This window comes from Nannobrachium achirus (assembly GCF_963921795.1).
Source record: "Nannobrachium achirus genome assembly, chromosome: 15".
Lineage (NCBI taxonomy): Eukaryota > Metazoa > Chordata > Actinopteri > Myctophiformes > Myctophidae > Nannobrachium > Nannobrachium achirus.
This window is the reverse complement of record NC_137822.1, coordinates 57,130,129-57,202,217: the sequence shown is the minus strand read 5'-3', so window position 1 is coordinate 57,202,217 and position 72,089 is coordinate 57,130,129. Positions and strand designations below refer to the sequence as shown.

Sequence of the window (72,089 nt, the reverse complement as noted above, 5' to 3'; positions counted from 1 at the left end):
AACATGTAATTAATTTAAGGCTTTGTAATCAATTACCGGTAATTGAAATGAATGCATAGTTCGTTTAAAATTAAAAAGCTGATGTGAATGAATGAACAAGCAAGTTTTTAATTATTATTTCCCATCCACTGGGCCAAGCAAAGCGGCCTGACCAGCTTGTTCTCCCATTGCATGCACTGGGTTCCTATCTCAGAGCATATTTTAGATACCGGTATAGCTAAAATCATTTAGGCCCGATTCCAGGCCAGGGTATCAATGTCATTGTGTGTCCCTGAGCAAGACTCTTAACCCTTAATTGCTCACGCGCTCCTTGTGGGCAGCGAATCAGCTGGGTTGGGCTGAAAATACTGGATTTCCCTCTCGGGAGGAAGTAGGTTTCTCTTTTTACTATCCCAACTTTGTCCATTTTACACTTCCTATTTCATTTCACACTTTCTTTACTTTACTGGTTTTAATATCATCTGACACTTCCCTGTTCTCTTCATTGTATACTTGTATCCAAACAGTTTCATGTGTAATAGCTGTGTACTCAACATGTACTTACGTTTTAAAAAGTCATCTCTGTCTAAGCTACCTGGAGGCACTGGATCGGCTTGAGGACACACGATCCCTTTAAGGACTTTTAAGACATTTTTAGAACCTAAAAAAGAAGAAAAGAAAAAAAGACCAATAGTCCAATACTGCATCAAAGGTAATCAACAAACTATACCATAAAAAGTGGTAAAACATTGGCCAAATTGTAAAATATATAGAAAGAAGCAATGTTTTTGAAAATAACAGATCTACAAGTAAGCTTGGTGATTGGCCACAATATTTATCTGTGGAACCGATCCTAAATGTAATGCCTCAAACCTCTTATCAGGGTGGAGGGTCTCCAGTTCAAATATGACTATTTTGGAGGGGTCACGACCTGAAAAGGCCACTGCGCTATGCAGCCCTCACACCTATGACACACTACTCTACTACTATATGGAGAGCTATCAGAAACTTTCATGCCCATATGTGGAGATCCCTGATGTCATCAGTTTATGCCTATATATGAGCAATGTTTGAGCATGCCCCCTTTTGTGACCATATGGAGCTGAATGATGCCATGACTACACATTGAGGTTATACAACACACTCCTTATTTGGGCAAATTTTTTCAAGGATTGTCACTGTACCTTCCAGATCCTTCTCTTTGGTCTTGACGTCCTCAGTCTGAAGAGAAGGAGAGCAAAGGACAACAATAAAACAATCATTAATACGCACTCTGCTAATTTTAAACCATATAGCCATACATTGAGTAGGCTACATGATACTGTACGTCTTATTTTTATTTTTTATTTTTTACTTTACTGTTGTATTTCCAATTTTAAGTACTTTTACTTCACTACAATTATTAACTTTAGTTACTATTACTTTTGATAATTATTACAAAACAAATTAACCACTTCAGCTGTTGAAAATAGCCGATCTATGAGTTTGTGTATTGGCTATTATCAAAATATTTGTATTTTATACATTAGAAATCTTTAACTTTTTAAGTATATTTTGATACCAATATTTTTTGGTTACCAGACTTTTACTTGTAACAGAGTATGTCTACATTGCAGTATTAATAGTTTTTACTTAAATCTAGAACACTAAAACTAATTTTGTCACACCATCACTAGGCTGGTAGAGTGCTGCCATTCTTTGGAACAGAAGGGCGGGGATACACTAACCGGAGAATATCAGTGGGAGTCTACGGCCAATAGCTTTTGTTCACCAATAGCATAGCAATTTGAGGTACTTCTCTTTAATATTTCAACATGACATTTCACCAAATAGAAATAAATAAATGAATAAATAAAATATCAAAATTGTGTTGATGTGAAAATTACATAAACACAATACATAAAGTGTACCTACCAGCTGTGTCAAGATGTCATAGGTAGCAGTATCGAATCCCTCCTCATGTCTTGAAAAAACACGACTTGTCACTTCAACACATTCTGAAATGAAAACCTCCATTTAATGCTCAAACAAAAGTTAATTTGATAAATCACCATCATTAATTACATGAAACTAAGTTAGAATGTATGGTCTATATTTTACATCACATAAATTACATATAAATTACAATCAACATTGGGCAAATACTGTATGTCTAAAGCATTATTTGGAATCTCAGATAGCTTAGATTGCTATTTGCTATAATACATTTCTCCCATATGCTGTTTGTTCAAATGAAGCTTTCGTGAAAGTTCAACAAGGATCACATTTCCACTGTTTCATCCTTTTTACTGGGGATTAAAGCCCTGATCAGACATGAAAGCATGAAGCAATACAACTCTTTTCAACTTGAGCTCTCTTTATGGAAGTATATTTTAGCGATAGTTTGTATATTTAACGACTTGAAATAAGTAATGGCATGTAAACAATATCAAATATAAGAGTATATCTGATTACAAAGGTAGATTTACCTCCAAACGAAGGCCTCTTATTGGGCTCAGGGTCCCAGCATCTCTTCATGAGGTCGACCAGATCTTCGAATCCAGCTGCTTTCTCAACATCTATTTTGTGAAGTTCGGGTCTGTCTCCCTTTTGAATCCTGGAGGTCAACAAGGACTTGTCCAACCCTAAATAAAATACAGGAAACATGTTTGTGTGTTTGTTTGTTTGTTTGTTTGTTTGTTTGTTTGTGTGTCCATGCGTGTGTGTGTGTGTGTGTGTGTGTATGTGTGTGTGTGTGCGCGCGTGTGAGTGAGTGAATAATTTACCCTGATAGGGACTCTCTCCAGTGAGAATGGTCCAGAGAAGTATACCGTAGCTAATAATAAGAGGGAAAGCATTAGAAAAAGGTTTTCACACAGTAACATGTATTTGATGACTCTGTATCAACAGCATTCCTTAGAGTTCACCTGTAAACATCATAGGAGCGAACACGGCGGTATCCATCTCCAAAAGCCTCAGGGGGGGTGTAGGATACGGTGCCTCCTTTGTTTTCACCGTCGGTTGACCTGACACTGTTGGACACCGTAGACAAGCCAAAATCTGCTATCTACAGGAAAGAACAAGAATAAAGGGGATTTTTTTTTATCGAAGCAGGGCAATACCACCAGATTTATGAACAGCTTCCCCCAGGCTACCATCAGACTGACTGTTGAATAAGACCTGATCACCAGATTCACCACTATGAAATAGAACACTTTACTTCAAACTGACCGTTGTTTCTCCCAAACCCATTTAGACCTGGTGCCACCTATAAGTTGTTTTACCTTTTATACCAGATGCTACCTCTGTGTCTCATTAGTATTTGCTATACATATTAGCAACATTGTTTTGGTTAATTTTACACTTTTTTTGAATAAGAATTTGAAGGTTTTCAAAAACCTTAGGTTAGGTTTTACAAGGCGTTTTTAGAATCGACTAAATGGGTTCATGTTCATATTTATTTTTCTGCCAAACGTGTTTTTGTGCCTACGGTATGTCTAATGGTATACCTGCTGCTATGTGAACTAATGCTGGGCGATATTAGGAATACATCAATATCGATATTACTCACGCTATTAGTAAAAACAATTACATTATATAGTTTGTAATGTTTTTCTGCTTTAGGTCCACTGCCTGCCTAACCCAGACAATGAATAGCATATCCATGCATGCACAGTGCACATAGAATAATGACATTAAATACATGGATATACAGTACCTTGGCATTTAAGTTGAAATCCAGTAGTATATTGGCTGGTTTCAGGTCCATGTGTACGAGGTCGTTCTTAGTGTGGAGGTACTCCATGGCGAGGGCCACCTGGTGGGCCAGACGGAAAGCCAGTGGCCAGGGTGGAGGCTCAGACAGGGTCTCCAGGAAGGACTGAAGGGAGCCTCCCTCCATCAGCTCCATGACTATGCCATGCCTCAGGGTATAGTCCATGTTAGGGGGAAAGCCCTGGTACATCCCATAGACTCTGGGTACATACTGGTGGTCTGCAGCTTTCATGTATTCTGCCTCTCGACACAGGGCAGCATACAAGGCACCAGAGCTGCAGTAAGGCAGAGGGCAGGGGCCAGGTGAGGAGGAAAGAGTCAAGAGGTACAATCAGTTACATAAAACTCCAGATTATGAAATAAGTGATTCATGTAAATCAATCTAATTTGATTATATCCGCCAGGCCAGATCATCTATTTGCTTCTACCTACAAATCTACATATTTTGTCCAAACATTCCCTTTGTAGTCATTTGATCAAGATGTTTCGGATTTTTCCGTTGTTGTGCAACCTTTTTGCCAAAAAGAAAAAGGCTTGCTTTAGTTTATATTTTTGTTCATTGTCATCATACCCATCATCACCATCAAGCAGCTTAATGGTCACTCCAATGCCCAGGTCCTTGAGTCTGGCCTTATAGACCGGTCCAAAGCCCCCTGCACACAGGTATTCCCAGTTCTGCAGGCTGTCATCGTCAAATGTCTCCCCGCCCCACTGTGCCATCTCTCACCATGAAAGATTCAAATCTAGATGGAAATAATTAGTACAATTAATTGCATGCATTTTATCATTACATAGCACTCTTAGTAGGCCTACTGTCTACTACTGACAGTGAATTCATGCTTCCTTTGTCTTGAAGTTATGAAAGCCATGATCATGAATATTTATGCACAACACAGCCTTGTTTCACCCTGCAAGTATCAGTTTTTAGTCCGAGCGTTTCAGGCAAACATCGTGCACTTTATGAAAGAAGCATGAAATTTGGCACACAGTTAGAACATGCCATATGGAACATTTTTGGCTATAGGGGCATTGCAGATTTGTCTTGGGAAACTTGTGGGAGCCAATCAAAGTTGCTCTCATAGACTTTACTATAGAGTCAAAAAAAAAAAAAAAATTGCTTTAAGTAGCATGTGAGGGGTCAAACTAGGTGTTATTCGGGATTCTGAATCCAATGCAAGCATTTGTTTTGCACGAAAAACATTCCTTTCCGAGAAACGGCCTCCACTAAACTTTGAAAAGTGATGACTCATCACTAAACCATAGATTTATGGGGTCCGTTTTTAGCCCAAGGAATGTTTTTCCTGCAAAACAAATATTTGCATTGGATTCAGAATCCCCAAAACACCTACTTTGACCCCTTACATGCTACTTAAAGCATATGTATTTTTTGTATTATTTTACTCTATATAGTATAGTAAAGTCTATGAGAGCCCAACTTTAATTGGCTCCCACAAGTTTCCCAAGACAAATCTGAGATGCCCCTATAGCCAAAATTGTTCCATATGGCATGTTCTAACTGTGTGCCAAATTTCATGCTTCTTTCATAAAGTGCACGATTCCATCAAAATACTGCCCGAAACGCCTGGACTATTTATCAGAGTGTGCCTGAAACAAGATTTGCAAGACAGGCTCCATTATATGTAAATGATGCTTTAATATAGTTATCCACGAATGGTGTTTCTGTTGAGTCAGAAGCTTAGCATGAATAATCGTGGTTATTACTTGCCCAGAATAGCGTGCAAGTAGCCTGCTATTTTCGGTGCTGTCTGTTTCCGACCGGCAGTATAAAGGTAGGGCAGGTTCTTGGTGAGTTTAAAGGCGAGTATAAAGGCAGGTTCTTGGTGACGTAACAAGGCATATATGGTACCTCAACAGTGTCACCTTGCCCACCCACATACGGTACAGACAGCCAGCACTGAACAGCACCAAAAGTAGTACGGTACTTCTGCACTCTGCTGGTGCATAAGTAGGCCATATATGGCCACAAGTGCATAAGTCGCAAGTTGGCACCTTGACAGAGTGCATCTATTTACATTTATATTTGTTGTTAAATCGCTTGGCCATTCACAGCCCACAAGCATTGTGTTTAGTGTTTGGCTGCCCATACTTATTATTCGTAGTCAATTAGTTTTCCATTGCTTTTCAGCATTTTAAAGCCAACATTATTCATTTATTTCATGCAAGTTGTGCAGTAAGTGCCAATGTTTCATTTCCTGCAGAACACTTTATAGTATGATGTCATACGGTATTTCTGATGCATCATAATGTTTGTCTCACACCTTTTAGAGCAGTGCCAACCGCTCCAATACATGGCTTTCGTTTTTCCAAGGCTTTTCCCATTTGATGACAATGGTTAAGCTTTCAAAGGGTTTTCCCGTGGGGTTATAACTAGGCTATACATTACATGACGTCAGAGGATACTAGTATTTGAGTGAGGAGCGAAAGTGAGCATCACTGACTTCACACAGGTGTGATTTTAATTTTGTTTTTATAAGAACTCACAAAAAATATGAACAGAATATGTCAAAGAAAGGGAAAAAATCTTTAAAAAAATGTTCTGTTTCAAATATAACTTACTATAGAGTCAATGGTTCTCTCCATGTACCACCATACAGCCTAAACAAAGTTAAAATACAGGTGCGTAGACCTACCCCATCCTATTCAGCTATGTAGTTAACACACAGCTGGCAAATGTTGTTTGTCTTTTTTTTGTTGCATTCCTAAACCAATTGATGACTGGGTCATCAGCCAGATTTATTTAGCTACAGTAGGCTACTACGTCCGTGAACTTCCTGTGCAAACTGTGCTAGCATATAGTCTCTTAGCCTACTGCAGTTGCAGCAGCCCCGCTGGTCTCAAGTACCACCAGTGGTACATGTACCACAGGTTGAGAACCACTGAGCATCTTTGTATTGTCTGTTTTCCTGCTAGAGTCCTTACCTGTCACACGTCCTGATGAGCCACACTCCTATAGTCTGTAGAAAGTCGACTTCAGACGTTGAATGTCTGCAGTCACACAGTGTCAGGTACAAAGTGATAATGAACCAGGTTATATGTAGTGAGCGGGGCGGAGAGAGACAGAGAGATCTTGTCCCACTGGATTCCTCTGCACCCACCAACCATGCATACTCCCCTCTACCTGCCTGAGGGGTCAGAGACCTGCTAAACTCTTAGACCAGGTGCATACTGTAAGTAGCCGTGAAACATGACGGTCGTATCTCAACCATCATGGAACCAGCACAGCCTGTTTTGGAGCAGTTTAGACAATTTGTGACGTACTGTATGTCTACACAAACGTTCAGATTTTAAAAATAAAGGGCTTACTGAAGGCTCACGGATATGTCACAATATGGTGCGCTCATACGGACCGATATCTTCCGTATTGTTTAATAAGAAGCATTTTAATCCGATTGTTTTGAAAATACAATTGTAAATTAATACTATTGCAATCCATCAATACAGATTAAATGGAACAGAATAATGTAAATACAATAATAATCAACAGAAACAATCTTTAGCACTGACTGTAAATAAGGACAGGAAGAGTTTTAAACGTGTTGTGAATGAAGGACTCATCACTGTGCTGTCACATTCCTCTCATAGTCGTGAAAATGTGTGCAAATATTTGAATGTATGTATTTTTAAAGCAAACTCAAATTTTGCTTCTGGGGGTCCCTGGAACTAAATATTTTGAGATGGGGGTTTGTGGCCAAATAAATATCATTTTGGGGGTCCTTCACATGAAAAGGTTTGAGAACCACTGACATAGTAGTCTCTCAAGAACAGACTAACTGAGCTCCAGTTATACATTTACATTGGTTTTTAAATCGCTGAACAGACTTCATTTTCTTTCCCTGTTTCCCCGAATCCACTTACAATAGATTTAAACTTTGAAGTCAGAGAAGGTCATACAAATAGCAAAAATAGCTGATCTACAAGCTCAATGTTCTGCCAATCACTGGAAATCTACTGTCTTACCAATGGCAGGACACAGGGGCGTCAATTGGGTATGGCAGGGGTATGCAGCTGCCATATCCTGGGTCCAGGGGGGAAAATAAAAGTTACTTTTAAATATAAATCCATGAATGTCTCTTTGTCTATATGTGCTGGTTATTATGTTGTTAAATTACAGTAAAATAACTACAAATGCAAAATTTTACAAAATGGTCACTTTAACCCTGCAAGGCCCAGCGTTTTTTAAATCATTTTTTAGAAAATCTTATAATTTGTTTTCCTATTCTTTTTTCACATTAACATCACCATTAAATCCTATTGTTTACTATTACAATGCCATTGGCCACAATATTTGCATATAAATACCCCCCACAGAGACTGACATTCACACCTCCCAGAGAAGTTGAAATTCTAGCGTCTGGACGAACAACATCTGAATTTTTAACTGAAGCTCCTCACTAAAACATAAGTAAAATTCCTTTAATATTTTTTTTCGTGATCATTAGCATGTCTAGAACATGTACATGTGTTATTATCGTGAAAAATATCCCCAAAATGCAAATTAGCATGATTTATGATTTATGGCTATAACACCTTACAAAAACATTATTAATTTTTTAACATTACATTTTCCTGTGATTAGGACTCCTACAACACCATCTGATTTTTTATTTTTTTAATTTGGCCAGTAGAAATTCGGGTCTTGCAGGGTTAACAAGGTATTATAATGATATTCTCCACACTTGTATTCTCCCCATCTTGACAAAATGGTGTATACCCAGGTTCCGCAGGTCAGCTGCACAGGTGCAATTCATTATTGTTAATTGTGGCACGTTTACTAACATGCCAAGTTTAGCTGCAATTGAACAACCGTTCCAGGCTGCCATATCCAGCCCAAGAAACCGTAGAAACGGGGGGAAACAAATAAAATGTACTTCTTAAAATAAATGTATCATGCCTGTTGCTAAGGTATGGCAACATGACTGGTGTCTTGCACGCGCGCGAAGGCGCGCATGCAAGACCAGTCATGTTGCCATACCTTAGCTTTTTCTGAACTGACGCCACTGGCAGGACAGGAAGTTGAAATGGCACATCTGTATTTAAATATTGATTTATTATTGACCTATAGTGTCCTGTATTCCTAGATCAGCAGCCAAACTTACTTACTTCTACTTTCTCTCTTATTATTGTGGTTGCTATTGTTCTAATAAAAAGGAGCTTTTGCCAGCTAAAGTGAACCTGTTTTTGAGCGGTGGTCACACCGTCTCCATAGCGTGGCCGTGTGTGTAGGTATGTATGTTTGTTTGTGTATGTATGTGGGTGGGTCTGTATGTAGCCTCAAGCCTGTGGTGTAGTACCTTTTCTGACCACACATGTTAAGGGAGGGGCGCTGTTGTTCAGGCCAGCCCAGACACACACACACACACACACACACACACACACACACACACACACACACACACACACACACACACACACACACACACACACACACACACACACACCTTTTAGCTGAAGTTATCTATTGGACAGTATAATGTCCAATCAGACAGGATTGGTCATGCTTCACTTGGCAATATCATGGTTCTAACCATGATATTGCCACGCGATCAATGAAAGATCGTTCATATATCGGGTGAACGTTTATGATAGCGTTCATGAATGGCGCTAGTTGGCTTCGTTCGCAGCCGTGCCCGGTATAGTCTTTCTTTGCATTCCCTTTGAAGCACTGTGTGTGCATTGCCTCCTCGTTACGTCTCCCAAGTAAAGCCTGACTTAGACTTCATCGTCATGTTGCACTGAGTGATTGATTGATTGATTGATTGATTGATTGAAGAGTTTATTAGCAGTTTGCAATAGAAAAAAAGACTAAGAGTACAGTTTCATGACAGCACAAATCATTGGTACAAGGACAACTAAAAGGATATACTGTATATTGTAGTGTGGGGCGACCAAGCCATGTCTTGTCTTTTTTTTTTCTATAATTTTTATCCCACGATTTTGCAACCCATTTTTCACCCAGTGCCAATTGCCTATGTAATCCTGGGCTCTGCTCTCCCTCTGCCGCGCCTGGGGAGACAACGGACTGACCTCATGCTTCCTTCAATGCATGAGGAGTCCAAGTTGTTTCTTTTCACCTGACAGGGGGATTTCCCCGGTATGGACGTAGCGCATGGAAGGAACACGTTATTCCAACCAGTTCCTTTCCCCTCCATCAAGCGCCCCGGCTGGCCAGGGGGAGGCATTATTGAGACCAGGATTACTGCATAGTAATGTCTTGTCTTGTCTTGTTCTGTCAAGTTTGTCTGTTCTGTGTTCTTATTAATAGCCTATCTATTCATTTTATATTTATATTATATCTGTCTTTCTATTTACTCGTTTGCTGTCTAAATTACTTAATCAGGGTATTATGTTCTTTAAGTGTCCCTTTAATGCTGGAATGGGACTCATGGTTTCACATTTTACATTAAGTTTTTCTCGTTTTGCCCTATGGCTGCATTGTCATGCTTTATGTTTTTTTTATTGGTTCTCATTATATGTCTTGGTTTAATGTATGCCCTGAATTTCAACTAAAAGGAGATCCTAGTAAGCTTTTCGGCTTATTTACACGCAGGAACCACTTTATATATAACATTGAAAGACAGACGGATAGAACACAATAGCCTACTATGCATAGGATACCATCAATTACCAAAGAAGACTATATATATATATATATATATATATATATATAATACATACATACAAAGTATATAGAACAGAAGAGGCATCATCGATAGGGAATCCAAGATAATAGAAACTGTAGGCTTTCTATTCCTGAAATGCTATAATGGATTGTTCTTGCAATAAGCCTAACAATCTAAATATCTTTTTTTAAATCTAAAAATTTCGGTTTTCTGAACTCCCCAGAGCCCTCCTTCCTATAAGATACAGACTGAGTAGCCTAGTATTCTTTTTTTCTTTATTATTATTATTTCTTTTTTTGCCATTTTATCGTGAACATTAGTGAGGACCAATTATATATGAAGATTAGAGAGGTTGAAAAGTGGTGAAGTCATCCTTAAAGCACTTTCCAGTTTGTGGAGATGAGTGGAGAGACCAGTTCAACAACATGAGTCAGTGATGCTGAGACGGTTGTAGCCTATTCTGATGTTGTCAAACTTGTTTACAAAATATGTGAGAAATTCATCACACACTGAGAGAGTTGGATGTCATGGGAGGGGGTCGGGTTAGTAGGCTAAAGGGGAACACCACCCATTTTCAATATATATAACTTGATGACATCACACCGTTGTACTTTACAATACAAACCCCAATCTTCCAGTTCTAGGCAACACAGAAAAGGGGAACTTTTTTTCTACTCCTCTAAGTTATATTAATGACATAGTTCAATATTGAAATGGTGGTCTTCCCAAGTGAAACTCTGACTTTGAATACTTTCCTGGGGTTATGAATGCTGTTTAAGATAATGAATGCTCTCATTCTTGACAGCTACATTGCTACTCTACAATTCAAGGTTTAACATTTCAAAGGTAATTTATATTATTAGGTAAGTTATATTAATGACATAGTTCAATATTGAAATGGTGGTCTTCCCAAGTGAAACTCTGACTTTGAATACTTTCCTGGGGTTATGAATGCTGTTTAAGATAATGAATGCTCTCATTCTTGACAGCTACATTGCTACTCTACAATTCAAGGTTTAACATTTCAAAGGTAATGGGTTCCAAAACCTTTCACTTTTTGTAAAGTTCATAAAACACACAACATGTCAAGATAACAGTTCTGTTTTAATGCAAAGCCGTACACCGGAGCGGTAGACAGGAATATGACAGAAAATAATGTGTCTGCTGTTGCTGCTGGTAGTTGACTAGTGCACATAATGCTCTAGGACAGGGGTGGGCAACTTTGATGATGGCGAGGGCCACTATATTTCCACCTTCACTCCAGAGGGCCACATTGCATATCGCTACGTTCTACTTTGTCATTCTAGTATCTTATACAAAAGAAGCAAAAATAGCAGATCTACAAGCTTGTAGATGGGCTATTTTTGCTTCTTTTGAATTGGAATCCTGAATATTGTTTTGTTATTTTTTAATTGGAATCCTGAAATCTAACATTTTGATTTAATTTCCAACGCATTTAGTTATATACTTATGTTAACTTTATGAACTTAAATACAAATACATTGGACATATACAAAAAAAATACATTTTAACTCAATAGCTGCCGGGCGCCGCTAGGTGCCGCTAGAGTGCCAGCCATTCTCCCGTAGGCATCCACTATCACATCCGGGTCGCCAGCCTGAACTGGCTTGGCTTTTCACTCGAATGAGTGCTATGCTAGCGAGCTGGAGGAAGTTAGCTATCAGTTAGCAATCGACTATATAATTTTTTAGAAGAGCGATCTAAAGTTATTCAGCCGCCAAAATAACTTGTCTGCTGGCCTCGGAACACAATCCGGAGAAAATCCGCTGTAAAGATGTGTTTTTCTATTGGAGTGGGCGGCGTGCTGCGGCCTTTTCTTCCCATTACGGGCCATGTAAACAGAATCGCGGCCTTGTGCTAGGATGCTAAATTAGACCGGGGCGATCGTTGTGCCGCCGATTATTTAATTCATTTTACTAAAGGAACCGAATAATGTCGGTTCTTGTAATCCTTAATACGTCTTGCTGAAACAGCGTTTTTTTGGGGGGGCTCTAAACTTTTTTCTAAACCATTTTCAATGGAATAAATCATCGGGACAAGTAGAATGGCTCGCTGGGAAGCGGTGGAGGAGCCAGGACCACCCACGTCGCTACTAGCAGCTCAGGGTAAGCGAAATAGATTAAAAAATTTGTATTGGAATGGAAAAAAGAACCGAGATTATTCGGTTTTCGCACAGAAAGAGTTAATACTACTATACCAGTCATTAAGCTACTAAGATAGTAGCAGGTCATGTTTGGTATTGTAACAGCTGAAATCAATAATATATTAGTATTCCGGTATTAACCTGTGGGCCGCATTAAGTGAAGGTGGGGGCCGCATGTGGCCCCCGGGCCGCCAGTTGCCCAACTTGCCCATGTATGCTCTAGGACGCTACAGCTAGCTGTCCTATAGACAATGCTGCTCTGCCATCTCCTGGCAGTGAGGTGTAATAAAATACTAATGGAAGATGATGTGAACTATATCTGTACTTTAGGTTCTAATCTAATCTGTACAATACACTTTTCTGCACTGCCTCTTTGGTCATAGAGTGTCAGCCACGTGTTGTTTTAACACAGGATTTAACTATCTAACAGGGTGCTATATGTTCGAGAATGGCTCTCGAGATATTTGTATTTATTTATTTATGTATTGACCAGCTCTACATGGTTTAGGGGGAGATTGTATTTTGGGAGTGGTGCAGAAGACCGGAACATTTCTCCTAATTTTGGTGTTAATAATGTGAGAGCAGACAGACATCAGAAATGAGGAGAGAGATCTGCAGCTCAGTGCATGGGGAGAGATATGAGAGCACAAGGCCCAGAGTGTGTCCCTTGATGTGGGTGGGTTGGCTTGAGACTCACTGGACCAGATTAAATGATTCAATAAGATGAAAAGGGCATGCAAAGTTAGGACAACAAACGTGAATGTTAGAATCTCCTGAAATGGGTGCGTGGTCATATCAATAGGATAGAAAACTCAAGTAAAAAGGAGCTACTTTCAGGTGGCCTATATCTACCGAATGTCTGTCCGTCCGGCATCCGCTGTCCGCCATCTAACCGTCTGTCTGCATGCTGACATCACTGATACTAAACAGTGTTGCCAGCATGGTAACAGCCGTATGCTGAAACAATACCCAAATTTGGAGATTATGTCCACTGTCTGTCTGCATGCTGACGTCAGTGTCGTCTGTCTGCATGCTGACGTCATGCTCTGACGTCAGAGTACTGACATCACGACTGATACGACGGGTATTACACAACTGGCCGTCATTGGTTTGGTTCTGCCTTACGGGCACCGGTCTGGGATCTCCAACATTACTTCTGAGACACCTACTTTCAATCCCTCATATACTGTGAGTGTGCATACCCCCTGGGCACAGGACTAGTCTAACACAGTGTTTCTCAACCACTGTGCCTGGGGACCTTTGGTGTGCCCCTGAGAAGGGTCAAGTGTGCCCCTTGAAACTCCTTGAATTGTATTGTATTTATCATTTTAAAAATGATTTATACTAGTGAAAACAGCCGATCTACAAGCACACAACGCCTCGCGGTGCGAGGCGTTGTGTGCTTGTAGATCTGCTGTTTTCACTACTGTTGTGCGACAGCCTTGTATGATGAAGCAGGGCTTTAATTTGCGAAGAAACGTACACATTTGAAACTTGGAGATACAAGGTTTCTTCCCGACAGTGACGATATTCACACCTCCGTATTATGTTGGTGTGCCCATGCATTCTTGGGACATGAAAAGTGTGCCCATGCAGAAAGAAGGTTGAGAAACACTGGTCTAACACATAGAAAGGGAGTTTTACCATGTACCACACTAAGCCTAAGGAGACCATACTGTAGAGGTGTCCTTATTAATAACAACAAATCCACCACCTGTCTGATGAAGATAGATAGATTTTGCCAATAACAAAACCTTTACTGTGGTTTTTGTTGTGCCACCAACTACCAAGTCAAATAACCAAGTCAAGCCTGGTTATTTGGCCAAAGGAGAGGGAGACGAGCAAAGTTCCAACAAGGGTTCCTTGAACGTGCAGGTGGACGGCTCAAATGACGTCGTCCCCGGTCAGAGCCCACAGCCTTTCTTCCAGGCCATGAGGATGATGGGGCATGGAGCCTACGTCAAACTGGTCATGAGCTTCCTCTTCCAATCGCTGGCTTACGAGCTACAGAACGGGAACATTGCCCTGTTCTGTACAGGCACGTGAGTCCCTGCCCTTTTATCCGCCTGTAATAAGTGCCCTCTCCAGACCATGAATGCAGTTTTTACTATGGTGAAAGAAATGCAAATGCCCCTCTTTCCATGCCATACCTGAAGACAGCATTCAACATAATTGCCTCATCCAAACTCTCCTGAACCTTGAATGCAGCATCTTATGTTGAAAGCATTGCCCTCGTTATGTAGAGATCCATGCCCCATCTCCAGTATTGACTTGATTATGCTTATTTCAGTGTGGTATCAAGCACCGAAAATAGCAGACCTCCAAGCTCACAACGCGTCGCAGGTATTTTCGATATTTCTACCAAAAGGCCCTTTTAGAAATTTCAGCCCCTGCCTCTGTAACATTCTCTGCACGTCCCTGTTCTTGGACATGGGGACAATAGTGGACCATAATGAGGAAACTAGTATTGTATGATACGAGACCCTGTCTTGTTGGAATATCAGCATTAATCAGCTTGGTAAAAGTTCTAGGCTACATTTTACTTGCACTATAGCACATTAATCATCGGTAAAGTACAGTAGTACCGTTCAGTAGTTTTTAATCGTACTTGGACAGGGCCGGCATAATGCAAGAGCTTTAGGTGCTGCAGCACAGGGTACCAAGCAAAGAAGCAAGCGCTTGTGTGTGTAGTTTAGGTGTAGCTGGGACACATCATTTAACATATTAATTAATATAATTAAAGATGGAGATTCACTTTTTGTAAAGTTCATAAAACACACAACATGTCAAGATAACAGTTCTGTTTTAATGCAGCCGTACACCGGAGCGGTAGACAGGAATATGACAGAAAATAATGTGTCTGCTGTTGCTGCTGGTAGCTGACTAGTGCACATAATTCACCGTTTGTCAGCCTTCTGATTGGTCCCTGAGACTCCCTGACTGGCCAACCAGAAAAAACCATTCACTTTTTGCTATCGGGGGTGGAGTTTGTGCAGTGGAGAATATTGAATGTGGCTTTCAACAACTGTCCGCAGTGCGCGACACGGAGATCGCCCGGTACGGCCGCGGGAGGTGATCGCGGCAAGCGATCTCGCTCATCATAACGAATAAGCTTCAACAAACTAGTTCACATGGACCTTATCAATGGTCTAAGAGTCACGATTGGGTACATATAATTTAAATGGGCAGAATTACGAAAAGCCAGCCTATTATGTGAGGAGAAACATTATAGTTCTGTCCTCTTCCTACCCAAGATGCAATGCGCTTCTCTTTCTATTTCTATTCTATCTCTGATCCAGAGGATTAAACTAATTAAAACATTTATTTTCGGGGGAAAACTACTGTTTTGCTATGTAATTACTGTACCTTTTTCTTCCCTTTTTATTAATATCACGTAGATGTGTTTTTTTTGGTACTTTATATAGCTGTAATGAGGCTATGAAGAAAAAAAACCCCCCATCCACTACCACTATAAAAGAATCTGCAAAGAGGATTCTGTCCCACTGGGATTAAACAAATTAAAACATATATTTTCGGGTAAACCCCCTGTTTTGCAATGTAACTACTGTACCTTTGTCTTCCCTTTTTATTAATATCACCTAGATGTTTTTCCTTTGGTACTTTATATAGCTGTAATGAGGCTATGAAAACATAAAAAAATCCCATTCACTGCCACTATAAAAACAATCTGCCCAGGGTCAAATGTCCCATCATAGTAACAGGGCAGAATGGGGCGGGATTTGCAAAAGCCTGAATTTGGACACTCCCAAACTATATGAAAGAAGGTATGCCAAAAAGTGCGGACTACTAAAATCCTCATACTGTATCACATAATCTGCTGTCAAATATGCTCGGTGAACAAAGTTTTAATGAATCTGTTGATCTGGATTGCTAGAAGACAACAAAATATTAGACCAAACTGTGTCCCATGCAGCACAAATCTGGTTCCAAATTTGGTATATAATTCCCCCATAAAGTATCCACTTATAAGTACTGTATATCCATATAATTAGATTCCAATAAAAAAAGACCTCTTGATTTATTAACATCACAGACGAGTTTAGGTATGGTGCATTGTAAGGGAGGTCTGCCATAACCCTTCATGGATGATCTCAGTTGTAAATTGTTGTAAAAATAATAATAATAAATAAATCACGCAATTACCTCTTTTGAGATTTTCAAGTAGCCCCTAGTCGTACATCCTTAACCACATGAACCCTAAGGTTCTAATTCTAGGGCAAGCTTTCAGCAAAAATAGCACAACTACAAGCTCCAGTTTGTAGGGCAGCTAGCTCCAGTGAAGAGATTTAGAGGGGGAAAAGGAGCAGACCGAGTATGGAGCCCTGGAAGTATATACTCTAGGTATAGCCTAGGTATAACTAAACTAAACATACAGCTTGCCCTTATCTTTATTTGTTTTAATCTGCTTTATTAAATGGAAAACATTACATTTTAGCATGGGATCTACAGTAGCCAGTGTGGCTGGAGCCAGGTAATATACAAAAAGAAAGAAAGCAAAAAACTGAATGTGTTTGAATCTGCACAGTCTATTTCTAGCCTCATGGGAGAATAGGCATTTTCCACACGTCTGTTGCATGGGGGCTGTGTGTGTGTGTGTGTGTGTGTGTGTGTGTGTGTGTGTGTGTGTGTGTGTGTGTGTGTGTGTGTGTGTGTGAGAGAGAGAGAGTGAGAGAGAGAGAGAGAGAGAGAGAGAGAGAGAGAGAGAGAGAGAGAGAGAGAGAGAGAGAAGAGATTCAGCAGAGATTCTATCAGGCTACCGGCTGGTCTACTGTAACTGTCTAACTGGATAATGCCGCCAGTCAGACCAGTCCTTGCCCGTCGTTGTGTTGTGTACTGAGGTGAATGTATCGGCTTGTAGGACAGCAGGATTTAAGACGTATCATTGATATCAGTCATCTGGCAAATTTGGGCATTGTTTCACCCGTTTATGCCCATATATGGTGTTCCGTGATGTCAGACATCTCCACATTTGGGCATTGTTTCAGCATGCGGCTGTTACCATGGTGGCGACAGTGTTTAGTATATGACTGTGTCTGAAATGCAGAACTCGTCCTCTACTACCTAACCCTAAATGAGGGATCCAGATGTAGTGTACTACACTAGTGAACTCAACAGCGCATTTCGGACACTACTCCGTCGCCATCTGGTTGCGTCATCATCGCTGTCGCACAGCTAAAACGTTCAGAGCACTGGCTTTTGGGGCAATAAATAATAGACGATCTTTAAGCACTCAACATGGCGCGAAGCGACGCGTTGTGAACTTGTAGATCAACTCCCCAATGCTCGTGGATTGTAAATAACATACCAACATGTCGCAGTGTTATAATGAGAGATATGCCTATATAATTATGTTTATATTTTTCAGAATTCAATAAAATAATGTTTTGTTTTTGTATTAATTCATGGATGAATGAAAAATATTAATATGTTTGTGCCACATTAATTTGTCTCACATGCAGACATACACCCATGTTTGTGATAAAACAGATTATTCTTGCAAATCTAAACAACATATTATTATCATGATTATCATTATCAGCTGTGGAAGGTTGGGAAGACAAGGGAGAGATTGAAAAACAAAGCCTCCAGCATCTATTCTCGTATATTCTCTTCATAAACAACTTTATAGCTTTTTTCATAATTTGTTCTCTGTTGACAAGGCTGTGGACCTTTGTACGAGTTGTTTTCTTTTGCCGGTGGTTCTGCTATGGGCGACTCAGAGAAATGCCTGCAGTGTGTGTGTGCGTGTGCATAGTGCATGCTCGTGCTCAAAGCACGAGGCAGTGGCCGCAGCGCAGTGCATTGTGGGGCGGTAGGGCTTGAATAGTGACCATCGAATGCACCCTACAAATCCTGATGCATTGTGGGATATTTGAGTCCACTATATTAGGGTACCAAATGACACTAGTTCAAAATGGCGGAGCTCCCTTTTAGTACGCTACATTAGGGACTAGGGCGGATTTTGGACGCAGCCTAAGTTGTCATAATGTTCAGTCCAGCGGTCCGGCCCCGTCGCTGACAAAATGTTGTCCGGTGTGAATCTTGTGGAAAAGTGGAGATATTTTACTGAACACACGTTTTCTGCCAGAAGTTTCAAATGGATATGAAATCAGAGAACAATATCTGACTCCAAGTCTTAGGAATTAATAATCAAACACAGCAGCGTTGAGAAGATTTATGCCACGTAGGCATAGGTCCGATCTATGGCTTTGTATTTGTATGAAATGTATGTACTGTAACACCTCAGCCTATTAGGGCCTATTAGGGTTTATGCAACCCAAGTATAGTTCATTACAAACAATCAGATTAAAACAGGACACATTTATTGGATCATAACACTACTAAAAACGGTTTGGCATACTGTACATCATCAGGACAGAGGAAGATGTGCCGATGCGGGAAGGCAGCGCGCTGCACCTGATTGGTCGATCACACAGGAAGTGCTGCCAGGACAGCGTACGGTTCGACAGGATCCTGGGTAGACAGACAAATGGACATATACAGTATATATTGAATAATTAACTAACCTATTATACCCCTTTGCTGCACTACAGATACAGTAGTTAGCTCAGTTGTTCTCAAATGGTTTTCATGTCAAGGGCCCCCAAAATGAATATGTATTTGGCAGAGATGGGCGAAAATGCATCAAAAAGTATTTTTATACAAATTAAAAAAAATACTGGGTCAAATAATGACCAGGATACTGACACCAGGATACTATTAGCATCTGTCTCACTTAATATATATATATTTTTTTTTTATAATTTTTGTCCCGCGATTTTGTAAACCATTTTTACCCAGTGCCAATTACCTATGTAATCCTGGGCTCTGCTTTCCCTCTGCCGCGCCTGGGGAGACAACAGACTGACCTCATGCTTCCTTCTATGTCCAAGTTGCATCTTTTCTCCTGGCAGTGGGGATTTCCCCGGTTTGGACGTAGCGGGTGGAAGGAACACGTTATTCCAACCAGTTCCTTTCCCCTCCATCAGGCGCCCCGGCTGGCCAGGGGAGGATTATAGAGACCAGGATTACTGCATGTTTTTGTGAGGGTATCTACCCTAGGAGACACAGGGAGAACATGCAAACTCCACACAGAAAGGCCCTTTCGATTTTAACCATTTACGAAGATTTTAACCACTTAGTTTAATCATTATTTTATACTTTGGCTATTCAAAAATAGCAGATCTACAAGCTCATAGCGTTGCACTGTGCCGTGCTATTAGCTTGTAGATCTGCTAATTCTTGAACATTTTTTCAACATTTGTAACTCAAATCTTTCTTTCTTGGGGTCCCTGGAACTAAATACTTTGAGATGGGGTCCGCGATGAAATACATATAGTAATTATAGGGGTCCTTGACATTAAAAATTGATATACCACTGAAATAGAAACATAAGTTTTACAGAAAACTGATTTAGAAGACATTTTTTGAATCAACCTCAAATAGTACTTTTTTGTCTAAAATGCACAATACCGGTGTTAACACACCGATGGCCAAAACGCAAAATCTCCTATCTGTAAATTTCATGATTAGCGATTTCACTTGAAATGAGGACAACAGGCTATGCTGCACATGGTCAGTCTATAAGATCGTTCTACCCCTCATTTTACCAAAAATGTCATGACTAGAATGTGACATTTGACACGCTGTAAAAGTGGCAAAATTATCTACATTGCCTTGTTGATTGGTGAAACATTTGATAAAAACGGTTAATGGTAATACTTGTAACAGACCTGTAGAATGTCTTTTAAGTGCTGTAAAAAGTGTTATTTAACAAAGAAATAGCCTAACTATTTCCAGGTAAAAACCTCCGATGTGCATGTTGTCGACTGCATATAGGAGGTTTTTACCTAGAAATAGTAGATAGGAGGTTTTGGTGTTGAACACACATTTTTCTTTTTCCCAACAAAGTGACATTTTCAGATAGGAGGTTTTGCGTTGTGGCCATCGAGTCATCACGTTCCCACGTACTTTTACAGCGGCCTGGGTACTGCACCCTCAGATCCACTCGCTTCTGCAGACATCGGGCTCGAACCAGGGCACAGCGGCTCCTGTATGACCTCCCGTCCGAGCCGCACACTGCAGGCCCCCCGGCTCCCCCTGCACCTCTGGCGGGGTCCCCGGGGACCCCGCAGCCTGCTGGGAAGCACACGCAGTGGGGCTCGTTTCGCCGGGTGGCCACGCAGTACTTGTCGGGACCACAGTCGACACCGAAGCAGGGGTCTGGAGCAGGGACGTGCAGAGAATGTTAGAGAGGCAGGGGCGGAAATTTCTAAAAGGGCCTTTTGGTGAAAGCATCGAAAATAGCAGACCTCCAAGCTCACGACGCATTGCAGCGCGACGCGTTGTGAGCTTGGAGGTTGGCTATTTCCAATACTTGATAACACACTAAACTAAGCATAAAAAAGGCAATACTGGAGATGTGGCGTACAGCATGGATTTCTACACAGTGAGGGCAATTCTTTCAACATATGATGATGCATTCATGTTCAGGAGAGTTTGGACAAGGCAATTCTCTTGATTGCTGCTTTCAGGTATTGCATGGAAAGAGGGCTTTTGCATTTCTTTCACCAAAGTGAAAACTGCATGGTCTGGAGAGGGCACTTTTTACAGACGGATAAAAGGGCCCCCTTTCATGTCTATGTGTGCACGTCAGAGCATATGAGCGGAGCGGGCCGTTTTTGACGTGAGCGTGAGCGAGCGACTTTTCAAATGGGTCTGAGCGGCTTTGGAGCGCGAATTTTCCTCCGCTCCGTTCCTCCGCTCCGCTCCAAGCCGACCCTGTTGGGCCGCGCGCCGCACGTTTCCAACAAAACAGTGCCGTGTGCAGTCCATGGTAGTGCAGCTGCAGCCATGTCGCAGGAGGGAGAAAGCACCGCGGAGAGGAGAACCTTTGTCAAGATTTCACTCAAGTCAAATGCAGGGGCGTCAATTGGGTATGGCAGGGGTATGCAGCTGCCATACCTTGGCTACAGGGGTAAATAATACAAATGTACTTTTCATCGTGCCTGTTGCTAAGGTATGGCAACATGACCGGTGTCTTGCTCGAGCGCGAAGACACCAGTCATGTTGCCATACCTTAGCTTTTTCTGAACTGACGCCACTGGTCAAATGTATCTATATCATCCATACAAGTGGCTATTTTTATAATAAATAGCCTACCTTGTGTCAGTTAAGTTATAGGCCTATCACCAGCCAGTCAAAGGATACGATTTGAAATGCAAGTGAGACTGATGAAAAAAAAAACACACGCAACAAGTTGCCTCCTTCTCGAACATGGTGATTAATCAATAAATAACCAACTGGATATAATATTGCCTGCCTCCATCAAACGCTCAACAGCAGGCATTTGTGTTGGGAACACTTGTGACAAAGCAAAGGAGAAAGTTTTTCGGACATGGTAGCAAAATACTTTTTTTTATTTTGGCTGCGGAGCGTGGAGCGAGCGCGGAGCAACAAATGCGCAAATCAAGGTGAGCGGCGGAGCGGCGTGGAGCGGAGCGGCCCGGTGGCCGACCAGAGCGGGGAGCGAGCGGGACAAGAGCCCTCTGGAGCGCGGAGCGGCTTTTGTTCCCGCTCCACTCCGCTCACATGCTCTGGTGCACGTGCCTGGGTCTGGAGAGAATCAGAATCAAAAAAGTACTCAAGAGTAAAATTACTCAAGAAATTACTCAAGAGTATTTTTTTTTTTTTGATCTGTACTTTTTAAGTCATTTTTAAATGCTTTACTTTTACTCTAACTTTGAGTAATTTAAATATTGTTACTTTTCATTTGGACAATGAGTAAGAGTAATTTAAATTCAGTAAATAAACAAAGTAAAAGTGACAATTTAAGGAATAAAAAAAGAAAAGTTGAATACGAGTTAGAACAACGCAAGCGTTGTGAGCATGTAGATCTGCTATTTTCACAATAGAACCATGTTATACTAAATGTAATTCCTCAACTCTTAGTGCCCGTCAGGGTGGGGGGTCCCCAGTTCAAATATGATTATTTTGGCGGTCGCGGCCTGAAAAGGTTGAGAACCACTGGCTTAGGTAATCGTGTAATTAATGTTAAAAAATGAGTTTCTTTTTTAACATGCATGTTATACATGATGAGGAGAGGTGGCGAGGAGAGGAGAGGAGAGGAGAGGAGAGGAATTAAAGATGGGGTGCCATGATTTGTTTCCCCCCAAAACATGATGATCAGGTATTATGATTGTATTATGATTACACACACACACACACACACACACACACACACACACACACACACACACACACACACACACACACACACACACACACACACACACACACACACACACACACACACACACACACACACACACACACACACACCTCTGCAGGGGACACAGTTAGGGGCCCCTCCATGGTAGACCCCCCAGTGAAAGAGGGTTGCCATGGGAACCTCGTCTTCGGACCAGTGAGATCCCAGACTGCCCGAGGAACGGCAGCACTCCTGTCTGCTGAGCTGAGAGAGACAGAGAGACAGAGAGAGAGAGAGAGAGAGAGAGAGAGAGAGAGAGAGAGAGAGAGAGAGAGAGAATGAATATAGATGATATTACTGTCATGGAATAGTAAGGGAAAGTTAGCCTATTGCTAGACCAATCTGGGAACTAAATCTAAATCACTAGCTTTCTTCACAAATGTGTTCATAAAGGTGTCTACTATCACCTCTGAACTTTGTCAAACCCAACTCCCTTGACATACTTTGTGGGAGCCAATCAAAGTTGGGGGTATCAGGATACCCAGGGCCTTGGATTAAAGGGGGGGGAAAAAAATTGACAATATGAACGTATGAGGTGTGTAATTAGGGTATTGTTGGGCTGCTAAATCCATTCCAACCATTAGTAATCAGTAAAAATGACTCCTTGGCCAAAAAAAGGCCTAATTGGCTAAGGCTTAGCCAATCATGTCATTCGAGTTCACCTGTGTCCTGTTAGTCCCTATGTTTTAAACCCTGCGTTTGATTGTTCCTTGTCAGATTGTATCATGTTATCCTGTGTGTCATGATGTGCGCTTACCCACCTGATCTTGAATAGTTTTCATGAATTCAAACCCTACTCCAACCTTTTTTTTATTGCCAATATTATATGTCTCATGGACACACAGAAGTTTTATGGCCAAGGAGTAATTTTAACTGAAAACTAATGGTTAGAATGGATTCAGCAGCCCAAAAATACCCAAATTACACACATCATACGCTCATATTGGCCATTTTTTAATTGTCCCCCTTTAATCCCAGGCCCTCAGGATACCCAATAACTTTGATTGGCTCCCACATAGTATGTCAAGGGAGTTGGGTTTGACAAAGTTCAGAGGTGATAGTGGACACCTTTATGAACACATTTGTGAAGAAAGCTAGTGATTTAGATTTAGTTCCCAGATTGGTCTAGCAATAGGCTAACTTTCCCTTACTAGAAAGGCAGAGAGACATTTGCTCACACCAAAGAGAGAGAGAGAGATGTTCTTCTGACTCACCCCGGTAGAGTACAGCACCTGGCATCGCAAGTTCGAACCCCGTCGCATCCAACAGTTACCAGCTGTGTGAGGTGTAGAGTGACATTCAGGTTATAATGGAGAGAGAGAAACAGAGAGAGAGAGGGTATGACTAATGCTTATATCTAAGTGAACCCCCACCCGTTCACTTAGATCAGCCAACACAGGGATGCTGACAGAACCCTTGCTAAAAAAAAAACAGGAAAAAAATCCACTCGTCCGAGACAGTTTTCCCTCCTGGTCCCCAAGCTGTGGAATAAACTCCCTGTCGCACTTAGAACAACGGACTCACTCGCTAGCTTTCGCCGTGGACTGAAGACTCACCTTTTCAGACTCCACCTAAACCCATAGCACTACTGAAACACTCAATGACCATACAGGAAGCTAGTTAGCATTTGTTTTTTAGGTTTTTAGAATCCTTTTTTCTTTACTGATTATATTGTTTTTTAGATTGATATTCATAAGCATTTGTTATATTGTTGTTGATGTTCTGACATGTTATCTTGTTTATTATAGTGATGTATTATCTGCTTATTGTAAGTCGCTTTGGATTAAAAGCGTCTGCTAAATGCCAAAACTGTAAACTTATAAGGGTATAAGCATTAGTTAATTAGTTATTAAGACTAAGACTCCTCTCCTCTCTACATATATATATAGTCTGATAATTAGTAATCATTGTCATAAGAGTGTTCAGTAACAGGGGTCTCCCAATTTTCTTTAGTAAATAATTGTATTTTATCCAATTACAAGAGAGAATCCGACAAAGATCATTCATCAGCTTTAATTTTGTGTTCCTGTTCCAATTTTGTCTGCTCATCTGTTTAATTATTTAAAATTACTTCAGTTCTGTATACTGATTGGATACAATTTGTATCCCAACCTGAAGATGACTTTTCCGTTAAAGCTGAGCGATTATTACTATGGGAATATAGAACTATTATTAAAACTTCTTTTTTTACAAGAAATATCCTTTACGGACCCTTTAATAGACTGTATACTTCGTCATATGATGGTGTCACATGCCTAAAACAGCTGATCTACAAGCTCAAATGGTGTAGCATGCTTAAGCGTTCAATTATTTCATGTCTACAATATTAGTTCTCTCCTGCGTGCATTACATATACATCAACAATATCTGTTCAAAACAGTCAGTCAATGCCTAGAATTCCTTCATTACATTTCCTTCCTAAAAATCTCCAATGCCATTGAAATGTACAACTTTCTTTCTCCCCCTTTGCTCTTTCATTCTTTCTTTTTTTACTCACCTCTCACTTCATTTTCTCCCACAAACAAAACGAGCAGCACCATGAACAGCATGTCTCACATTCTGAATGGAGTGTGTGTGTGTGTGTGTGTGTGTGTGTGTGTGTGAGTGAGAGAGAGTGAGAAAGATATTTGTGTGTACTGTCAACAAGAGACATAACCGCTATAAACAAAGTATCAGTATCAGTCAGTGGCGTCAGTTCAGAAAAAGCTAAGGTATGGCAACATGACTGGTGTCCATAACTTAGCAACAGGCATGATACATTACATTTTCCCCCGTTTCTATGGTTTCTTGGGCTGGACATGGCAGCCTGGAATGGTTGTTCAAGTGCAGCTAAACTTGGCATGTTAGTAAACGTGCCACAATTAACAATAATGCATTGCACCTGTGCAGCTGACCTGGGAATATACCATTTTGTCAAGTGACCATTTTGTAAAATTTTGTATTTGTAGTTATTTTACTGTAATTTAACAGCATAATAACCAGAACAGATAGACAAAGAGACATTCATGGATTTATATTTAGAAGTAATTTTTATTTTCCCCCCTGGACCCAGGGTATGGCAGCTGCATACCCCTGCCATACCCAATTGACGCCCCTGGTATCAGTGATAGTAGGGGTGCCTAGGGACACAGTGTCAGTATTTCTGGGTACCAGCGCTCTTTTTCCCAAGATGCAAAAAAAAAAGAAAAAAAGAATAAATGTAGGTCTATGCTTTGGAACATGGTTGGATATAATGTAAAGTATATACGGTTGTGCTCAAACCCCCTCTGAAATGTATTAGTGTAGCGGCTAGCCGTTGTTCCTTTAACTTTGAACTTCAAAACCGTACTGTAGGAACATTCATTGCTTGATTGTCTACCAACCATCCCTTTTTTTTATTTTTTATTATCCCACGATTTTGCAACCCATTTTCACCCAGTGCCAATTGCCTATGTAATCCTGGGCTCTGCTCTCCCTCTGCCGCGCCTGGGGAGACAACGGACTGACCTCATGCTTCCTTCAATGCATGAGTAGTCCAAGTTGTTTCTTTTCACCTGACAGGGGGGATTTCCCCGGGATGGACCTAGCGCGTGGAAGGAACACGTTTTTCCAACCAGTTCCTTTCCCCTCCATCAAGCGCCCCGGCTGGCCAGAGGGAGGCATTATTGAGACCAGGATTACCTGCATGTTTTTGTGAGGGTATATCAACCCTAGGAGACACGGGGAGAACATGCAAACTCCACACAGAAAGGCCCTATCGCCGACCCCTCCTAGGGTGTGGGCGCTGATGACGCAGAGGGAGAAACACGCCCCCAGCACCCACAGCGTCCCCCGGCAGGAATCGAACCCAGGACCTTCTAGCTGTGAGGCGAAGCGCTAACCACTGTGCCACCGTGCCACCCCATCTACCAACCATCCTTATGTGTAAGATTAAAAGTTATTAAGACTAATTCTGTGGTCTTGAGCATGTCGTACTAACAATAATCTATGATCCAAAAAAATGTGGATATTCAACCCTGTTACATATCATTTTAATCATAAAACATACACTGCTTAATCAGCACTTCAATGGTTTCCTATGGAAATAAGCTTAGTCTTTTCTAGAATCTCCTTTTAGTTGACCCAGTGAACGGTACTGTCATGAAACTGTACCTTTTTCTATGCAAACTTCTAATAAAGTCAATCTAATAAAGTCATTCAATCAAAGTCCTATTGTCATTTAAAGAGCTTAAAAAAGGAAAAGGGTGTAAAACAATTGCAAAGGCACTGAATGTTCCTAAAAGTACAGCTTTGAGCATAGTTCACAAGTTAAAAGTCAAAGGAACAGTGGCTACACTAATGAACCTATTTTTCAGAGGGGGTTGAATAATTTCAAGCACAACTGTATGATTTGAACACGCGTACACGTACATCATTATCAAGCATAAATCTACCCTTCAATTTCTTGTTTACATACATTATGCCCAAAGTGAATGGATAGGCCTATCAGAGGTTTGGCAGCAATTTAAGTATTGGACATTAAAGGGATCGTTCACTCCAAAAGCCGCGCTGCGAGCTTGTAGAGCTGCTATTTTTGAAAAGTCGTGAAAAATGTGTGAACATCTTTGAATATATGTATTTTTTTAAGCAAACATTTGTAACTCAAATTTTGCTTCTGGGGGGGGGGGGGGGGGGGTCCCTGGAACTAAATATTTTGAGATGTGGGTCCGTGGCCAAAATACATATCATTTTGGGGGTCCTTCACATGAAAAGGTTTGAGCACCACTGACTTAAGGTGGTTGCACACTGCACTGCGTGTTTTCGTTGCGTTTTGGAAATCCGAAAGCTGTAGGCCAGGGAGAGAGAGAGGAAAGGGAGAGAGAGCAAGGGACTCAGTGCAACAGCTGCGAAAATCGGAAAAAAAATCTAACCTGGTCCGAAAATAAATACGAAACCGGCGGCAGTGTGCAAACGTGATTGACATAACGTGAGGTTGATTTTTTTATTCACGCACTCCGAAAATCACTCCGATATTCGGCCCGAAAAACGGCACTGGCTTTGGGACACAATGCGCTGCGCTCTGTGTTTTTAGTCAGCCACGCACCAAAAGAGTTTATCCACTGGCGACCATATTTTGGTGTGTGTGCAGCCTTACTCAAATTGTACTTGAGTAAATGTACTTTCTCCAATTGTTTTTACCTTTACGCCAAAAGTAGTTACTTTAGTTTACACTAATGCAAAGTCATGTCGCACAAGAGACTTTTCTCTACTCTCTACTCTACCCAGATATCACGTCTCTTTGGAAATAAGGTAAAATAAGGAAATCAAATCAATCAAGCCACAGCGAACTATTGTATTACCCCCTCCAAGCAAGTCATTCAAATCCTTCATATTATTTTAGTTACAATAAAGACAAAAGCCGTATGTAGCAAATACCTTTTATTTATTTATTGTTCATTTCAACTGCTCAAAAGGGCAGCAGCTACAACTAAATTATAATTCCCAAGTTACAAAATCTTACAAAAAAACAAACACAAAAATGGGACACCAGTGGGCTTTTTGTGGTATTTAACTTAAGATGTATTCTTCCAGTAAAACCATAAAAAATACAAATATCCTAAGTTGTATTATTGACTGCTGAACAACAAACATAAGGGGGACATTATTATCCTTAAAAGTAAAATACCGAAGTGGAATAGCAATTTATATTTTCTCCGTTATTTGAGCCGTGCAAAAAAGTCTTAACTCAGCACTTCTCAAAACCTGGATAATGAAATTACATCACTTCAGACCAGAGTGGAGAACCACAGGAAAAGGAAAAACTTAAATTAAAAAAATATCAAATCTGGTTCTCTGAACACCAACAGGGGCCTTTTCCACCAAAAGAACCTTGGTTCGAGAACAGAGTGCCGTTCAACTTTCTTGGAGCCTTGGTTCGTTCTTGCGAACCGGCTTGCGTTTCCACCAGATTGAACCAGAGGAACCAAGGATTTTGTTACGTTTCAGAACCAACTCGGTTCTCGGTGGAAAAGCCTCTGGTTCAGAAAGAACCTGAACCCGTTCTTTGCCGGTCGAAAAACACCCACAGAGGGGAGGAGGGATTCGGATTGCGAGACAGAAGAGAGAATAAGAGTAATGCTGCGTTCACAAATGGCAGCTGCAAAGCTACCGTCCACCTTGCATTTCCAAAGGAAGCCAGTGACATGACGAGACAGAGCGTCACATGACGTTTGTAGCCTCTACACCAGGGTTCCCCAATAGGCGGCACCACGGGGGGCTACTATCTGGCCCCCACCAACCCCAGTAATAATTATTGTATAGGAGCAGCAACAACACTAGTATATCGTCATTGTCGGGTGGAAACCTTGTATCTCCAAAGTTCTTTCGCAAAGTAAAGCCCTGCTTCATCATACAAGGCCGTCTCACAAAAGTAGTGAAAACAGCAAATCTACAAGCACTCAACACCTCACAGTGCGAGGCGTTGTGTGCTTGTAGATCGGCTGTTTTCACTAGTTTAAATCATTTTAAAAATGATAACTGCAAAACGAACGGTTTTGGACACACAAGATTTTCACCCGACCGACGACGACGATATCTGAATTGTTCCTGGAGTAGCAGGAACGCCACCGTCGCCCCCTGCAATGTTGTGGCCCTCGGCTTGGTACTCTAGAGATAATTTGGCCCTTGGGGAAAACTAAGCGGAGAACCTGCTCTAAACAATCTAAAAACCTACAATCCAAGTTGCGCTGCAGCTAAGTGTTGTTGTTTTTATTTTATGCAATTTTCCGCATTCTCCTTCACTCTTCACATAATTCTTGCTTATGACGGTGGGAAAACTAGTTATTTCTGTGTCCTTATTAACCTCAGGGCGAGCCTTTAGATTTTCTCTCGCTTGTCTGATACATGCTTTGGTGTAAAACATTGGTTCTCAACCAGTGGTCCCCAGCTAAATGATGTAACCAAATGGACCCTTATAGATCTTCAACTCTAGAGAGCATCAAATGAAACCAAATGGACCCCTACAGATGTTTTAACAACAATTTAACTCACGAGAGCGTCAAATGAAACCAAATGGACCCGTAGGGGTCCATTTGGTTTCATTTGACACTCTTGTGAGTTAAATCTGCATTACTCAATTTAGAATACGTGTACACAACACAATGGTTATTATCTCTCCTATGGCACCACATCAATACAGAATGGACTTGTGGACGAAATCCCTATGCAACGCAAACAAAATATTCTTGGGATCTGAGGGGCTAAATCACACGATGGTCCGCGGCTCAAATGGCGATTAAATAATGGACCTCGATATGAAAAGGGTTGAAAACTACTGACATAAACACTTCAACAGCGATTCAGCGTGGCTTCTTATCTTTTGCATCTGCCAGAGTGTGAACGCAGCATAACTGTTTTGTCTGTACACACGGGGAACACAAAGAAGCATGAACGGGTCCGAAAAATGTGTCTGCAAATATTTAATCTCAAACTATTTGTGCCTCGGTCATACATGTTGATGCTATTATACACATTGCTTTATAAACACATCATATTCACGTTCTGTGTGTATGTACTCCCACTCTGTGTGTGTGTGTGTGTGTGTGTGTACAGGGACGTGCTGGTCATTGGGAAAAGCGGGACAACTCCCCAACGGCCGGTTCATTCCCGGCCCGTCCAGACCGGCCATTGGGAAAAAATAAAAATAAAATGTTCCATTTTGGGGGCTGGGCGGCCAACAAAGTAAATCGTCACTGTCGGGCAGAAACCTTGTATCTCCAAGTTTCAAATGTGTAAATGTTTTCGCAAAGCAAAGCCCTGCTTCATCATACAAGGCCGTCGCACAAAAGTAGTGAAAACAGCAGATCGGCTGTTTTTCACTAGTTTAAATCATTTTTAACATGATAAATACAAAACAAATGGTTTCGGAAGTACAAGCTTTCAACCCGACAATGACGAAATATAACTCAAGTAATTGGCCCACTGGCTTGTCACTTGTCATGATCTGAAAAGGCAAATCTTTGAGTAGTAGCAGCGCTATAGAGAGATCTCTCTCTATAGCACGCAATGAGGGCCTCTGCAACTCTTTTTCCCGGGCTGAATCAGGGGCCCAACACGTCCCTGTGTGTGTGTGTGTGTGTGTGTGTGTGTGTGTGTGTGTGTGTGTGTGTGTGTGTGTGTGTGTGTGTGTGTGTGTGTGTGTGCGCGCGCGCGCGCGCACACACACATTCTGTATGTGTGTCTATGTACTGAGCTTCTCTAGCAGGATTTCAACCCCTTTGCTGTTGTTGATGTCTTGGAGACGTGCTTTGATGGACGTCAGCGCTGCTCTCACCTCTGCGGACACAGACTGGTCCACGCTGTCCAGGAGGCTGCACACACAATACAAAATATTAATTTATTATCATTTTATGTTTTGCAAATCATAAAATGAGGCCATCTTGTGGTTTCACCGATCCAAAGCTCAATTCAACTTTCCATTGCATAGACATTTCAGAAAAAAAGTTGTATCGATTATTTTAAGCCTATAATCCATCCAGGATCCTGGTGAATGATGACCATAATACATTTGATTCTGTGAAAGCCGCAAAAAACAACTGTATTTATTAAATATACCACTGTATATCAAATAATTAAATATACATTTTTTTCTTTCTTTTTTTTTTCACAGAATCAAATCACCAGCATCCTGGATGCCTTGATTCTAGGCTTAAATTATTGATATAAAGATTTTTAGAAATCTCCGGGGGAAAAATGTAAGGCACTATACACAACCATGTGTGCATGTATGCACGTAGTAGATGAGGTACAGGCTGTTCTACATGGTCTCCCTAACTGTAAAGCCAGCGGCATAGACGGGGTGACATATGAGTCCCTTAAAGCCACGCAGTCATGCCATATATTAACATCTATTTTTAACATCTGCTTAGAGAATAAGAGAGTACCAGATTCATGGAAGGGAGCTTTAATCCACCGCATCCCCAAAAAAGACAATATCCCTGAGGACTTGACAACCTGGAGAGACATATCTCTTCTACCCACCATCTACAAGGTTTTCATGAAATGCATACTTGCTAGAGTCCTTCCCTGGTTGGTGGATGCTGACATCCTGTCCACTAAACAGAAGGCCTATATCAACAGGCAGGGTATGAATGAGCATGTTTTCTGTCTTAAAACAGGGATTGATGACTTTAAACATGAATCATGCAAACTGTATTCAGTCTTTCTTGATTTCAGGGATGCATTTGGAACATTAACCCACAATGTTATGATTAAATCTTTGGAGGAAATACAGCTACCCCAACTATTTATTGACATTGTGAAAGATGTTTATAAAGGCTCCTTTATCCAAGTAATCTGTGGAAAACAATTGACTCAACCAACACCTCTGCAGATAGGCATTAAAACCGGCTGCCCTTGGAGTGCAGTTAATTTTATAATTGCTACTAACCAATGGATTAAGTGGATGTGTCAGTGTGCCCCCCATGGTGTAATCTCCCCCAACCCTGTACAGGGGTATGCCGACGATATTGTGTTAGTCTCTAGGGAGGAGAGTACTATTAAAAACACAAAATGTGCCGTTTTGTATGAGAGGAGGAGTGGAGGGAACCGGTGGTATCATTCAAAAACAGACTCACCCCCAGCATTTACAATAGCATCAGAACCCATACGTGTGTACTCTCTTCACGAGACATACAACTATTTAGGACATAAAGTTAACATCGCAGGTGAATGGAAAGAGCAGGTTAACAACATCCTGTCTGAATACACAGCTAGGCTGGGCCTGATTGACAGGTGTCCACTACCACTCTCCATGAAGCTGGAGGCTGTCAGACAGGTGGCGCTCTCCAAAGTCCAACACTTGTTCTCTAATGTCCACATACAACAAAAGGTACTGTGTGAAATGAACGACAAAACAGTTATGTAAATGGTTTGGCCTCAATACACATAGTACCCGTGACATTATATTTCATCCACAGTGGGAGGGAGGGTTAGGCCTGCCAAACGTGGAATGGATCTACACCAGCATGCGGATTTCCCACCTTCTAAAAATGCTGAATAACGATGACAAGGATGTTAGGGAGCTGGCTCCATCCTCCCTGTTCCTGGACCTGAGGAGGCGTAAGGTCCCATTGGCCAGGGATTCAGAGCCTCATTTCCTTGGGTTCAGGAGGAAACCAAGCGGGAAACTGGACACCCGTTCCGCTGGTTTCGGGGTCTGGTCAGATTGGCCAGACCTTAATGACCTCTGTGTCCGTACTGGAGTGTCCCTACAATGGGTGCGGTCTGACTCTGGGACTGTGAGGGTTTCAGAGGACTTTATAACTGACCCCCTCATCCAGGTCAGGGCAACAGCCACCTATGCTGGTCTCAGTCACTTGCTAACAGCTACAGGTGCCAGACGCGCCCTCATGGACCTACACAAACACCAACAGCAACAACACTGGACTGGACTGAAACTCCAGGGGAAACTTGCATGTCTCCCCTATGCTGACCACTCTGTCTCACATTCATTCCTTAAGAACACTGCACTCAATGAGGACATCATCACATTTACAATTAAAGCCAGATTACAAGTCCTTCCCACCAGACTCAATCTTTCCATCTGGTTCCCCAGCACCCAGGTTCCTCATTGCTTGCATCACACCACAGAACAGATCACTGAAACACTGTCACATATCTTGAATGGCTGCTATGCATACAAAGGGATGTACATAGCACGCCATGATAGAATAGTGGAACTCATAGCAAAGGACATATCAAAATATCATGCACCCTCAGTGAGAATGTACAAACATTCCCGTGCCATTCCATCCATGTTTCATCTCTGTGATAACTTGGACATTTTTGCATCTTTGACAGCTAATACACCAGATGTTGTTGTGGTTGATGAAGAGTCCAGGGAAGTGTCTGTATTGGAGATGGCCTGCACCTTTGACCCTAGCCTAGAGGAAGCTTTCATGACCAAGGTCATTAAATACCAACCTCTCCTAAATACGATCTCAGAGCTGGGGTACAGGTGCAGACTATTTGTTTTTATATTTGGCAGCCTAGGACATACCCACAGGCTGGTTGTTAGAGGGTTGCAACAACTTGGAGTGCCTAAAAAAGAGGCAAAAAGGCTGGCAAAGTATTGTTCCGTCTCCGCTATAATCGGCAGCCGCCACATATGGCGGAGACGCTGTTACTTATACCCGTAGAGTACCAAGTGCCTTGCTATTGTATCATGAAGACATAATGCCATGATTTTGTAAATGTTACTCTACTGCACCTATACTATTTGTGTCCCTGTATGTATCTCCTTTGTGTGGACATAAATAAATGGTTAAAATGTGTGTGTGTGTGTGTGTGTGTGTATGTGTGTGTGTGTGTGTGTGTGTGTGTGTGTGAGAGAGTGTGTGTGTGCGAGGAGCGTGAAACTGACCAGCAGAGCACCATAGCTCCTCTGTTGACGTTGACCCAGGTCATCAGTTTGTCCATTCCTACCGTGTCCACCAGGATCCTACTGAACCGCTCTGACACACAGGACAAGAGAGAGACAGACAGACAGAGATCATCTTATGTTCTTATGTTTTTCTTTTTGTGCTTATTTCACAATAGCAAGGCACTTGGGGACGTGGCTTTGCGACAGTGAGCGGTTGCTGCCGTAAGTCGGGGGGACGAAGATGGCGCCGTTCCAGGGCGACACGCTGAGAGCTGCTTTCGCCTTATTGCTTGTCTTAATGTTGTATGTCACTGTCTTTGCACGAAACGCGTCTTGTACGATGACCTATGATCGCCAGACTTTACTGGACATGAGATTTGTTGCTTCAGACGTTTTGATGCCTCGGGATTTGCCGAGAGAGCTACACAACAACAACAACCCGGTTCCACCATGGCGTGGCCACAGGAGGAAGAGGGGGAAGCGAGGTGGCGCTCTAGTGAAACTACGAGGACGTCCCTCTCGACCACCCATTCCCAGCATATTGTTGGCCAACGTCCAAGCTATAGACAACAAAATGGACGACCTCCGAAACCGGGTGCGCTCTCAAAGGGATATAAGGAACTGCTGTGTGTTTTGTTTCACGGAGACGTGGTTGAAAGCTGACGTCCCTGACAGGGCGGTACAGCTAGATGGCTTCTCTGTGTTCCGCACGGACCGTTCCATGGAAAACACAGGAAAGACAAAAGCGGGCGGTGTTCTGTTTCACATCAACGACTCTTGGTGTACTAATGTGGATATAGTCTCCCAACACTGCTCGCCGGTGTTGGAACATCTAACACTACGGTGTAGACCGTTCTACCTACCCAGGGAGTTTCCTTGTGTGTTGCTAACGGCTGTATACATCCCACCAGAAGTGAATGCATCGGAGGCTATGGACGAGCTGAGCGATGTCATCGGCAAGCAGGAGAATAAGCACCCGGAGGCCATATCAATCGTGGCGGGGGACTTTAATCACTGCAACTTGAAATCGGTGTTGCCACACTTCTACCAGCACTTGTTTTGTTCTTATTGCACTGTTCGCTCTTTGTTTTTAACTTGTACAGCACTTTGATTGACTTGTCATGTGAAATGTGCTATATAAATAAAGTTGAGTTGTTCTATTCAAATAAAGAGTTTCAACCTGTGGGTTGATTTTAGGGAGGATGCCCAGATCACTGCTTCTCAAACTTTTACATTTCAACGTCTCCCCTTAACTCTGACAGTGTACAAATGGAACCATTTGGTTCCATTTGTACACTGTCAGAGTTACAGACTTGTAAGGGTCATTTCTTTCACCCGGTAAAGAAAAAATGATAATCGCGGTCATCCGTGATTGTGTTATAGTCCGTAGAGAAGGGCTAGTTTTAAACAAGAACGCAATCTGGAGAGATAAAGCCATTTTCCTGATATAAAAAAAAACCTTTAAAAAACCTTAAAGACATTTTTCATAGCTCAGAAAGAAAGAAAGAAAGAAAGACCATTACTGTATCAAAAGCAATCAACAAAATAAAATATAAAGCTTTCAAATTATACTGTGTTTGTAGTCTTCAATCATTGAGTGTGTTTTCTTTTTTTTTTTTCTTCTTTTCTTTGTGTGTGTGTGTGTGTGTATGTGTGCCTTGTGAGTGTAACCCTACCTTCCTTCTCTGCCTCGACCAGTTTCTTATCTTGCTCTATCAGCCATTTCAGCACCAGGTGACCTGCGGGATGCTCTGCCATGTGGAGCTGCACACGCACATGCACGCACACATAAACACACGCGCGCACACACACACACACACACACACACACACACACACACACACACACACACACACACACACACACACACACACACACACACACACACACACACACACACACACACACACACACACACACACACACACACACACACACACACACACACACACGGTTTTACATTTCTATGCCAAGACAGAGCTACATGAACAAATCTAACTACCACTGAAGATTTGACTTTTAGAAGTGAATCATGGGTGAAAGGGATTATTTTTCAAGGGTTAAGGCCCATTCCCACTGGGCCAGATAACAGATAAAAAAAGAATATTTGCCACAGATAAAAGTATCTGTGGCAAATATCTGTGGTAAATATTTTTCTTTTTATCTGTATCTACCATCCACTTTGAATGGAAAAATATCTGGAGAAAGAGATTTTTTTTATCTGTTATCTGGCCCAGTGGGAATGGGCCTTTAGGGTTTAAATCTGTAGATCTATTATATATGCTTGTAATTAATCGATTCTATTCTATCTATTAATGCGTGTAATTTATGTCAAAACAGAAAGTGAAACTCATGTGAACCACAGAACTTATTTTCTTCATAAGAAAAACAAATCAAAACTGGAAAGGTGATGAGGGGAACCAGGTGAAGACTTGCTTTTTTGGCCACTTGAACATCCCTTTGAAAATACTATTCACAGAAAATAGCTGATGTGTGTTGCTAATACGCCTATTTGTTATGATGGGTTTCTGTGTCATACAGTGTATCCTGCTGGTGTGGCCACTGTGTGTGAGTAAATCTGTTAGATATTAGTGTGTGAGTAAAGCTATTAAATTAGATATGCCTCCACAGTGTGTGGAGAAAGGGAAAGTGTCGTTCTTGACTGTGTTGCATTTAGGTAAAAAAAAATCAGCGCGACACAGTACAGCATGCTCTGAATGGATCGCCAAGAACGCCATCTAGTGCCCCAAAACGTGTTAACTAGGGGTGTAACGATATAGTAACTGAATCGAAAAATCGATTTTAATTTGCAATGATCTACTATATCGTTTGCGAAAGCTAAATATCGTACCGTTTTGGCTACCGTATCGTATCGTTTTAAAATGCAGTAATCAGTATCGAATCGTTTTGCAATGCAAATAATTGATTGTATGGAAACTAAGTATTTGTGCCTGGTATTTCGCAATTTTAAGAGGGAAAATTAAAAAAAGGGGTCTAATTACTTTTCCATTCCATATAGCTAATCTTGGTCTATCGATATGTGTAATCTCTGTGTTCATGTCAAGGTGGGTTTGTCCATATGTGTTGAAATACAATGTCCATGTATTTGCTAGATAAAACACAACGTTTACTTCCATAATAATAGATTTTTTACATGTTTAAACAGATTTAATTTCTATGCTAAATAGTTACTATATCGATTTTAAATCATTGAATCGAATCGTATCGTATCGCCATGAATGAACCAATATCGTCCATGTATCGTATCCTTAACCATGTATCGTGATGCGTATCGTATCGCTGTTAAAATGTATCGTTACACCCCTAGTGTTAACCCTTCCTCACCTGTCCGTCCGTCCCGCCCGGCACCAGCTCCTGGTTGGCCAGGGCCGCCACGGCCGCCATGGCGGGCCGCAGGTCCCCGAGCGCCGAGCCTAGGATGTCACTGACGGTGACGCTGGAGGCCTTGTCCAGCACCATGGAGGAGGCCTGCTCCCTCAGGTGATCCAGCAGCGGCGGGGACACCACCTCCAGGAGCTCCCTGCGACGCACCGCCGTGTCCTTCTTACTGCAGGGAGGGGGAGAGGCAGGGTGGGGATTAGTAGGGGTGTAACGATACATTTTAACCCATTTAGGCCTAGAATTATTGACTGCTTTAACCAGTGAAAAATAGCAGATATACAAGCTCACAGCGCGAGTGCCGCGCTGCGAGCTCGTAGATCAGCTATTTTTGAAAAAAAGTCGTGAAAATGTGTGCAAATCTTTGAATATTATGTATTTTCAAAGCGAATGTTTGTAACTCAAATTTTGCTTCTGGGGGGGGGGTCCCTGGAACTAAATATTTTGAGATGGGGGTCTGTGGCCAAATAAATATCATTTTGGGGGTCCTTCACATGAAAAATTATGAGAACCACTGACATAGTAGTCTCTCAAGAACATACTAACTGAGCTCCAGTGAAGTGAAAAGGACCTTTTCTTTGACGATGGCTGGCCAGATTGCTGACATAGTTTTTCCAAAAACCTTACAACGATTCAAAAGACACTTATAGAATCGGGTCAAAATTCTAATTTTCACGATTTTTCAAAAATAGCAGATCTACAAGCTCGCAGCGCGGCACTCGGTGCCGCGCTGTGATCTTGTATATCTGCTATTTTTTTATATTTAAAGCATAAAATATTGCGTCATAATGTGTTCAGGCCTAAATGGGTTAATAGCGATTCGATACATATCACGATACATGGTTGACGATACGATACATGGACGATATTGGTTCATTCATGGCGATACGATACAATTCGATTCAATGATTTAAAATCGACATAGTAACTATTTAGCAAAGAAATTAAATCTGTGTGAAAGGTGTGGGTAGTGTAGGTTTTTAAGGAAAACATGTATTATTATGGATATATATAAGTAAACAGTGATTATCTACCAAATACATGGACATTGTATATTGACAAACTTGCACCTCGACATGAACCCAGAGATCTATCGATACACACGTTTATCGATAGACCAGTGTAGCTATATGGAAAGGATAAGTTCTTCTTAAAATGCTAAATACAATGCCCAAGTAGGTAGTATCGATACACTGCCGATTCGATACGATACAAAATAAAACGATACGATTCGATTTTAGCTGTTTTCATTTCGATCTACTTCGATTTTTTTAAGTTAAAAACAATATTTCGATACAGTTACTATATCGTTACACCCCTAGGGATTAGGGATGGACATCGGAAATCGGCCAATATCAAAAATCGGCAGGTATGATATCAAACCGGCCCGAATCGGTGACCGGCAGGTCACTGACATACTGTAAATTAGGGTATTCACCAAATATTCGAATATTGGAATATCAAAGTCACTATTCGACGTTGTTCACCGAAGTCGAATATTCGCTTGTTTTTTTTCTCTTTAAAAAATATATAGTTTATAAAGCGTGGCTAGATAGGAGGTCATAAGCATGAGTTGTCAATGCCCCTGGTGGATGAATTTGTAAATGCTCTATACCAGGGGTTCTCAAACCTTTTTAGGCTGTGACCCCCAAAATAAACATATTTGAACTGGGAACCCCCACCCTGACAAGCACTTATAATTATAGGTATTATATTTAATGTGACTCGGTTCCGCAGATAAATATTGTGAAAATAGCCAATCTACATGCTCACAACGCCTCTTGCTTACTTAATATTTGACAGTTTGGCCAGTCCTGTCGAATATTCCACTATTCGAATACTTTGAGGTCAATCAATTAGAAAAAACAAACTATTCGTGAATGCCCTACTGTAAATGCCGGTTTTATGTCAATAAGCCCTTTTGCAAATCCCGCCCCACTCTGCCCTGTTACTATGATAGGACATTTGACCCTGGGCAGATTGTTTTTATAGTGGCAGTGAATGGGATTTTTTTTTCCCTTCATAGCCTCATTACAGCTATATAAAGTACCAAATTAAAAACATCTAGGTGATATTAATAAAAAGGGAAGACAAAGGTACAGTAGTTACATTGCAAAACAGGGGGTTTACCCGAAAATATATGTTTTAATTTGTTTAATCCCAGTGGGACAGAATCCTCTTTGCAGATTCTTTTATAGTGGTAGTGGATGGGATTTTTTTTCCCCTTCATAGCCTCATTACAGCTATATAAAGTACCACAAAAAAACACATCTACGTGATATTAATAAAAAGGGAAGAAAAAGGTACAGTAATTACATAGCAAAACAGTAGTTTTCCCCCCGAAAATAAATGTTTTAATTAGTTTAATCCTCTGGATCAGAAAGAGAATAGACCGCGCATTGCATCCTGGGTAGGAAGAGGACAGAACTATAATCCTAACCTCACATAATAGGCTGGCTTTTCGTAATTCTGCCCATTTAAAATATATGTACCCAATCGTGACTCTTAGACCATTGATATGGTCCATGTGAACTAGTTTGTTGAAGCTTATTCATTATGATGAGCGAGATCACGGCCGAGATCGCGGCCGTACCGGGCGATCGCCGTGTCGCGCACTGCGGACAATTTTGAAAGCCACATTTAACATTCTCCACTGCACAAACTCCACCCCCGATAGCAAAAAGTGAATGTTTTTTTCTGGTTGGCCAGTCAGGGAGTCTCAGGGACCAATCAGAAGGCTGACAAACGGTCTATTGTGTCTATGGCACTGCACAGCATGATGCTCTGGTCCTGTGACTAAAGTAAACATTAGAAAGTAGCAGCAATGTCGTCTCCAAAAAGAAGGGGACAAAAAAGCATGCGTGACCTGCTTTCCTCCTGCCTAGTCCAGACGGTCATATTAGACTGGATATTGTCTGTGATTTTGGATATTGTACTATTGTGATTGATTTGGCATTAGTGTTCTTCTAGCTTATTGGTCCTCAAATTGAAGTATGTCTTGTAGGCCTACTTGGCCTGAAAAAAAGGGTATTGGAGCAACCCTATTTTCTAGTTCTTAGCTAAAGAAATCGGTATCGGAAAAATCGGTTTTGGCAGGTCAGACCTTCATAAAACCGGTGGATCGGCATCGGCCAAGAATTCTGGTCCATCTCTAGTAGGGATGGCCCGATATGAAAATTTCATGTCAAGAAATCGCGATTTACAATATCATCGCCATAATCAAAACAACCGTTATCCTGGGGCGGAACATTTGCCAAAAAACATTTTTTTTGGCTAAGAGATTTGGCTATTTTTTTTTTGATTGAAAAAAAAAAAAGACTGTATCAAGTACATATATTTTGAGTACGTTTTACCAATAGAGGGTTTAAATGGTACCGGATATGCAGCTCGGCAAATGAAAGGTGAATTGATCCCAGTGCATGACAGAGGGCGATATTACAATAAATTAAATCAAATTAAAATTTTAACACAATTACCGACTATATCGCTTATTGTCCCATCCCTAGTAGTGGTAAATATTTATTTCGGTCTATTTAACCCATTAAACCCACTGGAACTTTAGTTATTGAAAAAAAGTAGCAGGTATACAAGCTCACAACACACTGCGAGCTTGTAGATCTGCTATCTTTGAATATACTGTATATTTTTTTCAAAGCAGACTTTTGTAACTCTGCTTCTGGGTGTCACTGGAACAGCATGTTTTGAGATGGGGTTCCGCGGCCAAATACAAAAGCACAATACAATAGTTTGAAAACCCCTGATTTAGAAGAAGGATTAGAAGAATCGGGTCAAACATATGCTTGTAGATTAACTCAACTGCTGCCATTTAACAATACCTTCGTACTCCAATCCTGCCATTCGTCTCCATAGACTTCCATGTAATTCATAGTGCACGGATCATGCACACCCATGCCTAGATCATGCACCACGTGTGTCCACATTGCTCACAGCTTTCAAACAAAAAAATCCGAATGGAAATCCGTTCAGGCATTCATGAGATAACAGCCATTATGTTTTCCTAAAACGTAAACAAAGATGGCTGCCATGCTTGAAAGATGGGGTTGCTATGGGGGTTAAACAGCGTCTGGCGTATGCCCAAGGCTGTCCCTGTTCCGGTCTGGTTCCGGTCTCCCCCAAGCCCCCTGTGATTGGCTGAACCTGAACCGGACGTAGGGAGCGCTCGGTTGTAGTCACTTGGACCGCGCGAGGTGCACCAAAACCCAATTATCATTGCGTTTATCGTGCGCTTGCCCAGGCCGTAATAATATAACGATTGCATTCACCACGGCTTCGTAACTCTCGGGGGCGAAGAGCAGGACCAAGGTCCGCTGGCCTTCGCGCCGCTTGCAATGTCGTGGACAATAACTTAATGTCGTGGACAATAACTGTGACATCTAACCATAAAACGAGCGCTCCCTTCATAGACACGCTTGGTAATCTGCTGGACGCGGTTAAACATGCGATTTCGCGATCGCTATCATGCCTACTACATTTTTTGGGGTCAAAATCTTTTTTTTGAAATTTTCTTTTTTAAAAAAAAAAAACAACAACAAAAAATTCTCGGGTTCCTCGGGCATGGCAGGGCCGTACAACGGGAAATTCTCAGGCTCCTCGGCCATGGCAGCAGTTGAGTTAACCATTGTCAATAGGGTTACAACCATCTATTATTTTCTTAGTGACCATCTCTCTCTCTCGCTCTACCTGTGTGCGTTGGCGTCTCCTTGCTGGAGCATCTTGATGATCTCCGGGACGACGTGAGCAGGATCTCTGGGGCTCAGCAGGTACAACAGAACCTTCTTTCCGTATTTATTAGTGATCACTTCTTCCAGAGAGGACAGGATCTCCTGCACACGACCCAGAGGAGGAGGGACAACATGTGAGAACGGTTATTTTTTAAATTTTTTATAAAGAGAAAAAAAAATATATATATATATTTGACAGATTTAGTCCCTGAAACGTAGTAGTGTAAGAGGTGATGTAAAGTTTGGCAGTCAGTTAACTCATACAGTGCCATCCGGCCACAAGGGGTGCTAGAGTGCCAGGAATTTCTCCATTGACCTTCTTTATAGCTTTCGTCGACCCTCTCCCAACTGGCTTGTGTTTTCACTCCGGTCAATCCTATGGGTGTCCAGAGGAGGAAGCTAGCTGACACGTAGCCAAAATGCTAACCCATTTAGAAGCCCGATCTAAAGCTATTTCAGCCGCAAAAAACTTTCTCTTTGGGTCTGGGGACACAATCCGGAGAAAATCCTGTCTAAAGATGTGATTTATTATTGGAGTGGGCGGCGCGATTCGGCCGTTAGCGCGAATACGGCCCGTGGATGGCCGAGTCTAAGTCCCGGCCAAGGATGGACGTCTAGACCGGGGCTTTGTTGAGGCCTCCGATAAAATAATTCATTTTATTAAATATCCCGGACATGTTCGGGATAGGCACCCTGGAATACGTCGCGCTGCCTACAATGAACATTTGGTGAACATTGGGGGGGGTCTAAACTTTATTTTAAACCATTTTCAATGGAATAAATCGTCGGAGCATCTAGCGTCTCTCGTTGGTGAGCGCTGGGCGAGCCGGGACCACCCACGTTGCTCCAAGCAGCTCGGGGTAAGTAAAATAGCAAATAAAAAATTGTTTTTGATCCCAGGCACTAAAAGGGTTAAGAGTAACGTCATTGGATATTCAACTTAACTCAGAGGTCAGAGGTTAACTTACGAGTTCCACGACGTGGCAACACGTCAATCCCTTTGATGTCTCTGGGGGCCCATTGACGCGGTCGACGTTTGTACAGTAAACTATATTGTACTGTAGCTACTGTACCAGGCTACTGCGGTGACGAAAAACACTCCATTTCCCGAAATGCAGCGCGAGATCACGTGACCGGGAAGTGCCGTCTCCCTAATAGGCATTTCTCCTAAGCTAGCTTTTGAATCACCTTCATGTTCAAAACCGGCCGTTACAAAGGCACTGCGGCCCGCGATTGTTTAAAAACGGTCCTGACTGAAAGTAAACATTATCGTGATAAACAGGACATACATGGATTATGTTGGCGTTGTGAGCATGTAGATCGGATATTTTCACAATGTTCGCCTCTTGCTTACTTAATATTTGACAGTTTGGCCAGTCCTGTCGAATATTCGACTATTCAAATACATTGAGGTTGAATAATTTGAATACTAAAAATCACTATTCGTGAATGCCCTAAATGCTACCATGTCCTTTAATCATGTCGCTCTTTCTTCATACCATACTCATTATACAATATGTTTTTTCTGTAAATGTGTGTCGTTGCGTGAACTTACTGATAAAACAGCCTGTTTGACCAGCTTGGTGTCGTCAACACAGTCAAATATGGCCAGAAGAACCAGGTGGCCAAACTCGCCCTGTGGATGATACACACATGTAATTAGTTCACACAGTAAAACCGAGTGACACACGCACGCACGCATGCACTAGGGAAGGGACGATACAGGGTTCCCACACATTTTTATCAATTAATTTCCAAAACTTTTCCAGAATTTTTAACCCAATTTCCAGGACTATATAGCAATAATTCAGCTCAATAACAGGTCGCTGACTCCTATGCGCAATGCCCAAAGACAGGTAGAGTATGCCAGTGGTTCTCAACCTTTTCAGGCCGTGACCCCCGAAATAATCATGTTTTAACTGGGAACCCGGCACCCTGACGAGCACTAAGAGTTGAGGAATTTTGTATAACACGGTTCTATTGTGAAAATAGCAGATCTACATGCTCACAACGCCTCGCGTTGCGAGGCGTTGTGAGCATGTAGATCGGCTATTTTCACAATTTCTGCCTCTAATATTTGACAATTTGGCCCATGTTTAATTTGTAATTTCAGAGGCATTAACAAAATCAATAACCAAAGACAATGCATAGCTATTTTTTCCAGGACCTTCCAGGACCCTTGATCAATTCCAAAACGTTTCCAGTACTGGAAAAATATTTTTCTAATTTCAAAATATTTCCAGGAATTTCATGACCGTGGGAACCCTAGACGATATGAAAATGTCAAATGACGATTGTTAAGACCAAATCATGTAGATATTATTACGATATCGCAATAAAATATCACCTACATCCATTATCCTGGGGCAGAACATTTGCCAAAAGAATAGCAGATCTACAAGCTCACAGCGCGTTGGGTTGCAACGCATGAGCTTGTAGATCTGCTATTTTCAGGCAAAGACATTTGGCAGAGTGAAAAAGAAAAAGAAAAAAGACTGTATCAAGTGCGTTATTTACAGGTCCATTTGACCAATTATCGAGGGGTTAAGTCATACATGGGCAACTGGCGGTCTGGGGGCCACATGCGGCCCCCACCTTCACTTAATGCGGCCTATACAGGTTCATATCGGAATACTGATTGATTATTATTGATTTCAGCTGTTCCAATTCCAAACATGCAAACATGACCCGCTTAAATTACTTCAGTAGCTTATGACTTTTGAAGTATTTAAAAAAAAAGAAAATAGTCTTTTTTTATGTTGAATGTAATTTAAGTTCATAAAGTTAACATAAGTATAACTAAATGCATTTGAAATGAAATAAAATTTTAACTTTTCAGGATTCTAATAATATATGCAGCTCAGCAAATAAAAGGTGAATTGATCCCAGTGCATGGCGGAGGACGATTTCACAATAAATGTAATCTCCACGATGCGATCATCGTCCCATTCCTTATCCCTAGCATGCACACACACTAGGTGAAAATAGGCAATCTAATTCAAGTTCACAGGCACGTAGACATACATTCACGCCTTCATTACATCCACACTCGACAACTGCACCAGTCCTCCGTGACCTCCACTGGTTCCCTGTCAAGCACAGATTAGGCTCTATGCACCGCGGACATATTTGCAAGAAATTGGGCCCCTTCCTTGACACGGTATCATTTCAAGGACCCCCATAACTCTGAGAGTAAACAGATAGACCCGTAAGGGTCCATTTGGTTCCATTTATACACTCAGTTATACACCATTAAGCGGGCATTTGGTACCCCCTCAACGAACCATGAGGGTCCCTGGACAGTTTCACCTTTCTTCTACACTTTTGAACCTTTTTAACTGGTTTTCCTTTTCCTCCCTAATACCGGTAAAGTTGTTTTTTTATCTGTAAAGTGACTTGGAGTACCTAGAGAAGCGCTACATAAGTCTTATATATTATACTGCAAATTCTGGAGTGACATTTTTAAGTTTTTCTCAGATGTGTTTGACTGTGTCATTGCCCCAGACCCCTATTGTGCTGTTCTGGGTGGATTCCAAGAGTTAGCATTTTTGTCTCCTTATCAACGTAAAGCTATACAATATGGCATGGTTATTGCCAAAAGGAATATTCTGACCCTCTGGAAAGGAGTGGAGGTGCCCTCTTTTAAAGCATGGCTGGCAGAAATGACCAACTTGTTGCAGATGGAAAAAATAAGATATGATGTTTCTCTAAGGACGACAGTGTTTGTGAAAATGTGGCAACCATTTCTCGTTCACCTTTCTAAAACATCCTGAGGGTTGTACAGGAGCATTAAGACACTTTTCTTTTCTTTTTATTATCTTAATTTATTGTACAGATATTTTTATATTTGTTTTATTTACCTTTTCCTTCTTTTGTAATATATTATGTTTGATGTTTAATTTTTTTTAATTCTTCCTTTTTAAAATTTTACGGGGTGGGTGGGAGGGTATGTCTTATACGTGTGTGATTGTATTTTATTCGTCTTTAAACTTAAACTTGAAAATGTATAAATAAAATTGTAAAAAAAAAAAAAAAGAATACCATTTATCATTGCATGAAAAGGTGAACACTTACTGTTGCGAACTTCACCATGTACGTCTTCATGGTTTTAATGATGATCTTTCTGTCCTGAAGAATCAAAAGACAAATACATTAAAAAGAACAGCGGTTCTCAAGCTCTTCTGGATCAGGGCCCACCTGAAGGTCTTGAAAGCGCTCATGGAAAGGTCTTGAAAGCGTTCAAAATATACAGGGCCCACCCATCTGGTCAGATGGGTGGGCCCATTATACGTATTTGCCGGCGGACCCCCATCTCAAAATACGTTGTGACAGGGTCCCCCCAGAAGCGAAGATTTGGATGAGAGTTGAATGTGCAGAGAATGTTAGAGGCAATGGTTGAAATTTATAAAAGGGCCTTTTGGTGGAAATATCGAAAATAGCAGACCTCCAAGCTGTGAGCTTGGATGTCGGCTGTTTTCGGTGTGTGATACCTCACTAAACTAAGCATACTGGAGATGTGGGTTATGGCATGGTTTTCGACAGAGAGGGCAATTCTTTCAACATAAGATGCCTGATTCTCTTGAATGCTGCCTTCAGGTATGGCATGGAAAGAGGGCATTTGCATTTCTTTCACCATAGTGAAAACTGCATGCATGGTCTGGACTCTAGAGAGGGCACTTCTTACAGACGGATAAAAGGGCAGGGGCTCAAGCCCCCTTTGACTTCTATGTGTGCACGTGTCTGGTGAGTACTTTTTCCACCACTGGTGCTTACCTTGGGCGTACCGTGCCAAATGCAGTTCATGGCTACTCGCGCTCCGTCGTGCGTGTACGCCATGTACACCACCGCCTCCCTGATCGCCTCGATCATCTCCTGGGGAAGGACCAACACAATAAAACGTTAGTGTGTTCGAGAAGTTAATGTTGTCCTTTTTGGAAAGCTGGACATTCTAGTAAAATTAAGCAGCTTTCAATTTTGCCACTTTAAAACAAAGTCTGCAGTATAAGGATCGACATTCTAGGCCAGTGGTTCTCAACCTTTTCAGGCAGCGACCCCCAAAATAATCATATTTTAACTGGGGACCCCCCACACCCTGACAAGCAGTTGAGAGTTGAGGCATTACATTTTGTATAACATGGTTCTATTGTGAAAATAGCAGATCTACATGCTCACAGCGCCTCGCATTTTGCGAGGCGTTGTGAGCATGTAGATCTGCTATTTTCACAATTTCTGCCTCTAATATTTGAAAATCTGGCCAATGTTTAATTTGTCATTTTAGAGGTATTAACAAGTCCTTAAATTATTGACCCACAGGTTGAGAACCACTGCTCTAGGCAGACGTACAGCTTCTTGATCTTCTGAAGGCGTGACTTTAGCGCAGCAATTTCCTCTTTAGACAAAAAAAACTGACGAAAACTGTTCATAGACTACCTTTTTTCACTGACGAAAACTAAAAACGAATGAATAACTAAGCTACTAAAACAAAGAGGTTGTTAGGGAGAAGAGATCCAGTAGAACTTTAAGACAAGTCATTTTATGTATGGTTGCACTCGAGTGTTTTGCGCTCTGAAAATAGCAGATCTACAAGCTCGCGACGCGTTGTGAGCTTTGTAGATCGGACATTTTCAGCACGCAACCAAGTGTGAAATCAACGATTAAGACGCCATCAAGGTCCAACTAAAACATTTCAGGTGAGTAAAATATGACTAAAGCTAAATGGAATTTTATTCAAAAGACTAAAAACTGACTAATACTATCTCATCTCTGCCTCTAGTTTGAGTCGTTGAAGAGTTCACCTAATCGATCCTGTGAATTCTTTATAGTCTTATTTATCCCATACCTCCCTTGCTGTAATGTGGTATGGAGTAGACTCAAAATATTTCAGAATTGCAGCCTCATTCCAATCGATTTGTTTAGCCGTAGTCGCAGCCATTTGAAAACCAAGGTCTTGGTCGTCTTTTCTAGGCTATACAACTATTCTTTTAGGTACATTTTGTGTGTTCAATTCGTAGATGTGAGTCACATCTGCATCAACTACACCACAACTCAAGAGATACTAACTATGTATACTGTCTAAGAATCCCACCACTAGGCGGCAGTGTTTCTCAAGTAACAGTGTGTGGTGAAGTTGTGGAATGCACATTATCTATCTGTGCTCATCTAATTTCTAAAGTATAAAATAGGGCTTCAGTGGTTTATGTCAATGACCATTTATTTTAACATGTATTACTTTTTTTAATTTTCTTTTTAAGTAATACAAATCTGAAACTTGACCTTGACCTTATTTAATAATGTATGCATTTATTTTAATCACTGATCCTGTCATTTACATGTTTATCAGAATCACATTAAAGCTTTAATAGGCCTAGGTGGATACTGGATACAGGGCTCATGAGCTCAAGGCATTACTAAAATAATGGCACCATGATGGCTGACATTTCACTTGGTTTCATGCTGAAAATAGCCAATCTACAAGCTCACAGCGCGTCTGTGACGCATTTAGTATAGCTTTTATTTGTTGACGATCTATTTAGTCTTAGTCATCATAGCTTATGTTTCTATTTTGTTTTCGTCAGTGAAAAAAAAAGGTAGTCGATGCACATTTTCCACCATAGTTTTAGTCTACGAAGTTAACACTGCAAGGCTGCAACCGCTGCAGATCTACTGGTTATATTGTATCAACATGCTGTGCCATTACAGATTGGTTAAATTAACATTTTATGAACAAAAAAAATTAAATAATAATTAATACAAATTCATCTCTCACCATTCGAAGCTTGTCTGGAGCAAACTGGAAGAAATCCAGGAAGACTTTATGCACCAAAGAATGTTTGATGACCTGCTCTCTGCAAGACAAAACAGGGTCAGGGTTCATATTTTGTATGCGTGTGTCGTGTTGATTTTGTTGACTAAGACTATGACAAAAATGTTTGACAACTACCTTTTTTCAATGATAAAAACTAAATACAAATTCAACAAAAACTAAGGACTAAAATTAGGCCTAAAACTAGACTAAAATGTTAGGGAGAGAATAGTGGAGAAGAGATCCAGCAGAACTAAAAGACAAGTAATTCTTTAGCAGAAAATAGCCGATCTACAAGCTCACAACGTGCCGCGAAGAGACACGTGAGCTTAGTTCCACTATCAATGTCCTTTTTTAAATATAAAGTTGTCATTTCTTTGTATATTTAGGTTATGTAATTACAGAAATGTAATTGTCAACGACAAAAACACAATGAAATCGCGAACGACAATTAAATCGTTAATCGCAATTATTTGAGTGACAATTAATCGTCACGTAAAATGTCATATCGTGACAGCCCTGTGTGTGTGTGTGTGTGTGTGTGTGTGTGTGTGTGTGTCTTACTTCTGGGCCATGGGAACCAGTATGCTCTTGGTTTCTGATAGGATGTTGGTCAGTTTGTCTGGGTTGGCCTCCAGGACCTTCTGAATGCTGTTACACGTTGACGACTGAACGTGATGAAAAATAAATGAATAAATAATAATAATAATAATCAATTATTTAATTTATTTAATTTTATATGCACAAGACCAATATAAAAACTAGTCAACCATTTGCCAAATTGTCAACAATATAAGAAAGAGGCAACAATTGTGAAAATAGCCAGCAAAAGGGATACAAGCAGAGAGGGGAGCAAAATAGTTTTCAGACTGTGGAGTGAAAACTCTGAGCCGTCTCTACCCGGTATTCCTAAACACTACAGTACCTTAGTAGTGTTTCTCAACCACTGTGCCTGGGGACCTTTGGTGTGCCCCTGAGAAGGGTCAAGTATGCCCCTTGAAACTGCTTGAAAGCCAGCATTTTATTTATCATTTTAAGCCGATCTACAAGCACACAACGCCTCGCGGTGCGAGGCGTTGTGTGCTTGTAGATCTGCTGTTTTCACTACTGTTGCGCGACGGCCTTGTATGATGAAGCAGGGCTTTACTTTGCGAAGAAACGTACACATTTGAAACTTGGAGATACAAGGTTTCTTCCCGACAGTGACGATATTTACACCCCCGTATTATGTTGGTGTGCCCATGGATTCTTGGGTCATGAAAAGTGTGCCGAAAAAGATGCAGAAAAAAGGTTGAGGAACACTGCCTTAGTAAACTTTGCCAAAGCCTAACCTTATTCCTAAACTTAACCTCAGTAAAACTATGCCTAACCTTAAACTTATTCCTTAACTTAACCTCAGTAAAACTAAGCCTAAGCTTAAACGTATTCCTAACCATATCATCAGTAAAACAAATACAGAATACAAGAACCTCCCCCACGGAGTGGTCTGCGAAAAAAAGGCGTGTTTTAAGGCAAGCATTCTGGTTACCGAAGAGTCTAGGGCAGGGGTGCCCAAAAGGTAGATTGTGATCTACCAGTAGATTAAAGGCTGTTCAGCTAGACCACATGACATGCCCCTAAAAATGTATATATATATTAAAATATTAAAAAAATATATATTTATAAACAAAAATCCCAAAACCACTCTTTTTGGCGTCTGTTTGATTGATTGATTGATTGATTGAAGACTTTATTAGAAGTTTGCATAGGAAAAGGTACAGTTTCATGACGGTACAGTTCACTGGTACAAGGTCTACTAAAAGGAGATCCATGAAAAGACTAAGCTTATTTCCACTGGAAACCATTTAAGTATCTCATATAACATTGAATGACAGACAAATAGAACACAGTACTATGCAGTAGATATGTAAAGAAAAAGAAAAAAGAAAACAGTAAGTCTAAACAAACAGTATATACAAAGAAGGGGCAGGGGAGGGTAGGGTTGGGCTAGGTTCATTTTTTACCAGTTGCGAACGGCTGCTGCCTGTAAGTGGTTTTTTAGGGCAATTTTAAAGGATGCTAGTGATCCACACTCCTTTATGGCCTTCGGTAAGGCTTTCCACATTTTGGTGGTATAGCAGAAAAACGAGTTTGACCCTTTGTTGGTTTTGACTCTGGGTTGGAAGTGATCTGTGGCGCTGCCTCTGGTGTTGTAGTTATGGACATCCTTAATGTTTATAAAGTATTTTGACAGGTACTTGGGTATCATAGTGGTGTAGTGTATCTTGTACACCAGGCCCATTGCAAGTTGCTGTACTCTGTCATCTACTCTGAGCCACCCCACTCTTAACTGGTGAGTAGCGGTGAGGTGAGTCTGATAGGGAAGGGTAAGCAGGACCCTAATTAGTTTATTTTGGGCTGTTTGGAGTTTAGTTTTAAGGGCTTGTGGGGCGTCACGATACCATACGTGAACTCCGTAGTCAAATAGGGGCTGGATTATTGCACCAGCTATGGTCTTCAGTGTGTTGAAATTGACCATTGGGGCGATCCTCTGTAGGAAGCGAGTTCGTTGGTTGATTTTATTTATTACTTTAGAAGTCATCTTTTCGCTGGAAAGATTAGCTTCAAGGATACATCCTAAGTAAGAGATTTCGTTTTTTCGTGTTATGACCTTGTCACCCACTTTGATTGTGAAGTTATCGACTTTATTGAGGTTATGATTTGTTCCAAAGAGGATGGACTCAGTTTTTCCCAAGTGAATTGATAATTTATTATCGTTAAGCCATGTGCAGATCTTACTTAGTTCAGAGTTAAGTGTCTTTTCAACCTGCAAGTGGTCCTTGCCCGAGACTAGGAGAGCCGAGTCATCCGCGAACAGGAACAGATTGCAGTCGCAAGCAGATGCCATGTCGTTCACGTATATTAGGAACAACAGAGGCCCCAGTATGCTACCTTGAGGAACACCACAGCTGTCACTTGAATTAAGGAGACTTGATTGATTGACATACTGTAAAGAAAGGGCCTTTTAAAGTAGGCAAAAGCCCTAATGCAATGTTTTGTTTTCAAGAGTCAGTATCATTACAAAGAACGAAAACCTACCATTTAAATGGGATGAAGACTTTTACCCCCATTATTTCCCATTCCAAGTACATTTGTCTTATAGTATGTAATGCCAGTGTCGCTATTCCAAAGCTGCCTCTGGTAAAACATTTTTGGGCGGGTAGATCACGTTGTGCTGGTCGTTTTAAAAGTAGCTCCCAAGTAAAAAAGGTCTGGGGACTCCTGGTCTAGGACAGTGGTTCTCAAACTTTTCAGGCCGCGACCCCAAAAATAATAACATTTTAACTGGGGACCCCCACACCCTGACAAGCACACGTTGCGAGGCGTTGTGAGCATGTAGATCTGCTATATTCACAATTTCAGCCTCTAATATTTGACAATTTGGTCAATGTTTAATGTGTTGTTTTAGAGGTAAAAAGTCCTTAAATTGTCACTTTAGAAATGTGCAGATACCCTCTTTACACTTAAACTTAATGTTGGTTTGTTTACTGTTGAGTGATAAAACAATGTTGCACATTAAGTTAATCATCTGGGGACCCCCAAAAATAATTTGGTTTAGTTTAGTCTTGTGTATATACTGTACATATGTATATATTTCTACATACCTTGCAGACGGTGAAGGTGTTTCCGTACAGCTCCTCGGTGAGCATCAGTCTCTGAGCGAGGACCGCCTTGTCGTTGTAGGCGTACTCTATGAGGAAGGCGGAGCTGGAGTGACGCAGCATCTGGCGGACCTCTCCCTTGAACTTCTGGATTACACTCGCCACCACCTCCTTGTTACTGTGGACACACGCAGCAAGTCAGAGAAGCACCCGGCACAGGACACGCCTCTCCCAAGTAGTGTTGTCAAAAATATCGATTTAACGAATAGCATCAATTTTCAATATGACTTTTCCATAGTATCGATAATATCGATACTCAGTTTTTACCTCTCTCGTTGATTTTCATCAACGTTACTTTTACGGTATGTGTATCCTTCCCACCTTGGCTTATTCCTAGTTATTTTAAAGGCCTATTTGTGCCGCTGTGGTTGTGTGGTATCGAGTATCGATTTTTTTTCAAAATATCGTATCGAAGTTAGAAATCCTGTATCATGACAAGCCTACTCCCAAGTACGCGCACAAGTATTTATTATATTGGTATGGGAAATTTTTTTTGAAGGCTCTGTTCCATTCTGGTCAAACAAGCATTGTTTGACCAGTAGCTCGATAACCCAATAACAGATTTATTGAGTACCCGGTATCAATAAGCTTTGGGTTTATCAAGCTTGTTATTGAGCATAGCGGCCCATGACGTCATGTTTAAACAATCGAGACAAGAGGCGATCAAGAAATGATTACAGTACTATTCATAATATAAAGCCATTTAACACTTATTGCACACTAATGAATGATTGTTTTACTGATATTTAATGATTGTCAATTGTCATCTTCATAGATGGTGGACAGCAACAAACTCACAGTCACAACAACTGGCCAATATAAAAAGATATTATGTTCTGAATTTGTCGTCTCACATCTTTCCACAAAATATTAGAAAACGCTCAATAGTGGGCTCGATAAAAGCCCGGCTCAATAAGCAGGATCGATAAGGTGCTCATTATCAATAAATATTAACGAGTTCCATCCCTATGTACACATCCCTATATGAACCAAATGGACCGTATGGTCCATTTGGTTCCATGTGTACACTCTTAGTTATGGGAGTCCTTGAAATAAAAGGTGCAACGGTACATGGAATGGAACAGAGCCTTCATTAGTATCATTGGAGGCTTGAAGGAAGTGAGAAAAGACCCAACTTCTCTCAAAATATGGCTGTTGTGCAGCCAGTATATACAGTACTATATTGCGCTGTTCAGAGCAATAGCCACAGAGTTATGGACATTTGTCTTAAAAACTGCTGTACCGTAGTACGCGATTATTTTTTAGCTCCAACATCTGGATTTGTCTGGGTTCTGAAGCGTGGCCTAACATCTGGCCTACATCTTGGCCCAAAGCGGTCAAAGCTTGTAGTACGCCCAGGGTCACATTGACCTTAGCTTCACAGGACAATTACATTCAAAGGAGCTTCATTGGCATTAGAAAACATACGTTTACATTGCCAAAGCAAGTGTCAATATCACCACTCACTTCAAACTAGGTGTGATTTTTGACGGACCGCTGAACATGTAAGTTAATAAATGACCTTTGCGAGGTTCTCTCTTCTGATTAGATTAAACCAATATCCAACCTGAAAATATTCTGTTTACTAAAGAAAAGCTTAAAGGGGCACTCCAATTGGTCCTCACTCAAAAATAGCTTTTTTCTTTTTTTTTCTCAGAGGAGGGCTGTGGGCAGGTCAGAAACCCATCGTCTTGTGACATCATGGATTGCCTGGCCAGCTTATAGAAACGGCAGGCTTTCTTTTTTTTTTTTTTTTATATTGATAAAGAATTTCTTTTTGGAAAATGATGATGTCACAAGACGATGGATTCTGAACTTCCCACAGCTCTCCTAGGAGACTTGGACTGAGTAGAATTCTTTTTTGATATTTTATCATGAACATTAGTGAGGACCTATTATACGAAGACAGGTTGAAAAGTGGTGAACTACTCCTTTAAACAAAGCAATCACAAAAGAACAAATTGAACGGAACGCTGAGGATGTTGAGGACTGGCGACAGTTAATAAGTGTTCCAAATGGCATCAACGGTACAGGTCAATGAAATTGTTTATGATGTCTGCAGGAAAGGGCGAGCACCTTCAGCCAGAGGCTCACCCTCCCTCCGAAAATGCATACGGAGAGATACAGACTCTAGTTCTTGCCAACTGCCATCAGACTGTACAATGAAGACTTATAAGAACTTTCTCCCTCATGTACAGTATTTGTCGATAGGGGCCTTGTGTGTGTGTGTGTCCATGGTGTGTGTTGTGTTACTGTTGTCTAGTCGTTATTTATGTATTGTCACACTATGCTGCTGTAACGCCTCAATTTCCCCTCTGGGATTAATAAAGTACAGGGGTTGACACTAAGGTCTCAGAGGCACTTGCCTGTCGGGCAAGTACAGGTTATGTTCTACTTGCCCAAAGGTCATGCCCACTTGCCCGAAAAGTAAATCTGCCATTGTAAAACGATTGGTAAGATTTTAAAACTTAAAACTTATTTCTTTACTTTCTTTGGCTGTGCAATAAAAATGTCATACACAATACCTCCAAGGCTCCAAATACAATTACGCTATGATTGAATATGTCTGTGGTTTCACACAGACCAGAAGACAGAGCGCGCTGGCCATGTTCAGGTGTTTAGACAGATATCTTGTGTTGTGTTTATTATAGAAGGTTGCGTCCCCTCTCAAATGATACACTTTGCCCTGTCGGCAACCTCAAAGCAAACTTCACCTGCCCAAAAGTTTTATTTACCTGCCGGGGGCAGGTGGGCAAGCCTTAGTGTCAATGCCTGAAGTATATCTCATCTCATCATCTCATTATAGACACCAAAATAAGACACAGAGATGAGACTTAAAGCACAAATGTAAATGTAAACCACCTTGTTAATATGTGATGTTAATTATGATGCGGTCAGACTCACCCATACTGTAGGAGTTTCTTTACCAAATTTCTGCCATATTTCTGCTTAGCCAGCTCCACTATGTCGTCTGTAGGAGGAATCAAGGAAGAGAATTAATGGTCTGTAAACCCCTGCTTTCTCTACTCTACTGTAGTTTTACATTGTATTGGTACCTCAGGGAACCAGGCTGCCAACTTGTGAACAATGAAGATGTGGCGATACTGGTTATTAACCCATTCAGAACGGGTACACTATATTGTGTATCGTTATTTTATGCTTTAACTATTGAAAAGCTCACAGCGCGGCACCGAGTGCCGCGCTGCGAGCTTGTAGATCTGCTATTTTTGAAATTGGGGCTGTTAAGTCTGACATCATTTTGTAGGCAGAGGAGAACTCTGCCCCCAGCGGCCATGAATCTTTTTACTATTTTTACTATTTACACATTTTTCTTCTCTTTGTTGTTGAAAGGAAAGTGGTAGAATTATACTTTAGTCGTTATTTTTGTCTCGGATCTATTGAAATAGCGAGGGACAGATATTGAAAATAAATCTGCTTGGAGGTCTGACTACAAAATGATGTCACGGCTTAAAAGCCCCAGTGTCTTTTGAATCCTTCTAAGATTTTTTGAAAAACCCTATGTTCTTATATGTCAGCAATCTGGCTATAGCCATCGTCAAAGAAAGGGTCCTTTTCACTTAAATGGAGCTCAGTTAGTCTGTTCTTGGGAGACTATTATGTCAGTGGTTCTCAAACCTTTTCATTTGAAGGACCCCCAAAATGATATTTATTTGGCCACAAACCCCCATCTCAAAATATACTCGGTGCCGCGCTGTGAGCTTGTAGATCTGCTATTTTTCACTGGTTAAAGCATTCAATAATTCTAGGCCTGAATGGGTTAAACGATGAGAGTCTAGTTAGAGTCAGCTTGTACAGCAGTTACCCTGGATACCATCATCAGTTCAATTAGTTAGGCTGAGTAGCCTTTCACACATTTATCCTTGTCACTTTAAGACCTAGGATTATTTCATACTTTAGCTGTTGAAAAATAGCAGATCTACAAGTTCACAGCGCCCTGCGAGCTTGTAGATCTTTGAATATACTGTATGTCTTTTTAAAGCGAACATTTGTATCGTAACTCAACAATTAAATATTTTGAGATGGGGCTCCGTGGCCAAACACATATCATTTTGGGGGTCCTTCACGTGAAAAGGTTTGAGCACCACTGACATAGGCCTTTCAGAAACCTGTTAGGATTTAGGAGACACTTATAGAATCGAGTCAATATATTCAAAGACTTGCTCAAAATGTCATGATTGTCAAGGAATAGCAGATCTACAAGCTCACAGTGCGGCACTCGGTGCCGTGCTGCAAGTGATCTGCTATTTTTTGATAGTTAAAGCATAAAATAATGGCTAAAGTGGTTAAAATCCAAATCTTCCAGGCCTAAATGGGTTACTATATAACAATATTTCAGCTCAATAACAGGTCGCTTACTCCTATGCGCAATGCCCAGCAGCAGTGTATGCCAGTGGTTCTCAACCTTTTCAGGCCGTGACCCCCGAAATAATCATATTTTAACTGGGGACCCGGCACCCTGACGAGCACTAAGAGTTGAGGAATTTTGTATAACACGGTTCTATTATGAAAATAGCTGATCTACAAGCTCACACTCAGCTTGTAGATTGGCTATTTTCACAATTTCTGCCTCTAATATTTGACAATTTGGCCCATGTTTAATTTGTCATTTCAGAGGTATTAACAAAATCAATAACCAAAGACAATGCATAGCTATTTTTTTCCAGGACCTTCCAGGACCCTTGATAAATTCCAAAACTTTGCCAGTACTGGAAAAATATTTTTCTATTTTCAAAAATATTTCCAGGAATTTCATGACCGTGGGAACCCTGTGAATGAAAGGGGGAATTAAGCCCCTTTTCGACTGCAGTTTTAGCACCACACCACACCACACCACACCACATAAAAATATCTACAGTTTCCATTACACAAAAGTACCCCTATCGGTAAGAAACAAATTGACCCTTTTAACTGGGATTATAATACATAATACATTTGTATTACAACTATCCTAATTATAATGCACTATAATGGATTATAACTGTGATTATAATACACTATAATATATTATAATAGTGGTTATAACACAATAGAATCTATTATCATGTATTACAACTATATCATGGTGGTCTAAATGAAAAGCCAGTGAGTGATCAGTCATTATGATCTGTTTGGCCCTGTTTGGCCTGGCTCAGACCTACTCTAGAGTGGATACTTTTTAGTACCACTTTCACACCACTCTACCCAGGTCTTTGTAGTGGAAAACCTGGCACAAGTGGGCGGTGTGGTGTGGAGTGGTGTGGAGTTGGGCCAGTGGAAAAGGGGCTTATAGTGTGTGTGTGTGTGTGTGTGTGTGTGTGTGTGTGTGTGTGTGTGTGTGTGTGTGTGTGTGTGCAGGGCTGGGTGGTTCCAGCCACTGACCTTGGAGTTCTTCAAACACCGCCTGTCTCTGCTCGTGACTGCCGTACTGGACGAAACACTGCAGCGCACGCACCGAGTCATGGGAATATGCTACCTGGAGATGGGACAAAGAACAGCTTGGGATTACCTTTCTTTTGACCCATAGGCCAGAGGTCTTCAACAGGGGGTCCTCAGAGTTACTACAGGGGGTCCACCAAATCTTTGTGTGGTCATGTTTGATCACTTGAACCCTAGCATTCTTAGTGGAACGTTAGCCAAAAAATAGCCGATCTACAAACTCACAACGCCTCGCGCTGCGAGGCGTTGTGAGCTTGTAGATCGGCTATTTTTTGGAACAGAAGTTTGGTGTAGAGCAGGGGTCTTCAACCTTTTCAGGCCAAGGACCCCTTAGTTGAGAGAGAGATGAAGCAGGGACCCCCACAACCTTATCATAGATTCCATATATTTTCATTGTTTGACAGCACAATTGTCAGTGTATTTTGGATTCATGTCAATTTGTGTTTTCAGATATTTAACCACTTGAACCGTCAATACTTAATAAACTTGACCTTTCACACTGTACTTAGTCTGCTGTTTTTCCCCTCTACACCAAAGCTCTTTGCCGAAAATAGCCGATCTACAAGCTCACAACGCCTCGCAGTGTGAGGCGTTGTGAGCTTGTAGATCTGCTATTTTTGGCTAAGGTTCTCAGAATATGGACAATAGGGTTCAAGTGGTTAATATAAAAAAGGGGAAAAAACATATCACTCAAAGATTTGGAGGACCCCCTGTATTAACTCTGAGGACCCCCTAGGGGTCCCGGACCCCCTGTTGAAGACCCCTGGTGTAGAGGGAAAAGAAGAGTAGACTATTAGTAGGTATTGACAGTTCAAGTGGTTAAACATGAAAATACACCAACCTACACAGATGATAGTGCTGTCAATTCTAAACTGTAATAATCCATGTACATTTTTAATCTGCAACACAATTTAGTGGGGGTCCCTGCTTCATTTCTCTCAGAGCTAAGGGGTCCTTGGCCTGAAAACGTTGAAGATCCCTGCAATAGGCCATTTAGACCTGGAACCACTTTAACCATTATTTTATGCTTTAACTATATAAAAAAAGGCATATATACAAGCTCACAAGTCACAAGCTTGTAGATCTGCTATAATCATCCTTTTAAAAGCGAACATTTGTAACTCAAATATTTGCTTCTGGGCGGTCCCTGGAATATTTTGAGATGGTGGGTCCGCTGCCAAATACATGCAATTTTGGGGGTCCTTGACCGGAAAAAGACATTTACGGAATCGGGTCAAAATATTCAAAGACTTGCTCAAATGTTCACGATTTCTCAAAAATAGCGATCTACAAGCTCGCAGTGCAGCACTCGGTGCCGCGCTGTGAGCTTGTATATCTGCTATTTTTCAATAGTTTGAGCATAAAATAAAGCAGTGATGCTACTAGCCCTGCATCCTGAGTCCCTGACTCATATTTTTAATAAAGGACTCATTAAACTAAGCATCCCCAGGATGCATACAACTCTATCGTTCCTGCTATCAATCATTTCATTGCGCCAGCTGAGCTGCATGTGGTGGAGTCTCCACAACTGTGCATTCTGGCATTATTGAAGTAGAGATGATTGAGATTGTCTTGTAAATCCATGCTTCTGTCCTTTATCAACTACATACAAGTAGCTAGTTGTAGGGCTGTCACGATATGACATTTTACATGACGATTAATTGTCACTCAAATAATTGGCGATTAACGATTTAATTGTGTTTTTGTCGTTGATAATTACATTTCTGTTTGGCTTTTAGGCTTTGAAGTTGTACATTGCAGATATGACACATAACCTAAATACACAAATAAATTACTCACATATTTGACAACTTTATACTTAAAAAATAACATTGATAGTGGAAATAGCCGATCTACAAGCTCACAACGCGTCGCGATGCGACCCGTTGTGAGCTTGTAGATCTGCTATTTCCACTATTTTTTTTTTCAACATTCACGATTATGACGATTATGACAAAATAATTGCGATAATGTCAAATAATCACGATTAGACGATTATGTAATAATTGTGACAGCCCTAGCTATTTGTCACCATGTGTTTAAATTAAAGTTCTTTTTGATGTTTTCGCCGTTGATACATAAAGCGTGTGTCGTCGCGGGACCCATTTGAATGGCCACCTGTGGGTCTCGGGACCCATTACATTGAAAACCTAGCTGGTTAAAGTAATAATGTCTAAATGGCAAAGAACGCTGAGAAGAAAACAGCATAGGAGAGACAGGATAAACAGTAGGAAGACAGTAGGAAAACTGAGAGGGAGAAAACAGTGGACGAGAGAGACAGACAGTAGGAACGTTTTCTAAAGGACGCAAAGAAACAGAATCGATATTTTCCAGCAGTTTGTTCTAAATTCAAGCACGATCAAATGCACTGATATTACACACAGCTGAATGCTTGATTACCTGAGCCTGAGTCCAACGGTCAAAAAACGAGAAAAGCGTTAGAAACGTACCTCTTTCATCCTGCCACGGAACAGGTCGTGCATCCCCTTCAAGAGTTTGGCCTTCTTTTCTTTGTCACAGTCTTTCCTGTAAACAGAACGTCACAGGCATTCATGTACACATGCAGAGACATAATGCAGCAAAATATTTAGATTTCTAAGGGTCCATCTGGTTTCATTTAAACTAAAGGAGTAGTTCAACCCCAAAATGACTTTTTTTTTTTTATTACTCATGCCATGGAGACTTGAGTTCAATAATATATATTTTTTCTTTTTGTATTTGTTGCATTCCTTAAAGTTGTACTATGTAACTTTTTTTATAAAACAAATCTTAAAATTCTCCTAACTATTAAATCACAAAAGTTTTAGAAGATCCGCGCCGTGAATTTCAGCCTGTAAAGCCTTCTCTGTATGTAAACTGAGATCCTTGCCGTGGACCGGATCTCGCGCCAAAATTGCGTCATCACACTACCGGCCAATCACAGCGAGGGTTATACAACTGCCGGCCAATCACAGCGCATCTTGAAGTGGGGTCGCTATGGCAGCCATATTTGTTGTCGCCCGTTTGTACCATCCCTTCTCTAGGTAATTTCGCCTACCAGGCAGGGTGAAGGAGTCCGTATCTCTGGAATTACTGAACGCACAGGAACAAGGGACCCCTTAAAAGATAGATCTCAGCGAGGTGGAGGCAGACGCGGGGGTCTGAAGGTACGAAAAACGTCCGAAAGACGCGGACGCGACCGCGGTTTGCTATAGGGCTAATGACCACTAGTTGGGCATCTTACACAGTATGGCTTTAAACAAAAATCTGATTATAATATACCGATTTTGCCCTAAAATCACACTGCGACCTGACGGTCACTTATTTCCCGATTAGGGAGTCTTACTGGTTATAATAAATGTACCCCCGTTGATTCTTAAACCTCACATCAACAATTTGCGCTGAATGCAACTACTCCATTGAACGTGAATGCGCGTTTGCGTCTACTGCATACATGAACGCGCAGCATGTTTTTATTTATTTATTTATTTGTCAGGGACAAAGCACATTGATCAACATGTCAGTTTTTCAACGTCAATGTAAATGAGCCAGATTTAGCCATGAGCTAATTTTCATCTGTAGTCCCTGGGCAGGCTGTACAAAAGTGATGGTAAGGCTATCCTTACAAAACATACAATACATACAATACAGTACAAAACAAAACATAACAAAACAAAACAGTACAGTACAACATTAAGGAGACATACTTATAGCAAGTTGAGTGACTCCAGTGACAGATGGAGCCGATAGTTACCCATGATTGTAAGTTTGACTTGCTCTAAGCCACCTCTTACGGCCAGAGCCGACAACAGTAAAATTTTAGTAAATAGTAATAGTAAATAGTAAATAGTAATAGTAAAATAGTAAATTGTTAAAGGGACTAATACTAGCCAATTATGAGCAACTCCAGTAACAGATGGAGCAGATAATTACTCATGATTACAAATTTGATTTGATTTAAGCCACCTCTTGAGGTTGAACTTGAAGGTCAGATAGTTGGAGGACTGTCTTACTTCAGTCGGGAGACTGTTCCATAGATTGGAGGCTCTAACAGAGAGAACTGTGTTACCAAACACGCTCTGCCTGGATGGTACCTCACAGTCCCCCCTGGTAGTAGCCCTTGTTGTTCTGCCAGCACTTTCACAAGGTTTTATGAACCGTTTCAGTGGTGGAGGTGCAAGCCCATTGAGAACCTTGAACACAAGACAGGAATCCATAAAATGTCTAAAACTTTCAAAGTTAAATGGAGTTACAGACACAGAGGCAGGGTGGCTGTGCTGGCGAAACAAACACAAACATGCTTAAAAAGTTTGTTTCAACCGATCAATTACTTTTTCTAGACGTCGGAACTAAAGACACATGTACCATACTACACATCTCTCCTGGGACTGTATTCTTTGTTATATACGACACAGAAAAAGGCTTTCACGGAGAGGATGACAGTCCTTTGCTGCCTGCAGACAGAGCAGCGAGCGGAGGGGAGCGTGTCGCTGTTACTACATGTCATCTTTTCGACACCCGACTCTAACCCTCACCCTAACCTTAACCTCCGTGGAGTGAGTCGCTAACCCTCCGGTCGAAATGATGGGCGTTCGCAAAAGCGAAATCTCCCCCGAGCGGAGAGGGGGAGAGGCTATGGGGAAGAGTAGCTCTGGTCCAGAGCGTTGGCGTGGGGAGAGGTGACGATCGATGCTCATACAGTGTCACAGCCCGGAGATCATAGACGTTGGATCATCATAATAACATTATTGGCTATTGTCGGATGTTTTCAGTTGTGGGCCATTTTCACAGTAACGCAACTACGCAAGTTTACTAAAGCAATTCAATGTTGTTACAGATGCGACCGGCCACGGGTGCGTTCAAGAGTATCGAAACGAGGTACCGTTTGTTTTTACGTGAACCGATACTCGATAGTATCGACGTCATGCGTTCCACACCAATAAAAGTACCGACTTCGGTACCCAACCCTACTTGATACAGCCTTTTTTTCCACTCTCTTCCAAGTCTATTTGCCAAGAAATAGACGATCTACAAGCTTTGGAGATCTGCTATCTTTTTTGGCAAATGTTCCTCCCCAGGATAATAGTCCATGGGCCATACGAGATGTCGGTATTGGAAAGGTGGCAAAGGTTATCATGCATTTTTGAAAAGCTCTATATCTGTTGATTATATTTTGGTATGATAACCCTTTCTGAGACCCAGCTACATTGGTGTTATCAGCTGCTAGAGTTGGTGTAACTTTTTGCTTTTTTTCCCCTGTAATGTAAAGTTAATGGGACACCAACTCTAGCAGCTGATAACACCAATTTAGCAGCGTCTCAGAAAGGGTTATCACACCAAATTATAATCTACAGATATAGAGCTTTTCAAAAATGCATGATAACCTTTGCCACCTTTCCGATACCGACATCTCATATGGCCCATGGACTATTATGGATGTTGGGGATATTATTGCGATAATATCATAAATTGGTCACAATAATCGTGATATGAAATGTTCATATCGTCCCATCCCTAGTGTGTGTGTGTGTGTGTGTGTGTGTGTGTGTGTGTGTGTGTGTGTGTGTGTGTGTGTGTACCTTCTAACTTGCTCCCAGACTTGTTTGGACTGGCAGATGACCTGATATTTGTCTTTCTTCGTTGCTTCCTTTCTTCGGTCCCTCTTTTCGTGTTGTTCTTTCCTCTGCTCCTGCTTTGACAACTTCTTCATCTTCTTTGGCGCCGGGCCTAACATCACACACACACACACACACACACGCACACACACACACACAAACACACACACACACACACACACATTACCCATTTAGAACGGGTACACATTATTGTGTATCATTATTTTATGCTTTAACTGTTGAAAAATAGCAGATATACAAGCTCACAGCGCACGCTGCGAGCTTGTAGATCTGATATTTTTGAAAAATCATGAAAATTTGAATTTTGACCCGATTCTATAAGTGTCTTTTGAATCCTTCTAAGGTTTTTTTTGAAAAACGTATGTTTCTATGTCAGCAATCTGGCTGGCCATCGTCAAAGAAAAGGTCCTTTTCACTTAACTGGAGCTCAGTTAGTCTGTTCTTTAGAGACTGCTATGTCAGTGGTTCTCAAACTTTTACATGTGAAGGACCCCCAAACTGATATTTGTTTGGCCACGGACCCCCATCTCAAAATATCTAGTTCCAGGGACCACCCCCAGAAGCAAAATTTGAGTTACAAACGTTCGCATTGAAAATACATATATTCAAAGAATATATGTATATATGAATATATGAATTTTGACCCGATTCTATAAGTGTCTTTTGAATCCTTCTAAGATTTTTTGAAAAACCTATGTTTCTATGTCAGCAATCTGGCCAGCCATCGTCAAAGAAAAGGTCCTTTTCACTTAACTGGAGCTCAGTTAGGCCACATTCTAATAATATAATTCGGTTTAGTTGTGCGAATGGGAGGGGTGAAGTTGCCACATTCTTGCATATTTAATTGATACGTTTGCCCTCACACTGCACATTGTCATCCGAAACAAGGAATCACTGAGTCCATGTCAGTCCACAGGACATGTATGTATCCAAGCTGCATAATAATGCCTCCTCCATCTCCCTGTGTTTATTAATTCTTCAAGTTCAACTCACAATGTAACCACAGGACCCCTGCAAAATTGCGGCGCAGGCGTTAGCCAATTTATCTAGCAAGATATGAATCTATCCACGAGTTTCCTACGCCCCATAGTGCATTGCGCAAACGTCTGCATCGATCTTCCGCCACCGATTTACAAGCTCACAACGGGTTGCATCTGCGACGCGAGCTTGTATGTCTGCTGTTAAACCCGGAAGTTTGGTCCTGATAGTCTCCAGTAAACTCCCGCGGAAACTTGTGGATACGAAGAGGAGGACGTCGACGTCTCTCTCTCTCTCTCTCTCTCTCTCTCTCTCTCTCTCTCTCTCTCTTCCCCCCCCCCCCTCCTTGCCCTCCGCTGGCTCCCTCTGCGCACCGCACGTAACAAGCGTCTCCATTTGGAAATGATTTGGCACAGAGAGCGACAGAGAGAGCGCGCGTGCGAGCAAGGGCGAGAGACCCACACATCGGCCTATATTATATTAGGCCAGAAATTAAATCAATGAGGGGAGGGGGCGGCCAGAATGGTCAGACATCTAATGAGAGCGGACGGTCTGGAGGGGGATTTAACCTTTTATAAATATCTATGGATTTAACCCGCACATGGCTCTATATAGCCTACCACAATGTGTCATTGCCTGTATTTAAAGACGGATGGATTCACACCAACAGTGAGGCTGTAGCGAATCGAAACTAGGGATGTTAATCGACGCATTATTTGCGAATCGACGCGTCGTGGCCGAAAATCGACGCGTCGATCGACTTTTTTCACTTTTTTTTCCGCTAAGCAGCAGCTGAGAGGAGAGCAGCACAACGGCGCATTACTTTAAACAACACAACGTATGCTGCACCCATCAGAACTTGCATCAAAGCCCTAATAATAATGATAATACATAATTGCTCTTCCTTGTTAGCATGGAGTCTGTTCTCTAGAGACTAGAAGCGGAGTGACAATAAGTCCATGGAACGTGCGGGAGCGCTGACCGCTCGCTCTCATATATCCCCGGTGTGTCGCATTAACGTTAACGACGAGTAGTGTGGTTTGTGATCATCGCACACAACGGCGACGCTGCCATTAACAAGCAAGCTTTCGTGTCAAGTATGCATGCAGAGGCAGGAGGTAAACAAAACGCATCCAGTCCATAGAGTCGCACTGCTATGACGTGTGCATCATCCCGGTCCAGCAGTGTTTCTCAACCAGTAGTCCGCGGACCTGACTAGCGCCGCATGCACACAACAGTCTCCGACACAGACACACACACCCGGTCCACGGTCCTCTCACATTTGGAAAACATTAACGCTTATAACCTTTTTGAACAACGATTAAAACAGTCATTTTTGGGGGGAAAACTTTAGAAAAATAAAAAAATATATATATTTTTCGACTTTTCGACTCGTACTTTTTGAGTCGCGGTGAGCATGAGTCGATCGACGCGTCGATTTCCGATTTTTTTTCACATCCCTAATCGAAACCACCGTTTTTTTGTGGATTTGCATTCGTTTCTTTGATTCGAAAAAGAATACAGATGCGTCTTCACACATGCCCAAACGTTGTGTATTTTCCGACAATACGTTAGAGGATTCGTTTTAATCGCAATAAAACGTGCCTGTGTGAATGCCGCCTTAGTCTGTTCTTGAGAGACTACTATGTCAGTGGTTATCAAACCTTTTCATGTGAAGGACCCCCAAACTGATATTTATTTGGCCACGGACACCCATTCAACATAATGTAGTTCTAGGGAACACCCAGAAGCAACATTTGAGTTACAAACGTTCGCTTTGAAAATACATATATTCAAAGATTTGCACACATTTTTAAGACTTTTTCAAAAATAGCAGATCTACAAGCTCGCAGCTGTGAGCTTGTATATCTGCTATTTTTCACTGGTTAAAGCATTCAATAATTCCAGGCCTAAATGGGTTAAGGACTACATCAACTGTTTACATTCTTTTTTTAAACTACATTTTTAGCCCACAATCTTTGTAACCCATTTCTTTCACCCAGTGTCACTTGTCTAATGTAATCCTGGGCGCTGCACTCCCTCTTGCAACGTGGGGAGAGCAACACTGACCACATTGATTTTGGGTTTTGTATTTACAAAACAAACCCCAAAATCAATCCTCCAGTTCTAGGCAACACAGAAGAGGGGGAACTTTTTCTTTATTTCCACACAACTCCTCTAAGGTATATTAATGACATAGTTCAATATTGAAAATGGGTGGTCTTCCCCTTTAAACATAAACCTTGACCCTAACCTCAGTAAAACTATACAGTACCTAGACATAAACCCGTCCTAACCTCAATAAAACTATGCCTGCGAGGAAGCCAATCAGAATCCATAATAATGTCCCACAGACTTGTATCAGATCCGTCATCTTTTCACCAGCACAGCTCTTCTTTGTTAGTATTGGATTGGAGCAGATAGAACCATAGACATACTGTATAAAGGTAGACACCTTCTCCGGCTCTGGGGTGTTGGTAAAAGAGGACTGGCTAAGCTTCCGGAATTCTGAAGGACGCTTCCTTGTGCGTCACAAGGTAAATAGGAAGTAAAGACATCCACGCCCCTTTCGCTATCTCTCAATTCCAACCGGCAGATTCGTCGCACCATGGGTGCCAAACTGCAGCCGGAAGTTCGGTGGAAGACTGTGGAGCAGCCTACCAGCAGCTCATGAAGTTCATGAACAAACACTATTTATGAAAAAGTGAGACCTTCCTCATCTCAGGAAAATAAAAGAAGGCATGTCACATTTTTTTTCTGCTGTGTGGATTTTCAATGTGTGCACTGTCATTTTATAGCAGTATCTACTATCTAAAGAGCAAAAAGTATGTTTCTAAACGTGCCAAGTATCGCGAGAGTATCCACCGTTTTCTGTCTGGGAACCAAATCTTGCGATACTTCGGAGACAGAAACGATTTTTAATTACTGTTATTATTATTATTTCATTATGCACTGTGCACATTGAAAAGCAAGTGATTGTAAAAATACCTTTGATATGTCTTCTTTTATATTACAGATTATATACAGATTATATGACAAAGGTCTCAATCGTTCATAAATAGTTTTTATTCCAGGTTTGTTCATGAGCTGATCAAGCCGGCTCCATTCACTGACCCACTGGCGGTTTTCCCAACGACCCTGAGCGCAATGGTGGGGGCGCGGGAGTGTGGGAAGCCTATTGCCCATAGGCCCCCACCACTGGGGGCCTATGGGTCATTGGGAAAACTGCGGTCGCTTCACTGATATGTATTTTATCGCACTTCCGGTGCGAGTTCTGGCACCCATGGTGAGCTTCATATCCAGACATGGCGCATCTCTGTTGTCATGTGATATCCCTACCTCCTATTTACCTTGGTGCGTCACAGAATGGGATGCTCGGTAGGCCAATCAGAGGCCCTCTCTCAGCTTCACAGAAATCCGATTCCTTACCTTTGACCTCGTCCCCTCCTTCTCCTTCTCCATCCTCTTCCTCTTTCACCTCCGTCTGTTCCTCTTTGACGAAGGCCTTCTTGTGATCTCTCTTTCTCCCGCCGTGTCCTCCTCCCTGTCCAGGCTTCTTTCCTTTATGATCCATCTTTCCCCCGTGACCTCCGCCTAGGTGTGGGCGATATGGTGATAATTACCGTTGAGACGATACAATGTCTCCACAATATGCCTTTTCAGAGGTATCGTATATATCGTGATACAATTGAGGGAGCCTTGTAAAAAAAATCCTGTTTAATCGTTAATACAGAGATTCATCGCAGAATTCAATTTAAACCAGCATTTTGGTCTAAATCAGTAGTTCTCAAAATGTAATGTCAAGGTCTCCACTTAACTCTGACAGTATACAAATGAAACCAAATGGACCCGTAAGCAGGGGTTGACGCTAACGCTTGCCCGACTGCCCGGGGCAGGCAAATAAAATGGTCGGGCAGGTGAAGGTTGCTACCAGGTTGCCCGACCGGGCAAGCGCACATTTTGAGTAATATAATGAGATTACCCGTCTTTAGAAACTTGAACAGGACTAGACTCTAGGACTAGAGTGCTGCTCCGTATCTCTATCTCTCTCTCCCCTCAGTCCATCCCTCCTCCCCAGTCCCCACACACACGCAAAAATATTGTGATATTGTATTTTTCCCTATTGCCCACCCCTACCTCCTCCTCCTCCTCCTCCTCCTCCCTGTCCCGGCTTCTTTCCAAACTTCTTGGGCGGACTCTTCCCGAACCCGCGGATCTCCTGTGCGTTGTTCTTGGGCTTGAAGGGTTTCTTCTGGCCTCCGGGTTTCCCACCGAATTTAGCCCCCATGGAATCTGTGGCGACAGGGGTGGCACGGTGGTTAGTTAATAAGCACAAGGTTTTCACACAGCTTTTCATGGTTTTAAAGCAAAGAACGTTACAAACCGGCAATGCAGAACATATTTTAGCCCATTAAATCATTCATTGCCAAGAATATTTAACCAAATAGCCCACACTGAAAGCTGTTTGTCGTTTTTCCGTATCTTTTCAAGTAGTCACACTCAGTGACAGAATATTTTTCTATTTATGCTTTCCAGGTCTGAGTGGGTAATGAATAAAATGTTAAGTGCCAAGTGGGCATTCCCTTTCTCTTGCAGTGGAAGATATTTGGTCAATTCTGGGTTCAGATCCCAGCTGTAACAGGTGCAATTATCACTCTCCATTGAGAGAGGACATAACACTTACAGATTGTAGTGAACTGTACTGTCATGAAACTGTACCTTTTCCTATGCAAACTTCTAATAAATACTTCAATCAATCAATCAATCAATTGTAGCTTTAACGTTTAAGTGAAAGCAATGATTCACTTAAAAATGTAAATACAATTAAGCATTTTCAAGTGGTTTCCTCTTAGTCTGCTAAACATGTGCCTGTTATTTATTATTAGTAGTAGTATTGATTAAGTAAACATTCTAACAGATGGCTGAACTGGAAATAACCTTAAATTAGACAAAACAGAAGTGCAGGCTGTAGCATTTTGCACTTTTACTCTAATTGATTGCAGTATTTTGTCCAAAACTATTCAAAAAGCAGCTAGCAAGATAAAACAACAATAGGCTAATAATAACAACACTTGCCGCAAATTGCAACACTAGATTTTTTATAATCGGATGAATCTAGGGTTGCAATACCTCCCATAGGCAGCCAATGCATCAAAACAGTTTTTTGCTATCTGATTGTATTAAACGACTTCAAACTCACCAATATTGCGGCTGTATGGAAAGCTTGGAATTTACTCTTGCTATCTGCAAAGTGTTTGTTTCTGAAAAATCCACCGTATAATTGTTATGATTTATTTTCTGTCAAGAAATCCGAGCAGACATGGTTTATTTTCTAAGTGTTGAACTTCGGAAGCGCTTGTCTTCTATAACGCCATGTCCCGCTGCCTCCTGCATAATGTGATATTTAGAACCAGGTGGTCACAGGACCGTTGAGGGATTTTCCACGAGCGCTTCCAAACTCCAGGACTTAGAAAAAATTATCACCTGAACCAAATTTCTTGGATAGAAAGTAACTCATAACATGTCTACTGTGGATTTTTCTGAAACAAACACTTTGCAGATAGAAAGAGTAAATTCCAAGCTTTCCATAGAGCCACAATATTGGTGAGTTTGAAGTCGTTTAATACAATCAGATAGCAAAAAACTGTTTTGATGCATTGGCTGCCTATGGGAGGTATTGCAACCCTAGATTCATCCGATTATAAAAAAAATCTAGTGTTGCAATTTGCGGCTAATAACAACACTAATAACAATAGTAGGTCTACTACTATAGATAGAAAGAGGATACTCCGAGCTTTCCATAGAGCCCCAACATAGGTGAATTTGAAGTTGTGTATTACAATCAGATAGCAAAAAAAACTGTTTTGATGCATTGGCTGCCTATGGGAGGTATTGCAACCCTAGATTCAACCGATTAAAATAAAATCTAGTGTTGCAATTTGCGGATACTACACTAATTGCCTCATAATGTATCCATCGTCTATCGATCGTACATTATTAGATTCAAAACACATTTCCTATTGTTTATTTTTTCTCCTTTTTTTGCAAAAAACTTTGAACACAATGGATCCCAACTTCATTCCTAAAACGCATCGTGACATTGATTCACGATTCATTCATTCAACGTTACCTTTCATGAACTTCTTGCCACCTTTGGGGTTCAACGCTCTCTTGGGTTTAGCATCCTGATCCATTTTCACTTGCATCCCGAACCACAAGCAGCAAGAACTCCTACAAACCAACACACGATCACAGTTTCACGCTTCTATCACAGGCTGCTGTGTGACACGACGGGGCAATAACCGATCAGGTCAATCGATTGCGTTATCGATCTACCGATCCAATACGCTGACAATAACGCAAACTCTCAAATGTACACACGACTCTCACGTTTACCTTGGATTTTCACCACACATGTGTTGTCAAACTGTGCCTATTTACGGCAAGTGCGGTAAACCGGAGCGTTGCTGTGCTGCTGTCGCAAAATAGTAGGAGGAATGTAGAACTGTTGTGATTTAAAACAGTGGTTCTCAAACTTTTTGATTGATTGATTGAAGAATTTATAAGAAGTTTGCAATAGAAAAAAGTACAGTTTCATGACAGTACAAATCACTGGTACAAGGTCAACTAAAAGGAGATCCTAGAAAGCCGAGGCTTATTTCCACAGGAACCACACAGAAAGACAGACGGATAGAACATAGTAGGCCTACTTTATCTAGGATAATATCAGTTTCAAGAGCATAACATCAAATACAAAGGCAGAAAAAAAGAAAAAGGGGGGGAGCATGGGGGCTTAATGTCATTAAGGACCCCCACTTTGACACTTGTTAGCCCGCGGACCCCCGTTTCAAAATACATGCCATGGCCCATGGACCCCCATAAGATTATTATTATTATTAATATATAGATATAGGCTATTGATTTTCAAGTAACCATTTTAATTTCAATGACCCTCAGTTTGACATGCATAATGGCATTTCTATCTCTGGGACCCCAATGTATATTCTAAAAAATCAATGTTAATTTAACTCTTAGTAGGCTATAAACTCTCTGAGTTGCAGACCCCCTGGAACTCCCCGGACCCCACTTTGAGTGGGGTGACTGATTTATAAAAGCAGTGGTGATTAAAGTGGGGTTCAGGGACCCCAAGGGGTCCTGACTCCTTGAGGGGGTTCCAGGGGGTCCCCAGCACAATCGATTTTAACCAA

At 41.4% G+C, this 72,089-nt stretch overlaps 1 protein-coding gene across 1 annotated transcript; it reads right to left on the bottom strand.

The window, feature by feature from the left end:
* Positions 1-29,940: 29,940 nt before the first annotated feature.
* Positions 29,941-68,455, bottom strand: pum3 (pumilio RNA-binding family member 3; the record flags this gene model as incomplete). The annotated part of the gene is made up of 16 exons (XM_080743070.1): positions 29,941-31,155; positions 34,209-34,299; positions 35,885-35,972; positions 37,554-37,776; positions 42,309-42,451; positions 43,905-43,985; positions 46,424-46,477; positions 47,123-47,221; positions 49,116-49,194; positions 49,716-49,819; positions 52,796-52,970; positions 55,757-55,823; positions 58,232-58,325; positions 60,739-60,814; positions 63,847-63,994; positions 68,311-68,455. The coding sequence occupies 16 exons, from the start codon at positions 68,453-68,455 to the stop codon at positions 31,026-31,028; spliced, it is 1,797 nt and encodes a 598-aa protein (XP_080599196.1). The 3' UTR covers positions 29,941-31,025.
* Positions 68,456-72,089: the final 3,634 nt, after the last annotated feature.